Genomic DNA, 72,089 nt, shown 5'->3' on the forward strand with positions numbered 1-72,089 from the left:
CCCACATGTGGTTTTCACGGTGACCAACCCAACTAACCTGCACATCTTCAGACTGTGGGAGGAAACCAGAGCACCTAGAGGAAAATGAGAAAGTGAAAACTTCCACCCGAGGGGGGATTCGAACCTGGTTCCCTGGTGCTGTAAGGCGGCAGTGCTAACCCCTGAGCCACTGACCTGTGATGTGTAATGTGTTAGTATAGTGGCTTATTACTACTGTTAAGGCGCTGAGATTCTAGGGATGGCACGGTGACTCAATGGTTAGCTCTGCTATCTCTCAGCGCCAGGGAGCCAGGTTCGATTCCAGCTTTGGTCGACTGTCTGTGTGGAGTTTGCATGTTTTCCCTGTGTCTGTATCTTTGGATGTTCCAGTTTCCTCTCACAGACGAAAGATATGCAGGTTAGGTGGATTGACCATAGGAAATGTAGGGTTACAGGGATGGCATGGGATGGGATACTGTTCAGAGTGTCGGTGTAGACTGAATGGGCTCTTCCCACACTGTGAGGATGCTAGGCAGGATGTGACGAGCGCTGAGGTCTGGGTGGGAGACAGGGAGGCTGAGTGTGTGGCTTGTTCAGGGGCCACACTCATATCTTTGGTTATTTCGCCACATGGGGATTTGTGCATTGAGTTTGGCTGTGTGGTGGGATGCCAGGGAACGGAGAGTGCACATCGATAGGAAGCTACCGAGGAAGGGAGCAGGGCATGAGCAAACAGAGGGGCAGAAACCGCCACAGCTGACAGAGTTTTACAAGAAGAGTTACTTTCGCTATCAGGAGGTCAAGATGCAGCTGTTCAACTTGGTGTTTACTGAGGGGGCAAGTTGTTGGGGCAAGCTCCATATTTAGATTATGTGGAAAATTTGCACCCTGCAGTCTGGGAAATGAAATTCCCATTAGCCAACGTGCTAGATTCCCATCCTCAAGGTGTCACTTCGCACCTCGAGCACCAGGATAAAACCACCAAATGCTGAACTCTCTCCAGTGTTTGCAGGCAGACACACTGTCAGTGGGAGAGCACAGAACCCTCGCTCACTCTGAGCTGCTGCTACAGTGAGCCAGGCCACTGACTGCTGAAGAGAGATGGACTTCACTATTCCCCAGCTCCATGACTGCCTGATGTCCCCTGACTACAGTGGGCTGCCAGAGCTGAACTGTCTGAGCTCAGAGTCGGATTGTGTGTGGGATCCCGACAGCTCCTTCTCTGACTCAAACATGCCACTGAAAACTGTTTGGGTCAGTCCAGAGTTTGATCACCTGATGCAAACAGACCGACTCCAATTCCCCGCAGAATCTGACTGTCTCACTGACTCTACATCTCACAGCCTGTCTCCCATCTCTTCCATTGACTCTTACCGATTTTCACCACCATACCTGGCTGCAGAATCTCCGCGGGAGAGCCATGAGGCCCGGAGTCTCCCTTCTCCACCCACAGAGCGGCCGGACTCGGGCCAGAGGCTGAGGAAGACCAGGTCCCGTTACCCGGGCAGGCAGAGGCAAAGCGCCAGCGAGAGGGAGAAGCTGAGGATGAGGGGCCTAGCCAAAGCCCTGCACAACCTGAGGACCTACCTACCCCCTTCGGTGGTGCCAGCGAGCCAGAGCCTGACCAAGCTGGAGACCCTACGCCTCACCATCCGCTACATCTCACACCTCACCGAGCTGCTGAGGCTGAGCGAGGAGACCACCTCAGAGGGCAGTGATGCCGAGGGCAAGTACCCACCCAAAATGGGCTGCTGTCAGTCCTGGCTACACCAGCCCTTAGTGCTGCCAGATTTCACACCCCGCTTCCCTGCCTTAGTCTCACCAGAGAGAGCCATTAACCACAGCCTCTCCAGCTCATCTCACGCCCTGGCAGGTAATGCGATTCCTCCCCAAGGTGAGTCCTTTTAAACGTGGCAAACCTTTAAACCCTTGATGCTTACGATCTGTTTGTAATTGTGCTGTTTATGTGTGAGGGCAGGGTGTGATTTCTGAAGCCATTTGATTCCCAGGTCCTCAGCAGTTTCTTGTTTTGCATGAATCAGCCCCTCTTCCAGTGGACCATCAACTCCAAGCAGAGGGACACTTACATTATTGAAGAAAATTCCACCCTCCCATTGCAGTTCTGCACAAAAACAGGGAGGAATCTGAGCGCTGAGGGTCAATGGAAACATTAAAAGCTGTGTCCTTTTGGAAGGTTTGAAAACTCGGTCCAAAAATGGGCAAAGCCTTATAGAAGATCACAAAGGGCTTAGATACGGCGAATAGCAAAGGACTTTTCCCAGGCAAGGGGAGTCTGAAACTAGATGGCACAGGTTTAAGGTGAGAGGGGAGAGATTTAAAAGGGACCTGAGGGGGAACTTTCTCACACAGAAGGTGGAGCATGAGAGAAATGAACCGTCAGAGGAAGTGGTAGATGCCGGTACAATTACATTTAAAAGATATTTGGACAGGTATATGAATAGAAAGATTTAGAGGGATATGGGCCAAACGCAGGCATATAGGACTAGTTTGGTTTGGGAAACCTGGTCAGCATGGACAGATTGGGCCAAAGGGCCTGTTTCCATGCTGCCTGACTCTATGATTCTGTGACACTATGATTGTAAATGGAATTGGCATATATTTCTGGGGAAGGTTTCACACCACTTGTCCAATTTTGAACTCTCTCTCAGTGGATCAGGTTGGGGATCTCTGTGGGTGAAAGTGGGGCTGGACGAGCCAGGCATTCAGTGAGCCAGGTTTCCAGACAGCCATCCTTATCCTTTTCCAGAACTGGTCCCCCTTTTGTGAAGGTGGGCAGCCTGCCAGTGTGGTCCTACCATGGCAGGTTAAACAGGACATGGCAGAGGATGTCGGGCCGGAGAATTAGCAGCATGAAAATGGGAGAACAATAAAAGTCACACATAACATTAAAAGTTACCAACTGAGAGTTTAAATTCTTTGTCTTGCCATGGCCACTACCAGCAAGTTTTTATTTAATTTGCTACATGCTAGTGCCCCACGTCAGTTGCTCGTGCTAATGAAACAAGCATTCTTGCCTGGATTTTATGAATGAGGTGATCTATTTAATTCCTCCTGTTGTCCTTTAGAGAGAGGTGCGGGGTGTTCGGCAGGATGAGGAGGCTGTGGAATGTTTTATTTCCCCCTCCAGCTCTATTTGCATTTAGTTCCTGCCCCTGTCTCTATCTTTGCCTCACTTTTGATGTCATTGCACTGCTCCAGGTGTCCTTTACATGTACTTTGGTAAATGATTTCGAAACGATAGTTGATTTACTGGGGAAGGAGAAAAGCTGATGTGGTGGTTGGAAGTAAATCGTACAAAATATACATATAAAGAAAACCGCCTCAATTGCCACTGAGAGGTCTGAACCGGTATTTCGAGATGATTGATCTCAGTGTCTAGATCACCAGTCCAGTACCATTATGCCACTGTCACCCTATAATGACAATTTTGCCCATTCCATGTTCGGGGCAGGGGGCAGGTGGTCTATGTTTAGAAGAGACAGGGTTTAATGCACTTCAAAACCTTGATATTCTCAGCTTTTCATGACACTTCAGTCTGTTGTTAGTTGGGAGCAATGGGACCCTGACTGGATCCCTGCTGGCCAACCGTGTCAGAAGGGAAGGCACCTTTCACAGTTGTCCCCTGACTGCTGACCTTACGCACGGTGACAGAACGGGAGCTCAAAATGGTCAGCTGTTTTGTGGGAATAAAAAAAACAGTTTTGTACCAATAGGAGCCATTGAGAAGTAAGTTGAATCTCAGCTCAAATAATGAGTGTCTCACTGCTGATATCAGAAACTCACCATTGTGTATCTTTTTAAACAGGACATTACCTGTGAGACTGAATCTGTGCAAGCTAATCAATGCTCTCTGAACTGCATCCCTGGATTCTGAGAAGTGCCACCTGCGTTCAGATGGATTATAATGGATTTATAGTGCAGAAACTGGTCAGTTGCCTCAACCACACCATGTTCATGCTCCATTTGAGCCTCCTGTCTTTTCTCAGCCAAATCCACCACCTGAACTTTCTGTTGCTTTCTCCCTCATACGCTGGTCCAAATTCCATTTAAATAAATCATGCTGTCTGTGGTAGACTCATCAATCTTAATGTGGAGAATCCTTTCCTGATTTCCCAATTGGACTTCTTTGGGGCTATTGTATATTGACAAATTTAAGTCTGTTCTTTTCCCACAAAAGGAAACATTTTCTCTGCACCAAATCGATCAAAATGTTTTGTAACTTTCATTTTCTCTATCCAATTGCCCTGACCTCCTTTTCCAAGAGAAAAGAGACCCAGTCTATCAACGTGATAATGGGAACTGCAGATGCTGGAGAATCCAAGATAATGAAATGTGAGGCTGGATGAACACAGCAGGCCCAGCAGCATATCAACGTGATCTTTTTCTAAAATTTATTGTAAATATTAGCAGTTTTATTTTTCTAACGTATTTTGTATTTTGTTAGAGTCATTTTGTTAATGTAAAAATGATATTTATACATCTAAATTGTTTCCACATAAAACATGTATAATATAACTTCTATATAACTCTATATAGTCGCTCACATTTAATTTAATCCATGATTTTTTTGGTTAGAGGTCAATAAAGAAATCCTTATGAGACACATGAGAAATGCATTTTGTTATCTCCTCTTGTCCACTGAAGAGTTTCGACACAGACTGAGGTTCTGTTGTACTGTCACTGACAGACCACCGGTCTCCCTACCCAATCGGCCATTCCTTCTGTCTCTTCTTATCTTACCCAGAAGGCTGGGAACGCAAGTGACCAGGTTTCCTGTTATCATCTGTTCTTCGTCTCCACCCTCCTGACCCTAATCGTTGGTCAAACCCAGAGGAATGCTATCACCATAAGGGCAGTGTGTCAAATCCGTCATGTGGAGGGTTCTGCTGCGCATCACTCTGGCAAAGTGAGGCAGGGTGGATACCTCTGTGACAAGGAGAGAGTGAAACTCACAAGCAGAGAATGCGTAAGGTATCAGGCCAATATGAGGTTTCCTGCTTTTTCCAGTCAAAGAGTCATTACCATCGGTCCATGCCAACCATAATCCCAAACTAAACAAGTCCCACCTGCCTGCACTTGGCCCGTATCACTCCAAATCTTTCCTATTCATGTACTTATCCAAATGTCTTGTAAACATCATAACTATACATGCATCCACCACTTCCCATGAAGTTCATTTCACACTCAAACCACTTGATAAGCAACAGTTACATTTCTTTTCTTTAATAGGACTTTAACCAGCCTGTGCTGGTACACAGAAGTGTGACTCTGATGGGGCTGAAATAACATTATTATCATTTAAAATAGACCCGCATTCCTTGGTTGGCCTCCTGAGCCTTTGTTTCGAGAGGTGGATTGTTAGCTGTGAATGCATTTCAAATCACATTCACCAGAAAGGGGAAGGATCAGCTCTTGAATTTCAAAAGACAATTTAATTACAGAGGTATGTCTGCTGAACCCATTCCTGCTCTGTAATTTTGCCAGATGCTTTGAGTCGCACTTACCCAACAATCAATGACTTACTTGTTGCTTCCTTCTGTAAAGCACAGCCTTCAATATCTTTGATAATGAAATGTGAGGCTGGATGAACACAGCAGGCCCAGCAGCATCTCAGGAGCACAAAAGCTGACGTTTCGTGCCTAGACCCTTGATCTCTGATGAAGGGTCCAGGCCCGAAACGTCAGCTTTTGTGCTCCTGAGATGCTGCTGGGCCTGCTGTGTTCATCCAGCCTCACATTTCATTATCTTGGATTCTCCAGCATCTGCAGTTCCCATCATCACGCCTTCAATATCTTTGTCTCTCTCGGGCGTCACCTCACCTCAACCTTTTCCTAGTTCTCTTCCTTGATGGGTTATGTTGGGTTAACCTTCCTGCTCACGCCCAAAGTCATTCGCTGCACAATCTAATCCTTTTTCTACATCCTTTGTCAGTTTTGACAGTCCTGTCTGCCTGCCTGTGCCCATTTTATATCATCCTGGTGCATTTTAGACCATGAAGATTTTGTTCAGATAGCTTCAGCCTCAGTTTAACATCCAATGTCACTACTATTTTTCATAGAAAGGCAGAAGGTTTCTCCCTGGTATCCCTCAATCTACAATCTTTGGGCGGCATGGTAGTTCAGTGGTCAGTACTGCTGCTTCACAGTGCCTGAGATGTCAATTTGATTTCAGCCTTGGGCGACTGTCTGTGTGGAGTTTGCATTTTTCTCCATGCCTGCATGGGTTTCCTCCCACAGCCCAGGGATGTTCAGTCTAGTTGGATTAGCCATGGGAAATGCAGACTATAGGGATGGATTGACTCTGGGTGGGGAGCTCTTTGGAGGGTCAGTGTGGATGTGATGGGCCGAATGGCCTGCTTCCGCACTGTAGGGATCCTATGATTCTACAGCATGTGATCTGGCCATTGTTACATTGCTGTTTGTGAGAGATGGCTGTGTGCAGATTGTTTGCAGCAATTTCTACAATGGGGTCCATTTTTCAAAAATACTTCACTGGTAGTAACTCACGCAGTGATAGTGGGAACTGTTGATGCTGGAGTCTGAGATTACAAGGTGTGGAACTTGACGAACACAGCAGACCAAGCAGCACTAGAGGAGCAGGAAAGCTGATGTTTCGGGTCTGGACCATTCTTCAAAATTGGGTCCAGACCCGAAATGTCAGCTTCCCTGCTCCTCTGATGCTGCCTGGCCTGCTGCGTTCATCCAGCTCTGCACCTTGTAATCCCTAGCAATAAGACCACATCCTGAGGTCTTGGAATGTGCTGTAATGAAGTCTTTCTTTTAACCTCTCGCACATCAAATCATTATTATAACATAAGTAGAATATGGCAGGAGCTGTAAATCTGAAAGAAAAGTAGAAACTGCTGGAAAGCAGCCAGACAGAGCTAGTGGAGGGAGAAACTGAGTTAGCATTTCAGACTGACAGCTTGTTCTGCTGATGAGCCGTCCTCAGACCTCCCTGAAAAGCTTAGCCTTCCCTAGCATTTACGTGTTCTGGTTTGTTATTATTACTGTCTCATGCTCGTGAGAGGATGGAAAACTGAGGATCAACAAAATGCAATAAGCTACTGAATAAAACTCATCATTGATGGCCTATGTCTCTCATTGTTGGGAATCTATGATACCCTGATTTATTTTCTGTCTCTGCACTGAGCCAAAGTAAAGTTCTCAAGGCAAGCACCAGAGGGCAGCACATTCCAGAAACTAATGAAGCAGACCCACCATAAAATGTTAACAATAAAAGAGTGATATGCGTCAAATTGGAGAGGTCAAGTAAAAAGGACAAACATTTAGCCTATTGTTCACCACCATCCCTCCTAAAAATTGTTAACATTTATTAAAAGCTGAGCATGAAAATCATTAGAATTTTGAATTTACATTTTGCAACATTGAAATAGCACCTCCAACACGACAAAAAAGTCCCAAGGAGCTTCAGGGAAGTAGGAGACATCAGAACAGGAGACCAAAACTTTTTTTTATTGAAGAGTTGGTTCAATATATTAGAAGAAAAGAGAGATATAAATTGGAGAATAAAACAGTTTATGGAGGGAACTCCTGAGATTACCATGAAAATGATTCATATCATTGATAATAAAATACTTTAGTAATGATGAAATGAATGGCAAAACATTGAATGTTATTCGAGTAATTTTTATACAGTCTCATTTCAGAGTTGAATAGAGGGGGCAAGGGATAGCAGGAGGGAGAATGAGAGCATAGAATGAGCTTAGAACTCAGATTTTTAATATTAGTAGAGTCAACAGTGAACAAGTCCAACAGCAATATAATTCCACTGGGATTTCAGAGTCACGAGGAAGCATACAACTCGAGCCGTTGAATTCCAATGTTTCATGTGTATACTTTTAGGAATCCAATGCATTTGGCAAGTTTAATCCAGTTTCCCAGGACAGCAAAGGGCTTTCACTTATCTATAATCAAACATATCTCAAAGTGCAGGTGACACATTGAATTCATTCATTTTCAATGTTGTGTTCTGTAGGCAAGTGTAACAGCAAGCATCGCTTGCATAAAGTCCCACCCGCAGCAATAGGATGAAAGAATAGTCTAGGCCCAAAACGTCAGCTTTTGTGTTCCTGGGATGCTGCTTAGCCTGCTGTGTTCATCCAGCTCCACACTTTGTTGTCTTGGGCTCTCCAGCATCTGCAGTTCCCATTATCTCTGAATGAATAGTTAACCTGTTTTGGTTGATGGTGGAATGTTGGCCAGGTGAATCCTAATGCTCACCCAAATGTGTAGATAAGGTTCGGGGTTGCGGGCAGGAAATGGGTCGTCAATATTTTTTCTGTATGCAATTGGCAAGGATATTTTTCACATTGGTGGAAGGTTTGCAGTGGAGCAACTCAGGGGTTGGTATTGGGAACTTTGATACGTACAAATGCTCTGGATCTTGGTGTGCAACAGACAATTTCAAAATTTATAGTTGATGTTATACTTGGAAAAATTGTAAATTGTCAGGAGGACAGTGTGGAACTCCAAAAGGACATCGACAAGTGTGTGGAGAGTGTGAATGGATGGCAGATGAGGTTCAAGGCAGGAAAGTGTGAGATAGTGCTCTTTGGTCAGAAGAACATTGAAAATCAGGATATATTGGGGTGTACAATTCAAAAGCAGGTGCAGGAGGTATGGGCACTGCAGGTGTACGTGCACAGATCATTGAAGATGGCAGGAACAAAAATAAAGTTGCTGGACCAGCTCAGAACATCTGGCAGCATCTGTGAAGGAAAAGAAACGTTTCAGTTCCAGTGACCCTTCCTCAGAATGGATAGTGGCTGGGAAAACGTTAGGTTATATGCAGTAAAAAATGGGAGTGGAATGGGGTGGGGAGTAAATGATAGGATAGAGCCTAAAGAGAGAGAAGAGCCATTGGATTGTGGCTAACGATCAGGCTGGGAGGGTGAGTAGTTGTTAATGGGGACTGTTAGTGACTAACAACAGAGGGTGTGTAGTGGCAGGCTATGTGGTAACAAGTCCTGGTGTGTGGGGTGGGGGGCAGGGACATGGAGAGTTTAGGCCCTAAAATTATCGAACTCGATATTGAATCTGGAGGGCTGTAGGGAATCCAAGCAGAAAATGAGGTGTTGTTCTTCCAGCTTGTGCTGAGTTTCGCTGGAACACTGCAGCAAGCCAGAGACAGAGATGTTGGCCAGGAAGCAAGTTGGTGCGTTAAACTGGCAGGCAACTGGTAGTTCAGGGTCTTTTTTGCGAGCAGAACATAGGTGTTCTGCAAAGTGTTCACCCACCCAGTATTGCTTCACCTGGAAGGTAGGTTTGGGCCCTTGGACACTGGGGAGGGAGGAGATAAATGGGCAGGTGTTGCACCTTCGCCGGTTACGGGGGAAGGTTCCGTAGGCCTGTGGAAAGGTGTTGGGGGTGAAGGGAATGTGGACCAGGGTACTCCAGAGGGAACAGTCCCTGCGGAAGGCGGACAAAGAGTGGGAGGGGAATATGTGTCTTGTGGTGGCATCTTGTTGGAGTTGTTGGAAATGGCATCTGATGATCTCCTGGATGTGGATGCTGGTGGGATGGTAGGTAAGGACAGGGGAACTCTATTGCTGTTGCAGGAGGGAAGAGATGGGGTGAGGGCGGAAGTGCAGGAGATGGGTCAGACCTGGTTGCAGGCCCTGTTGAGAACGGAGCTGGGGAATCCTTGATTGAGGAAGAAGGTGGACATATCTGAGGCTCCCTTGACAAAGTTGGCCTTATCTGACCAAATGCAATAGAGACGGAGGAACTGAGAGAATGGAATGGAATCTTTACAGGATTGAGGGTGTGAGGAAGTATAGTCCAGGTAGCTGTGGGAGCCAATGGGTTTGTAGTGGATATGTCTAGTCTACTGCAAGAGCAAGACAGGTGGCATGAGCAGTTAATAAAACATACAGTGATCTTGACATTATTAATGGGGCATAGAGTACAAGGGCAAGGAGGTGATATTGTATTTGTACAAGTCACTTGTTAGACCTCAGCTGGAGTATTACATACATTTGTGAGTGCCACATTATAGGAGGGAATACATCAGAAAAAGCACAGGATCAATTCACAAGGAAGATTCCAGGAAAGAGAAACTTCAGGTACGAGACTCAAGTGAAGATGCTGGAACTGTTCTTCATGGGGCGAAGAAGGCTGCAATAAGATTTGATAGAGGTTTACGAAATCATAAGTGGGCTGGACAGAGTAGTTAGGGAGAAACTGTCCCCATTGTAAAGGGAAAAATACCAAGAAGGCATAGGTTTAAAGTGATGTGCAGAAGAAGCAAGGACGATCTGAGGAAATACAAACTTAGAGTCATTAGGTGAGGAATGAATTGACTGGAAATTTTGTGGAGGCAGGTTCAGTTGAGACATTCAAGAGAGTACTGGATGGTTATTTATATAGAAATGTTGTGCAGGAAAATGGGGAGAAAGCATTGACTAGGCCACTTTTGGAATACCGTGTGTAGTTCTGATCTCCCTGTTATAAGAAGGATGATGTGAAACTTGAAAGGGTTCAGAAAGGATTTAGAAGGATGTTGCCGGTTTGGACGTTTTGAGTTATAGGGAAAGGCTGAATATGATAGGGTTATTTTGTCTGGAGCTTTAGAGGCTGAGGGGTAACCTGAAAGAGGTTTATAAAATCATAGTGGGCATGGATAAGGGAAAGAGATAAGGTAAAGAGACATCTCTTTTTCTCAGGTTAGGGGAGTCAAAAACTAGAGGGCATAGGTTTAAGGTGAGAGGGGAAAGATTTAAAGGGAGGCTAAGGGATAACTTTTACACACAGAAGGTAGTGCATGTGTGGAATGAGCTGCCAGAGGAAGTGATGGAGGCTGGTACAATAACAACATTTAAAAAATACCTAGATGGATATATGAATAGGAAGGGTTTAGAGGGATATGGGCCAAATTCTGGAGAATGGGAATAGATTTATCTAGGATTTCCAGTTGGCATGGATGAGTTGGACCGAAGAGTCTTTTTTCTGTGCTGTATATCTCTATGACTCTACTACTCTTCTACCTATTTCTGGTGTTTCTAGCGCCATTCCCAACAATGTAGCCAGATCTCTATTGAAACGTTTTAAATTTTGTATAGAAAAATCTTATAGGAGTAGTCAGTAACAGATTGTTACAAGTTTTAGTCACTAATAAATCTCAATTCACAAACATTTGTTAAGCACTGATTCCTTTGGACTCAGTTCTGTGGGCAAAGGGATTGTATAATCTGAGTAGTAGAAACAGGGTAGCAATATTCAGGGACTGAAGACGACTTTGCCATTCCAATATGTAGTTTGTTTAGTGTATAACATAAATCAGCCCTATCCTTCCCCTAATCCTATCCTTACTGCTATTCCCAAGGTCACAGAAAGAATAATGGCAGAGACAGGGCTACCAAGTGAAGGTCAGTGAATTCTGATTAACTGCACACACAACAGATACTATCCCAGAGACAGTGCAGCTTCTGTTAGAAATTTGATAGAAGATGTACTCTAGGATAATCAAGTACATTGTAGGATAGAGATTAAAGGAACGTGTTGGGATAAAACAGACTTGGCTGGGGGACATTGTCTTGTTCTGCCATACACTCTTTCCTTGTACACCTCTTGAATGGCATGCTGTCTAATCTGTGCATCACTTGGATTATTCCTTGTCTGCAGGCAGTTCCAATCACATTCTTTATTTGTGTGGCAATGGGTCTTCTTTCCCTCAACAATCCCATTCATCCTCTCGTCACTTGAAGGACAGCATACAGCGAATGAGCTCAATCATCCGTCAGAGGATAAGTAATTACTGCAGGCTTACTCATCATTCTTCAAGGTTTCTTTTTCTAAACATGTAATTATGTAAGCATTTTCAATGTCAGAATGACAAGATAATTACCAAAGAGGATCACCATAGCCCCATAGGAACATCTCTGCATTAAGCAGTGGTGTAATTATAGTCCCACCACACCAGTACTCCAGAACCACAAACCAGTGTTCTGGGGACATGGGTTCAAGTCCCAACATGACAGATGGGGACATCTGAATTAAACTGGGGATTAAAAAGTTTAAAAAGGAAAATTAGCTTGAGAGCAGCTATGTTTGTTGTAAAAACCTATCTGGTTCACTAATGTCTCTTAGAGAAGGAAATCTGCCATCCTTACATGTTCTAGTTTACATGTGACTCCAGATGCAAAGCAACATGCTCTCTGGGGAATTAGGAATGGATAGCAATGCACCCATCCCATGAGTGAATTAAAAAATAATCTTTAATGGTCTTGGGTTTCTTGTGCATTGTTATAACTGAAAACCTATTCCCCATCTTTCTCACTCAATTACTTACTTTATATCCTTAAACTAAAATCAGTGAATCAGATTTTACCCAATGCCTGATTTTTTTTCATTGATGCAGTGAAGAAGTTTCTAGAATCAGTCCTAAAATACTTTCCTAACAATTGGTACTTGCTGTACTTGCATAATTTCACTTATAGTCAGACCTCAAATTTACTTTTTGCAATCAACATATGCCTGGATGAAAGAATAAAGGAATTTGTAATTAAAATAGAGGCAAATTAGATGCAGGATTTCAGTTTTGTGAAGATTAAAAAAAGAAATAGCTAGACTATAGGAAATGGAAAACAGTCTACAGACCATCAAAACTAGAAACAGTTAAGTATCAAATTAAAGAATTAATATAGTAGTAATATTTCTATGGTATTGATCATCTATAAAGGACATTGCTGAGAAACAGTTTGAGAGTAGAAAAAAGCCCTTCAGCCAATTGCATCTCCACTAATCAAAATGCTGTTTATATTAAGATATTTTGAAATTAACTTTTATGTGTTGCTTTTTAAAAAGTTTTGTAAAATAATTTTTTTATTAAAAAAATCATTGACAATTCTATGTGAATGTCTTCAGTAAATAATCATATGGTAACTAGCAGCAAAAAAACCCACATGATCTATCAAACTAAACTTCATAAGAGCATAAGATTTAGGATCAGAATTAGACTATTTGATCCATTGAGTCTGCTCCTTTATTGAACCATAGCTGATATGTTTCTCACGCCCATTTTCCTGCTTATTCCCTCAAACGCTTAACCCTCTCACTAATTACAATCTATCTGTCTTTAAATACACTCAAAGTCTTGGCCTCACAGCCTTCTGTGGCAGTGATTTCCACAGATTAACCACCCTCTAGCTGAAGACATTCCCCTTCAACACATTTCTAAAGGGATGTCCTTCCACAGTGAGGCTATTCCTTCAGGTCCCAGTCTTTCCGACTAGGGGAAACATCTTCTCCACATCTAGCTTATCCAGGCCTCTAAGTATTCAGCAAATTTCAATCAGATCCCTCCTCATCCTTCTAAGCTCTATTGAGTACAGACCTAGAGTCCTCAAACATTCCTTATATAACAAGCCCTTCATCCTTAGGATCACCTTTGTGAAACTCCTCTGGATCCACTCCAAGGCCAATATGCTCTTCTTTAGGTTCAGAGCCCTAAACTGATCAAAATATACGAAATGCGGTCTGACCAGAGTTTTATACAGCCTCAGTTGTACATCTCTGCTCTTGTAGCCTCTTGAAATTAATACTAACTTAACATTTGCCTTCCTAACTGCCAACTGAACCCGCATCTTAACTTTAAGAAAATCCTGAGCTCAGACTCCCTCATCCCTTTGAGCTTCAGATTTCCAATTTCAGAAGCCTTTCTCAGTTTAGAAAATATTCTATGCTTGTATTAGAGTCTTAGAGATGGGCAGCACAGAGACAGGCCCTTCAGCTCAAACTGGCCCATGCCGACTAAAATGTCCATCCATGCTAACTCCATTTCCCTGCACTTGGCCCACATCCTTCTAAACCCTTCCTATCCATGTGTTCATCCAAACGCCTTTTAAATGTTGTTAATGTACCCACCTTAACCACTTTCGCTGGCAGCTCGTTCCATATACATGCCACTCTTTGTGTAAAAATATTGCTCCTCGGGTTCCCATGTGTTTTTTTCCTCTCTTACCTTAAACTGATGCCCTCTAGTCCTTGATTCCACAGCCCTGGGGAAAAAGACTGCATGCATTCACCCTATCCATGCCTCTCATGATCTTATACACTTCTATAAATATCCCCTCAGTCTCCTACGCTCTAAAGAAAAAGTCCCATCTTGTCCAACCTCTCCATATAACTCATTGCCTTGAGTCCTGGGAACATCCTTGTAAATTTCTTCTGCGCATTTTCCAGTTTACTAATATCCTTCCTTTAGCAAGGTGACCAAAACTGAACAGAATGTTCCAAATACAGCCTCAACAACATCCTTTACAACTGCAACATAACTTCCCAACTTCAATGCCCTAACTGATGAAGATCAGTATGCCAAAAGCTTTCTTCAGTGCCCTGTCTATCTTTGGCTCGACTTACAGAAAGCCGTGTACTTGAACTCCAAGGTCCCCCTGTTCCACTACACTCCCTTAGGTCTTACCATTCACCATGAAACTCCTACCTGATTTGACTTTCCAAAATGCAATACCACACACTTGTTTATATTAAATTTCATCTGCCATTTATCAGCCCACTTCCCCAGCTGATGAACATCCTGCTGCAATTCCTGATGATTTTCCTCACTGTCCGTAATACGCCTATTTTAGTGCCATCCACAAACTTACTAATCACGCCTTGTACATTCTCATCCAAATCATTGATAAAGATAGCAAGAAGCAATGGGCCCAACACTGACCCCTGAGGCAATCCACTAGTCACAGGCCTCCAATCGACAAGTGGCCTTCCACTATTCCTCTCTGCTTCCCACTGTCAAGCCAATTGTGTATCCAGTTTGCCAGCTCTGCCTGGATTCCATGAGATCTAACCCTACAGAGCAGCCTACCACGTGGATCCTTATCAAAGGCTTACTGAAATCCATACAGACTACATCTACTGCCCTGCCCTCATCAACCTTGCTGATCACTTCATCAAAGAACTCTATCAACTTTGAGGCATAATTTTCCAAGCATAAAGCCATGCTGACTATTCCTAATCAAACCCCAACTTTCTAAATGCATATATACCTTACCCCTCAGAATTTTCAAGGGACTTACCTACCACAGATTACAGGTCTAATTCCTATGTTTTTCTTTACAGCCCTTCTTGAATAAAGACACAACATCAGCTACCCTCCAGTCTTTTGGGACCTCACCTGTGGCTAATGATGATGCAAATATATCAGCCTCGGCCCCCGCAATTTCTTCTCTTCCTCTTGCAGGGTTCTTAGATATATCTGATCAGCGGGAGATTTATCCCCCTTCATACATTCTGATACTTGCAACACCTCCCGTATTGTGATATGAACTGTCCCGAAGATATCGCCACTAACTTCCCCAAGTTCCCAAGTCTTCATGTCTTTCTCCACAATAAACATGGAGGAGAAATATTCATTGAGGATCTCGCCCATCTCTGTAATTCTACACATACATGTCCACTTTGGTCCTATTCTCTCTCTAGTTATTCTTTTTCCTTTAGTCTCTTTGGGTTCACCCTAATGTTCTCAGCCAAAACTATCTCGTGCACACTTTTCAACCCCCGACTTCCTTCTTCAATAAGCTCCTGTATCCTCTATACACCTCCAAGGATTTCCTTGATCCTAGTTGCCTGTTCCTAAGCCATGCCTCCTCCTTTCTTCTAGTCAAAGCCTCAGTATCTCTTGTCGTTGAGGGTTCCCTACTCCTGCCAACATTGCCAATCATCCTCAAAGGAACATATAGACCTTGAACTGTAGCTATCACACTTTTGAAGACTTCCCACTTGCCAAAGGCCATTTTACCTGTTAACAAACTACTCCAATCAACCCCTGCAAGCTACTGTCTAATTTGCCTTGACCCAATTTAGAACTTGAATCTGTGGGACCAGTTTTGCTTTTCCATCCAAAGTACATAACCTCACACTTTCCCACATTGTGTTCCATCTGCCACTTTTTTACCCACTCTCCTAGCCTATCCAAGTCCTTTTGCAGTACTTGCTACACCTGTCCCTCCATCCAGCTTTGTGTCATCTGCAAACATAGCAACAAGGCCTTCAGTTCCTTTGTCCAGATTATTAATAGAGTCATGGAGTCATACTGCAAGGAAACAGATATGAATATTTGTGGTCTCAACATGACCCTTTCAGAACTTGTCTAGTCAGCAGCTACAATCCAGAAAAAGACTCATTATCCCCACTTCCCTACCATCGGCCACTCAGCCAATCATCTATCCATTCCAGTACCTTGCCCTGACAAAATGGGCTCATCTTATTTAGCTACTTCCTGTGCAGCACCTTGTGGATTACATCCACTGGCTCTCTTTTGCCTAACTTGCTCATTATCACTTCGAAGAATTCTAACAGATTTTTCAAGCATGATCTCCATTTGCTAAGGCTGTGCGGACTCAGCCTTACATTGCCATGCACTTTCAAGTGCTCTGCAATCTCATCACTAATATCAGACACTAAAATCTTACCACTGGCAGAGGTCAGGCTACCTACAGTTTCCTGCCTTCTGCCTCCCTCCCTTCTTAAATAGGGGTGTTGCATTAGGCATTTTCCAGTCTGACTCCAGTGCTTCCTGTAAGATCATCACCAAAGCCTCCACAATCTCCTCAGCTATCTCCTTCAGAGCCCTAGGTTATAGTTCATTCAATTCGGATGACTTATCCACCATTAGATCTTTCAACCTCCTCGGCATCTACTACTTCCCTAGCAAATAAAGGACAGTTGGTGAAATGCAGGACCTGCAACCAGGAGTTCATATCAGGCCTCAGTATTCAGACTCAAATATCTGGGCAGCTGCTGCGCCCAGATGCAGGGCAGTGTTACATTGCTCATGTTGGTGCTGGGGTGGGAGTGGGCCACATGTGCGCTGTTTGGGGGGCTTAGGTTGTTCTTGTGCTTGTATCTGGGGTGTAGTGCTTGGTTGAGGGACGGGTGGGGACAGAATACAATTGGGGACAGATTAGCAACAGAGACAAATAGAAATGTAATGAATTCCGAACTGGTGTGATGGGAACTCTATGACAACATTCAAGGCTGTGAGCCAACGGGTTGGGAAGATGGAATAGTGTAAACTTAGAGTAGTTATAATTTGGTGCAGATTCGATGGGCTGAAGGGCCTTTTCTACATTGTATGATTCCATGATTCTATCACTCTACCACCAGCGGCAAGCCCGAGGCACAGTGAATAGCCTGTTTCACCCTCTTTATCCCAGCCAAATGTAACCTTTCAGATTTGTAACAAATAAAATGCCTCTGATAGAGAAGAGCAGCGAGTAATTTGTCTGCAGTTGGATTGAAGTAAACAGCTCTCCACAGAGAATATTCAAGAAGTGGTTACAACTTTACTCCAAATCTACCACAACTAGTTGTTCTGAGTGTAAACAGAAGATAAGACACAACTTCTTTTCGCTATTTAGTTTGTAATGATGCTGAGTTTACAAGCCACAAGTGACAGATGTTGCTAAGTTCCAATCATCAATTAGTAAGTCACTTTTTAGTGCTACTGGACATAGGCCTAAGGGATCTGACAGATGTTAGAATGATTGTGATCGCCATATACAGTTTTGGGTTTAATTTATACATCATAATAAGCTCCCCAGCTCAAATAACAATAGATTTTGCTAGCAGTTAAGAAGGCTCTGTTTTACAACTGACAGTGCATACCAACAACACAACAGTTTAATATGAGCATATGTCAGACAATGCAATGAAAAATCTAGCAAACTTAGGAGTATTCAGCTGCTCAGTTTCAGAATCCATTAAGACTAGCCACTGAACAAGAAATGAAACTGAGATATCCTTGCCTTTTGACTCTTGGATCGCTAACTCCATTGTCTGGCAAATCCCAAGCCTGCCCCTAGCTTGCCTCCTCATTCAAAAACAGTGCTCAAGGATGACGCAGGCAGAAGCTGGAATTTCTTCACTGATTTGCCAGTCTCTGATAACAAAGCTCTATCTCCAAAACCCAGGTTTGAATCCCGCCACAGCAGATGTTGGAATTTAAAAATCTGGACTTAAGAGCCTAATGATGACTACAAATTCATTGTCGATTGTTAGAAAAACACATCTGGTTCACTAGTATCCTACAGTGGAGGAAAATGCCATCCCTACTTGTTCTGGCCTGGATGTAAGGCCCACAACAATGTGGTTGACTCTTAACTGCCCTCTGTGCACTTAGGGATGGGCAATGAATACTGGCCTGAGCAGCAACACCATTATCCCATGAATAAATAATAAAAACAAAACTTAATAAAAGATGCACCAGAGTTCAATTTGAATAGATAAAGTCTTAGGTATCCCTTAGGGTGGAGGATGACTCTCTTCCATTCTGATGTGTGTTTTGAGATGACTAAGTAGTCCATTAGTGTTCGGAAGGACAGACTGGAAGGTATGGGAGGTGGTGTTGCTCTGATTTTTAAGGATGATATCAGGGCGGTAGAGAGAGATGATGTAGGTTCTACTGAACAAAAGGTTGAATCCATTTGGGTGGGAGAAGAAGCCACTGATAGCTGTGGTCTATAGGCCACCAAATAATGACATTGTGGTGGGGCGGGCAATAAACATAGAAATAGCTAATGCATGTAAAAATATATAGCAATTATCATGGGGGATTTTAATCTACATATCGATTGGTCAAACCAGGTTGGTCAAGGCAGCCTTAAGGAGGGGTTCATAGAATGCATCCGCAATAATTACCTTGAACAATTTTTAATGGAACCTAAGAGGGAGCAAGCTACCCTCAATCTAGTCTGTGTATGAGACAGGAATAATTAATGATCTCACGGTTAGGGATCCTCTCAGAAGGAGCGATCACAGTATGGTCGAATTTAAAATACAGATGGAGCGTTAGAAGGTTAAATCCAGTACCTATGTTCTGTGCTTAAACAAAAGAGACTATGAAGGAATGAGGGAGGAGTTAGCTAAGGTGGAATGAGAGCAAAAACTTTATGGTGGGTCAATTGAGGAACAGTGGACGACTTTCAAAACAATTTTTCACAGTGCTCAGCAGAAGTATATTCCAGTGATATGGAAGAACTGTAGGAAAAGAGAGAGCCAGTCATGGATCTCTAAGGAAATAAAGGAAAGTATCAGGCTGAAAAAAACATACACACAAAAAAGCACAGAGTAGTGGGAAATTAGTAAACTGGGAAATCATTAAAGGTCAACAAAAAGCCACAAAAAGGTTATAAAGAAAAGTAAGATAGATTGAGAGTAAAATAGCCTAGAATATAAAAAACGGGAAGCAAAAATTTCTATAAATATGTAAATCATAAAAGAGTGACAATGGTAAACATTGGTCCTTTAGAGAGTGAGAAGGCCAATTTAACAACTGGGAATGAGGAAATAGCCGAGATATTAAACAGTTATTTCATGCCGGTCTTCACAGTGGAAGACACAAATAACATGCCGAAAACTAATGGCAAGAGGGTTATAGCAGGTTGGGACCTAGAAACTATCATTATCACTAAGGAGACAGTGCTGGGCAAGTTAATGAGGCTAAAGGTAGACAAGTCTCCTGGTCCTGATGAAATGCATCCCAGGGTCTAAAAGAGGTGATGGGGGAAATAGCAAATGCAATAGTAATTATTTACCAAAACTCACTGGACTCTGGGATGGTTCCCTCAGATTGGAAAACGGCCAAATGTGGTGCCACTGTTTAAAAAAGGAAGTAGATAAAAAGCGGATAATCATAGGCCAGTTAGCTTAACTTCAGTAATGGGGAAAATGCTTGAATCTATCAATAAGAAAGAAGTAGCAAGACATCTGGACATAAATTGTCCCATTGGGCACACCCAGCATGGGTTCAGAGGGGCTTGAATGTCCTTGTGCATGAATCACTAAAAGTAGGACTGCAGGTGTGGCAGGTAATTAAAAAGGCAAATGGAATTTTGTCTGTCATTGCTCAAAGGATGGAGTTTAAAAACAGGGAGGCTAAACTGCAGCTGTATAGGGTCCTGGTGAGGCCACACCTGGAGTACTGTGTGCAGTTTTGGTCTTCTTAATTGAGAAGAGATACACTAGCACTGGAGGGGGTGCAAAGGAGATTCACTCGGTTGATTCCAGAGTTGAGAGGGTTTGATTGTAAGGAAAGACTGAGTAGCCTGGGATTACACTCATTGGAATTCAGAAGAATGAGGAGAGATCTTATTGAAACATATAAGATTATGGAGGGAATAGATAAAGTGGAGGCAGGGAGGTTGTTTCCGCTAGCAGGTGAAACTAGGACTAGGGAGCATAGCCTCTAAATAAAGGGAAGCAGATGTAGGACTGAGGTCAGGAGGAACCATTTCACCCAAAGGGTTGTGAATCTGTGGAATTCCCTGCCCGTTGAAGTGGTTGAAGCTACCTCGCTGAATGTTTTTAAGGCAAGGCTGGATAAATTTTTGAACAATAAAGGAATTAAGAGTTAGGGTGAGTGGGCGGGTAAGTGGAGCTGAGCCTCAAAAAGATCAGCCATGATCTTATTCAATAGCGGGGCAGGCTTGAGGGGCCAGATGGCCTAATCCTGCTCCTAGTTTTTATGTTCTTATGTTCTTATATTCTTATGCCCTGTTATTACTGGATCCTTACTCCCTGGCACAGTGGACAAGTGGTTTTTCATGATGTGGGTGGGTCGACTTTCAGGTTCTTGGATAGTTATTCTGCTGCTTATGCTTGTCTTCATTCTGGCCACTCATGCTGCTCGAAATGGTATGCCTTGCAGAAGCTTCCTTTCTAGTTGAGGAAATTGTACGACTCTTTCCCACAAACTCTGTGGGGAAATTGCAAGTTTTCCGGGAGGCCTTGAAATGTTTTTATCTGTCCTGCCTGTTTTCACTTGCTGTGATGAACCTTGAAGGAGAGAGCTTGTGTTGGGAGTCTGGTGTCAGATGTTTTGGACAATGTGAGTCTGCGCAGTGTAGTTGATTGACACTGCCCAGGGTCTCAGTGCTGGAGACATCAGCCTCAGAAGGAACACTGATGTTGGAGCTAAACTACAGCATGAACAGAAAACAGCTCAACTTGTATCACCTCCTGCCCTGAACTCCAACCACTTCAAGGTCTATCACTGAGTCGCAGTATAAGAGATGGTTAGGGCAGTTTACTTGTGTGTATATGGTTGGTTATTTTTTGACAATGACAAATTGTATTTAAATAAAGCCTTGATGTACCAAAATATTCCTAGGATTCACACAATCAGTACAAAATAAAAGTTGTTCTCAAACCACGTGAAGGGCTATTAGGTAGATGGTCCAAAACTCAGTTGAATTAGTAGGCTTTAGGGGAACACCCCAAAGGAGGAGAGTTAATTTGAAATGGTGGAGACAAAAACAAAGTGGCTGGAAAAGCTCAGCAGATCTGGCAGCATATATGAAGGAAAAAACAGGGTTAACGTTTCAGGTCTGGTGGCCCTTCCTCAGAACAGAGGCTGCCAGACCTGCTGAGCTTTCCCAGCGAGTTTGCTGTTGCTCCGGATTTACAGCATCCACAATTCCTTTGGTTTTTATTTGAAACGGTGGAGTGGTTGAAGTAGGGATTTACAGAGGTCAGGGCTCAGGGAGCCGAGGTTAAGGTAAGGTCACCACTGGTTAAGAGTGATTAACATCAGGGTTGCTTAAGAAGCTAGAGAAGTGCAGGTAACTCAGAGGGTTGTGTGACTGGAAGAGCTGACAGAGATAGGAAAAGGCCAGATCATGGAAAGATTTGCAAATTAAAATTGAGAATTTTAGAATTGCTTAATTTGGTGCAAGTGTTTGTGAATGAGCTCAGGTTTGGTGGTTGGAAGCCAATTACATTTGTACAGGTTTAGGAAGAAAACAGATCATTCCAATGTTGGCCTTGAAGTTCTTCGCTAAAGACTGAACAAAAGGAATTCATTCTTTTTTTTCAATAAGTTTGATAAATGTAATTCACAGCCATTGGCAAGTCCTTGGTCTCAGGCTTTCTGCAGAAAGTTTCTGTCATTTACCCTCCCTTGTTGAACACAGGATGATAAAAATAGGGTCACACACATTCAGGTCGAATGCAAAGGATATTGAAACATACCAGCAATCACAAATGTGTGGGACAAGCCTCATTCATCTGATTGTATAATCATGCTTTAAAACAATGAGCAGGCAGAACAGGTATTCATGCTGATTCATAAGATAAGAATGCAAGAGGATGTAATTACAAGCTATTTGACATCAAACAAAAGGGTCCACTAAAAAAGAACTTAAAGAACTGTGGATGCTGTCAATCAGAAGCAAAAATAGAGATTGCTAGAAAAGCTCAGCAGAGTGGCAACATCTGTACAGGGAAATCAGAGTTACATTTTGGGTCCAGTGACTCTTCCTCAGAACTGAAGGTAGTGAGGAAAATAAGGAACAAAAACAAAGCTGCTGGAAAAGCTCAGCAGATCTGGGTCTGGCAGCATCTGTGAAGGTGAAAACAGAGTTAACATTTCGGATCTGGTGACCCTTCCTCAGAACTGATAGTGGCTGGGAAAACATCAGTTTGTATGTAGAAAATAGGGGTATGGAGTAAATGATAGGAATGACAGCTAGGAAAATGTTGGTTTATGTGTAGAAGACAGGGTAGGCTAAGGGGGTGGGGAGTAAACAATGGGTGGGGATAGATCCCAAAGAGAGAGAAGATAGTTGGACAGACAAAAGAGTGGAAAGAAAACCTGACTGGGAGGGCGATTAACTGCTAATGGAGACTGTTAGTGGCTAACAGTAGATAATGTGTAATGGGAGATTGTGAAGGTTTCGGCGAGGATACAGAAATGTTTAACCAGGATGTTGCCTAGTTCGGAGGGTATTATCTGTGGGGAAAGATTAGCCAAAGTTGATTTGCTTTCACTCGAACAATGGAGGCTGTGTGGCAACCTGGTAAAAGGTATCAAAATTACAAGAGACATGGATAGAATCAATAGTCGAGTCTTTTTTCCAGGGTAGAAATGTTCATTACCAAGGACACTAAGGTAAAAGGGAGGTATGTGAGAGGCAAGGTTTTTTTGATGCGGAGGGTGGCACGTGCTTGGAATGCACTACCAGAGAAATATGTTGAAGCAGATATATTAGCAACATTTAAGAGATATCTTGATAGAAATATGAATAGGTAGGGAATAGAGGGACCGTGTAGAGGCAAAGAGTTTTTAGTTTAGAAATGTGTCATGTGCTGGCATGCGTTTGGTGGGCTGAATGGCCTCTTCCTGTTCTGTACTGTTGTTTATTCTTTGTTGTACCCTGAGTTTCTTTCTCTGCTACCTCATTAAAGAATAGATCGAGGTTTGTCAAGTCCATTTGAAACTCACAATGAGCGCCAACCTTCACATGTTTAGTCTCAAGGTGTTTTTCAATTATCTTTTTGATTCAGGAATCTCTTCTCTTTCCTACTACTGACACTAAGTTAATTGATTTACATGTCCCTGGACTTGCTATTTAAATACAGAAACTGTCTGCCTGCCCTCTGACACAATTTCCGTTTCTAAAGAATTTTCAAAAATCTTTAATCACACCTCTTGCAATATGAAGTAGTTTATTCATCAAGAGGCTTTATCTTGCCCAAGTTTGATTAGTTTATCAATCACTGGAAACATTTCTATGTATACTTTGATCTCTTCTTCTAATATGATTTCTACCTTTTTGTGTTCACTGCTAAATACCAAAGAAAATTATTATTCAAGATTTCTGCTGATCTTATTGTCATTCATGGTGCCTGTCCCTTACGGGCCCTATTCTGGTTTTTATTTGTTATTTACATGCCTGATGAATACTTGACAATATTTTGCTCTTCATTCCCTGAAAACTTAACTCATAGTTCTTCTTTGCAGCAGTAATAATTTTTTCATCTGCCTTTCTAACCTCTCTGTGTTCCCTTTTGCCAGTCTGTTCATGTTTAGTGTACACCGCTACCATTCATTTAAATTTTTCCCTTCCATCTTTATTCACAAATGGACTTATTATTACAACAGAGTATTTATTATGAATCTCCAGACATACATCCACAAACCTAGCAAATTACTAAATGAGTAGGCAGGGGAATGAATCCCTAATGAATCCCTAGCAGTGGATGGAGAATGCCAAGCTTTTTTGACTCACCGAATAATTCAAAGTTGCAGGCTATTTTTTAAACCGATCCCTTGTTGCTTCCTTCAGTCCTCTTTTAGGTCTGCAGACCCATACATCTTCAGCTGCATCAGCCTGACTCATTACTTCAGTGATGTGTGTTCAATGGCACCCAAGAGCATGCACGAAAACCATGTGGATTCAGGGAGGATGAAGAGTGTTTAAGACTATAGCCTGGATCTTATCTGCGGAGGTAGGAAGGGGTGAAGACCTGAGTGGGAGGAGAGGTGAAATTTCACAGTCTGTCAATTTCTACTGAACTTTGCAACATTTTTAATCTTCACTGACTGGTTTCTGCAAAACAGACTGAAAGGTAGGTTAGTTGTCAGAAGGGGCAGCGAACAGTGCTAGTATTGGATTAATGACGTGAATCTATGAGATGATGATTTATTTCTTATGGTCAGAAGTCACACGGCTCCAGATTATAGTCCAACAGGTTTATTTGAAGATTTGTGGGTTTACAGACCTGAAAGAGAGCTGAAGGAAGTAACAAGGGATCAGTTTTTAAAATAGTCTGCAACTTTGAATTATTGGGTGAGTCAAAATGGCTTGTCATTCTCCATTCACTGCTACTGTGGAAATGGAAGGAGATAATGGCACAGAACAAGATTTTGTTTTCATGCTCTGTGTTAAAATTATGAAATAACAACAGAACTAATTTCAAAAATCTGTCCATGTTGGCTTTCTAACACTGCTATCAGGGAAAAAAAATGCTTCAAACAATATTACTGCCTCAATCTCGCTAAGAAGCGAAAGAGCTAAACATCAGAAATTTTACTGGTTTGAAGGCACATTTTAAACCTGAAAGTAATGTTACATCTAAATGGTATTTGTGCAAGTGAATGCAGAGTGACAGAAAGACGCCAGTGTTTTGTGCACCATCATGAATTTTGCATATCTGTGTGAACTGGCTCATTATGGTGACCCAAAGATGAAACTGTCCAGGGAAACCTTGAAGTCCTACGACAGAGTGATACTTAGGTGCAGAGGACAACTTAAGCTTGAGAGGCCAATGAAATTGGAAGGATGAAGATCTGGTGTTCTGGGAGGTTGATGTTAAGCAAAATCCACTCTTGGATTAATAGCTATAAGTAGTTCAGAAGAGATTTGCAAGATTTTTTAGGCCATTAAATGATTGACTGCTCAACAGTACTAAGAAGATTGCAAAGATGATTTTACAGATCTGGGACATCTTCCTGGTAAATATTAATTTGAAGTAAATGAGAGTGTGAGACTGATCCAGCATCTGTCAAAGAGCATTCAGGTCATTCTCTAGTCTTTTCATGGAATTCTACATGAGCTTCTAATGTTTCATCCATGAGAATTCTGCTCTGCTTCGCTGGTCATGTCATATTACATCATCATTACTTATAGAGAGTGATAAAGGTCTACAGCACGGAAACAGGCCCTTTGACAACGCCACCCAATTTTCACAATTAAACTAGTCCCATTTGGTTGCATTTGTTCCATATCCCTCCATACCTATCCCATCCATGTACCTGGCTAAATGTTTCTGAAATGACAAAATTGTACTCGTTTCCACAACTACCCCTGGCAGCCTGTTCCAGTCACTCACCACCCTCTATGTGAAAATATTGCCCCTCTGCACCCTTTTGTATCTCTCACTTCTCACCGTAAATCTATGCCCTCTAGTTTTAGACTCCCTTACCATAGGGAAATCCTTTTGGTTATCTTCTTTACCTATGCCTGTCATGATTTTATAGACCTCTATAAGATCACCCTTCAGTATCCTACACTCCTAGGGAAAAGAGTCCCAGCCTACCCAACCTCTCCTTGTAAGTGAAACTTTCCAATCCAGGTAGTATCCTAGTAGATCTTTTCTGCACTCTTTCTAGTTTAATAATATTCTTCTTATATTAGGGTGACCAGAACTGCACACAGAATTCCAAATGGGCCTTGTGTTTTTAAACTATTATCCATGTCACCTCCTCCTTCATCCTAGTATTTGGGTTGAACTTTCCCACTTTTTGGCAAAGTGGGGTTTTTTTGTGAGATTTGTGGTGGACGGTTTAGTCCACCATAGTCTATGGCGACATTTCTCAAGCAAACCCCTGCTCTCCAGCATGATCATTATACCAGTGACGTCTGCGGCACCTGGCTGACATGATCGCATGGCAATACCAGCGGAAGGGCTCGGTGCCACCCGGGATTGGAGACATCCACACCATTGCCTCCAGTTCCACAGCATGTCAAACACTGAGCAGGCCATCACACTGAGGTCCTGCATCATTAGAATCGGGCAAATGGCCCAGGCAAGGAAGCTGGTGGCTGTCTTGGATTGAAATGTAATCATGTACAAATGTCTCCTAGTGTGATATAGTGACTGACCTCTACCAGGAGGTGCATAACCACGGGCAAACGTTTTAATTTATTAAAAATCTTGTGTTGAACACACTACTATGTTGACATGGTGTTAGAGTGAGATTGGGAGTGGGGAAGTCATGGTATCGTAAGCTAGTCAGTGGGAGAATCAGGGGAGCTGGGATGTTTTTGGGAATGCCAGTGAAAAGTGAAGGGATTGAATGGGAGTCAGAAGGGCAGGATAGTTGGAGGGTAGTGAAGAGGTGGCTGGGTTGAGGAAGAGAGATAATGGGGGCTGCAGATGCTGGAGAATCCAAGATAACAAAGTGTGGAGCTGGATGAACACAGCAGGCCAAGCAGCATCTCAGGAGCACAAAAGCTGACGTTTCGGGCCTAGACCCTTCCTAGGCATGAAACAACAGCTTTTGTGCTCCTGAGATGCTGCTTGGCCTGCTGTGTTCATCCAGCTTCACACTTTGTTATCTTGGGTTGATGAAGGGCAGGGATAGTTGGAGGGTAGTGAAGAGGTGGCTGGGTTGAGGAAGGGCAGGGATAGTTGGAGGGCAGTGAAGAGGTGGCTGAGTTGAGGAAGGGCAGGGGTAGTTAGTGGGTAGTGAAGAGGTGGTTGGGTTGTGGAAGGTCGGACAGTCTGGAGGGAAGTGTGAGGGCCAAGAGGGAGTCAGCAGAGGAGTCCGTGTGTTGGATAGGGCGGTGAGTCCAAGACTCAGAATGGCTGTTGTGGGAGCAACTGGGAACCGAATTATTGAATGGTGGGATCTAGTCAGGTTAGGGCAGGAGATGAGCTAGCAGTTAAGGTTGTTTGTCAGGGGGTCCAGGGGCTCAGTTGTGCAATTACCCAGCAGTTGGACACAGTTTCAATCTGCCTAAAATTACATAGGAAATTTCAAAGTTTTTAGAAGATTTGTGCTCGGGTTACGATGAAGTTGTCGGCTTACTCTTCGAGCTGGTGTGTTTGGTTGCAGACGTTTCATCACCCTACTAGGTAACATCATGAGTGCACCTCCAGAAAAGTATTGGTGTTTTGTCCCACTTGTTATTTATATGCCTTCGTTTGCTGGGGTGGTTGGTATTAAATCTGGCTCTGTTTTTCAGTGGTTTGTATATCAGGTCCAGTTCAATAAATTTGTTGACAAAGTTCCAGTTGGAATGCCAGGCAGGCCTCCAGGAATTCCCTGGCATGTCTCTGTTTGGCTAGTGCTATGATGGATGTGTTTCCTGGAACAAGTAAATAAATCAGTCCTGTCCAAAGCCTCTGAATGAGAGAATTACCCATAAGGTATTCAAACCTCTCGAACAACGTCTCCCCTGGAAGATCTAATGTGCATATCCGGTCACATCTGTTATTAATGAGTGACATTTAATTGACCAACCCATCTCCTACAAGTGGACTCTGCCATTGCCCCACTCCTATTACAACTGTAAGCGGCTGTATCAGATCACGGAGTTCTGAAATTTTTACATCCCTTCCATTTTTTTGGTGGTGATGGTGGTGGTTGGGTTGGGATGGCATTTAAAATCTTCCAACCCTCTTCAGAAATATTTGGACTTTACATGAGTATTATGATGATAAATGCAAATCTGTGGTCTAAGGCTACTACAATCAGCAGCTTCAATGCATTCAAATTTTTCAGATGGATGGTCTGTGAAAAACATTGGGGTATCAAGATAACAAAGTATGGAGCTGGATGAACACAGCAGGCCAAGCAGCATCTTGTGAGCACAAAAGCTGACGTTTCGGGCCTCGACCCTTCATCAGAAAATGCCTGTTTCATGATGGCGTTTAGAAATTTCATGCTATAATTTAGCCCTAATTTAATCTACAGGGCAAACACTTTCAGAAACTAAAGCAAAACATGATTCTTGGGAGTAGAATGATTCTGTGAAAATGAGCGAAGGTAAACTGAATGGCTTATAAATAATCCAAACACAGGCTGCAGGAGAATGATAAACAGGCAGAGTCCTTATATTTTTATAGTTGATTAACTTAATTCATGACATACCCATATCATAAAACTGTCTCTCGACTAGCTCTCTCTGCCATCATTTATAGGCAATCTAACAATCCAAAATTTATAGACAGCTTGTTTAACATGCTTGTTTGCATGATTAACAACACTAACAACATAATGAACATTCTGAAGCATTTTTCAGGAGCATTATAAAGCTAAGTGTGGCACAGAGTTATGTAAGGAGATATTAAATCAAATAATCAAACGATTGGTCAAAGAGATAAGCTTATTAAGCACTGTCCTTAAGGAGGAAAAAGAGATACTTTGGCTGTTTGGATACATGGATTATGTTCCCTGGAATTTACATGTACATTTGTTCATATTTGAGAATTGTTATGAATACGATGGGCTGAACGACCTCCACTTACACAAATATAATTCCTTGATTTTGTACCATTTTGTATGCAGCAATTGGTGATTTTAGGGAAGTTGTTTGCCAACGGCCTGAAACTGGAGCATGGACCTGTTTGGAGAAATATGTTTGTAAGGGCACTATATACTCTGACCTGCCACAGGCACGTAATCTCCATTGTTCGTGTTTTCAGTTTTAGAAAGAGAAACCATTAAACGTTATACACGATTGTGTCATTAAACTGAGAATTTATGAAGAAAGAGGAGGCAGTTGTATTGCATGGTTCAGGTTAGCCTGGGATCTCTCCCTCTCTTACTACCGGCCATATATGTATCAGAAGTATTTACAGATGGATTGGAGATTGATAGATAGTCAATATATTTAGCTGCATTATGACACAGCCTCCACGGCCATGAAATCATGAGGTGGGTATTGAAGCTAAAACATTTGATCAAAAGATAGGGACACCATCTTTGTGCCGCAGGAGTTCATTCTGTGTAATCACTAACATTTTTTAAAGTTTTTTGTGGAATGTGGATGCCTGTAGCTCAACCAATACTTACTGTTGATCCCTATTTGCCCATGAGAAGGAAAAAGTGAGTTGTGTTCTTGACCCGCAACAGCCCTGGGCTAGGTTGATTGGCCGTTCTACATTGCCCATAGTGTTCAGGGGTGAGTGGGTTATGGGTGATGGGTCTGGGTGGGATGCTTCAAGGGGTGGTGTGGACTTGTTGGGCTGAAGGGCCTGTTTCCACACTGTGGGGAATTGAATCTAATCTAAGGGTACATGTCATCATTTTAGAAAGTGCAATCAGAGGAGCCTTAGTGATTTGCTACAGTGCATTTAAATGGTACACACTGTTGATATGGTGCATCAGTATTGATGGGAGTGAATGTTGAAGGTCATGGGCATGGTACCAGTCAAGTGGGTGGCTTTGTTTTGGATAGTGTTGAGCTTCTTGAATATTGTTAGAGATGCATACATCCAGGAAAGTGCAAGAGTGCTGAACTGTGCCTTGACGATAGCGGATAGGCTTTGGGGAGACAGGAGATAAGTTACTCACTGCAGAATTCCTGGTTCTCATTGAGTTTAGTTTCTGGTCAATAGTAACCTCCCCAAGAAATTTATAGTGGGGATTCAGCAATGATAATAGTCTTAAAGGGTAACATGATTAGATTTTCATTTGTTGAACATGGTCACCGCTTTTCATTTACGTGCCCCAAATGTTACTTGCCACTTGTAAGCCCAAACCTGGATATTGTCCAGGTTTGCTGTATCTGAGCATAGATTGTGTTAGTGTCTGACGAGTCATGAGTGGTACGGAACATTGCACAATCATTAGTGAACATACCTGACCTTACGATAGAAGGGAGGGCATTTGTGAAACAGCTGTCGATGGTTGGACTGGGTGGGGGGTGCTTCTTGTGGTTCAATGGTGGTATCCCTATACCTGGACCCAGAGACCCAGGTTCCAGATCCACCTGCTCAAGAGATTTGTAATAAAATCTCAGAACAGGTTGATTAGAAAAATACATGGTTAGACCTAGGGGACTACCCTGAGGTACTGCTGCAGTAATGTTCTGGTGTTGAGATGACTGACTGTCAACAAACATAACCATCTTCCCATTCAGGTACAACTCCAATTGGTCCGGTGTTACTGCCTTGATTCTCATTGACCCTGGTTTTACTAGGGATCCATGATGCCATTGTTGGTGAAATGCTGCCTTAAAAGTATCACTTTGTAAGTATGACCGTATAGGCTTTGTTGGTAAGGCACTGGGACAGTCCCCTAATTTTGGACCAGCGCTCAGATCCCAAGTTAAAACAACCAGGTTGTAATCTCTTCCAAACTCTTCAGCAGGAGATACAAAAGCTCACACACACATACCAAAAAAATCAAGAATAGTTTTTGTTTTCCCCATTGCTATTAGATTTTGAATGGACGTCTCAAACTTTAAGTTTAATTTTGATTTCATTCTTTGTGCACATTCTCTGCAGCTGTAACGTTGTATTCTCCATTCCATTCTATTGCATTTTGTATAGTATGATCTGTCTGTACTGCACGCAAAACAAAAGTTTTGCACTATGCCTAGATATATATGACAATAATAAATCAAATTTTAAAAAATGACTGATTTCACTTCTTCCAAATTTTCTAGCAGTTGTGATATATCCGAGTGGCTCACTAGGCCATTTCATAGTGAAATTAATTGTGCCATTAATAGTTACCCACATTGCTATGCGTCTGAAGTCATATGTTGGCCAGGCCCAGTAAGGATGGTTGCTTTCCTTACCTAAAGGGTATTAGTGAACCACATAGCCTTTTTTGAACAAGGAATATATTTTCCACGGCCACCATTAGGCTAGTTTTTAAATTCCAGATTTGTAGATCGAAGTTGCTCATGATGAGATTCAAACTTAGGTCCCCAAAAGGGATTAATTTGTGCATCTGAATTACCAGTCCAGTGAAATTATCCCTACACCACAGCATTCTTCATTATCCATCGGGGGATAGCAGTTAACTACATGGAACTCCTGCGATAAGGGGAGAGCCACAATGACTTCCTATGGTATGGATAAATATACAGTGTGTCTATGTCTCTGATGCCTAACTACTTGCATTTTAATATTGCATTTTGGCTTACCGTCCCATTACTGAGTGACCAGACCAGACCTCATAACTGTCCTGAGAGCCTAATTAGTACATCTCTTACTTCATTCACAGGATGAGGACATCACTGGCCAAGCAGCATTTATTGCCATCCCTAATTGCCCAGAGGGCAGTTAAGAGCCAACCACATTGCTGTGGGTCTAGAGTCACATGTAGGCCAGACCAGGTGAGGATGGCAGTTTCCTTCCTTAAAGGATATTAGTAAACCAGATAGGATTTTCCGACAATTGGCAATGGATTCATGGACATCATTAGACTCTTAATTCAAGTTTGTTTTTTAAGTGAATTCAAATTCCATCATGGCAGGATTTGAACCCAGGTTTTCAGAACATTATCTGGGTCTCTGAATTAACAGTTCAACGATAGTACCTCTAGGCCATTGCCTCCCCAGCCTCATAAGTGCCTCTTCTTTAGAGTATGGTTATGCCGAGGTAATATCACTGGTCCAGTAATTCAACAGCCCAGGCTAATGCTGTGAGGACACAGGCTCATATCCCACCTGGAGCTGGAGTAATTTGTATTTCATTAAACAACCTGCAATTCAAAGCTAATCTCAGTAATGGTGATCATATTTAGTAAACTACCATGGATTCTTGTAAAAATCCATCCCATTCACTAATGTGCTTTAGGGAATGAAATCTGCCACCCTCACCCGGTCTGACCCACATATGACACCAGACCCATCAGCGGAGTGTTTAATTCTTAACTATCCTTTGAAATGACCAAGTAAGCCTTTCAGTTCAAGGGCAGTTAGAGATGGGCAACAAATGCTGACTTTGCCAGTGTATCACACATTTCATGGAAGAATCAAAAGGAAGAAATGAAATAAAGTGTCCTGCTCTACTACTTTGATTTGAGGGTTCCTGACCAATCAAGTAAACACTTTCTCACTGTAGTTCTTTGTGCTCTTTGTGGGTTTTTCTGGAATAGAACAAAACCCCAATCATCCTAACTCAGTGGGGGAATGTCATGACTTCGCTAAAGACTTATTGTTAATGAGTATGATAGTGGTGATGAAATAGAGAGAGTTAAGAAGCTATCATCCAGGGAGAGAGAGAGAGATAAGGATCACTTTTGAGTGTTAACCAAAAGAATGTGAGAAAGATGTTAGAATGTGTGTTAGTCCGTTTTGGTACTGGACTTCCAAGCAATCTCCGCATGAACTGCCAATATCTATGAATTAATCTATACTTGTCTGTGATGCCTTCAAGGTCAATTAAGGGCCAATGGGCTGAGGAGTGGCAGATGGAGTTTAATTTAGATAAACATGAGGTGCTGCATTTTGGAAAGGCAAATCAGGGCAGGACTTATACACTTAATGGTAAAATCCTGGGGAGTATTGCTGAACAAAGAGACCTTGGATAGCAGGCTCATAGTTCCTTGAAAATGGAATTGTAGGTAAACAGAACAGTGAAGGTGGCATTTGGTACACTTGACTTTATTGGCTTGTGCATTGAGTATAGGAGTTGGGATGTCATGTTGCAGCTATACAGGACATAGGTTAGGTCACAATTGGAATACTGTGTGCAATTCTGGTCATCCTGCTATAAGAAGGATGTTGTGCATCTTGAAAGAGTTCAGAAAAGATTTACAAGGATGCTGCCAGGGTTGGAGGTTTTAAGCTATACAGGGAGGCTAAATAGACTGGGGTTATTTTCCCTGGAGGACTGGAGGCTGAGTGGTGACCTTATAGAGGTTTATAAAATCATGAGAGACGTAGAAAGGGCAAATAGACTAGGTCTTTTCCGGGGATGGGGAAATCCAAAACTAAAGCAAAAGTTTAAGGTGAGAGGGGAACGATTTAAAAGAGACCTAATAGGCAACTTTTTCACACAGATGTGTATATGGAATGAGCTGCCAGAGGAAGTGGTGGAAGTGAGTACAATTACATTTGGATGGGTATATGAATAAGAAGGGTTTAGAGGGATATGGGCCAAATGTTGGCAAATGGGACTAGATTTATTTAGGATACCTGGTCGGCATGGACAAGTTGGGCCAAAGGGAGTGTTTCTTGGCTGTACATCCCAAGACTCTATGACGCTAAATAACTTACCTATGACTCCAGACCCTCAGCAATATGGTTGATTGTTAACAATGCTCAGACATGGCTGAGTGACACTCACATATAGAGAATAACTACTGGGGAGGGCATTTAAGAGATGATAGAACCCATGGATTACTATTACAGAACATTCATATATTAAAGTGTAAGATGGAGAAGGTAACTGAAATGAACATGAACCAGGCATCCTGAACATTTCATACAACGAGGGCTTCCATTTGCATTAAAGCTCAAATTGATATACATTTTGTGACTTTCTTTACAGCTCATCTGGTAGTTACACCTGTAACCAATGCACAGTTTTTAATCAAAAATTTAATATTTACACAATGTAAGTTTGTGTTATTTCCTGTTGACTGTAGCTTACAGTGAGAATTTGAACCAAAACTAATTAAAATTCAAGCAAACCACAGGTACTGTGATTATTAGCCTTAGATTGGCAAGTTGCTAAGGATAAAATAAAAAAATTCTCTGGGCCAACTAGTTGTTTTTTGTGGCTGGTGATTAACACATTATAGCAATGGAATAACTGAATCGATAAATAAATCATCCCAGGATTTATGGCCGTACAATGCTCTGTTTATGATAAGCTTGCAACAAATCCAAAACCTACTGTGCGTATTGTGATCTGCTGTGTAAAGTCTGCAACTGATTCAAGAACAATCCAAATCAACTTAGTTAGCTTAGTCAAAGACCTGTCTTAGATTCTCTACATTTTATATATCATAAATATGGATTACAAAATCAATATATTTGCTCCTGTGGATAATATGACTTCTGCCCAAGAGCAGGAACCAAAGATCTGCAAGAAATTCCCAACTGTCACTGCCTCCACACCCTGTCCAAGTTCTTCCAAATTAGCCTTGAAAATAATCACATGTTTTTAACTATTTCCTGACAGGGGGTACTGCAGGATGTGGCTTTAATAGACAGGTCATGTTAAATATAGGATTTAACCTTCCTGATTTACAGCGACCTCAGTTCTTTCGGTTTTTATCAGGTTAAATATAGTTCCATTTGTGCAGTTAAATATCACAACTGCTTTCTGGAACTTCAGACTGTATGTGAGCAATGCCATGAGATGCTTCAGCATTAAGAAGTTCCCTTCATCAATTAAAACAGCTGTTTCCAAGCAATATTAAATCACTACTGCAACAATTCATTTGAAATGTCACAGATTGGCATTACGAATAAGAGAGAAGCTTTCGGACTGGGAATGCAAAGTTGCCTAGCAAAGTTTTCACTTGCTGAAAGATAAGGTGGGACTAAACAAACTCCTTAACATGGATAACCAGCATCATAGTTCAGCATTGAAAGAGGCTATTTGGCCCATTGAGTCTGCACCAACCCTCTGAAGAGCATCCCACAGAGAGCTACCCTATCTCTACAACCCCACATTTACAATGGCCATTCCAACTATGCTGCACATGTTTGGATTGTGAGAGAAAGTACAAACTTTACACAGACAGTACCCTAAGTTTGGAATTGAGTGTGGGTCCCTGGCATGGTGAGGCATCAATGCTAACCACTGAGCTATCATACCACCCTAAGATTAGAGCTGGCTGCTGAAATTGTAGTTCAGGGGACTCAGTCTAATCTGCAGTTATACTTCCCATTCATTTGGTTAAAGTTTTGGGGCTGGTAGATTTGGAAAGGGCAGTTAGTCTTTCGACTTCATTGATAGATGAATATTGAGATTTGTTGGTATTAACTTGAGGTGCGCACTTATTAACAAGAACAGCAGTATAAGCTTTACGAGTTTAGTATCATCCAGCTAAGGGCCACCATCTTCTCTGACAAGCTCAGCATTTGTTGCAGTCCCTAACTGATGTTGAGAAAGTCGTTTGTAACTTCTAAGCGTTTATAGTACAGAATTGTGATCAATGAATTGTAGATAATATGAGTGAGATGCCTTCTACAAAATTTGAAAGACAAGAACAAACTTAGAGATTATCTTTCAAAAACTTTTGTGTTGTAGAATAGTGACTGTGAAACATCTTGTCAGAAACGGGGCAAATTCTGATTCAATTTGCATCTTTTAAAAGGAATAGATTGATATTAGCTGAGAATGTAGGTTAGGCGTTTGAAAAATACTAACGGTGTCTTTCTTTCCAGGGTTGCTTGGCGTATGACACTCTCCAAATTATCCAGATACAGGTACAGTGTGAGGGATATGCCTGATAGAACAGTAAAATGTGAATCAAACCAGTTTAAGACGACAAAAGATTTTTAGCTCAGCATTTCCTTGTATTTTTAACAAGGGTTCTGGATCTGATCCTCATTTGAATTATCCTTATTCTCTTTATTACATGCAGTTTATGTTCTGTTGGATTTAGGCTATTCTTACAATAATTCAACTCAAAGATTTGATTGATGTAAAATCATTCAAATATTATTTTATCAGAATTCTGTGGTTGTGTTTAAAACAAATCTAAACAGAGTTAAAATGTGGTCCCTTTAGCGCTCAGTGGAACAATGCAGTGCTCTTCTATGCAAGTAAATGTCAGGAACATGCAGTATCTAGCATTTATCATGTTACAGATATTTTAACATTCACCACGCTAAAGCAGAAAAATCAGTTTTTAAATGCCAATTTTCACTTGCAAGAAAAATTTTCCCTGAGGTTTTCAACTTCACTCAAATATTAACCACAGAAAATTCTCCCAAGGTGGAAGAACCTGTAGGGTAGATGAAGGTTGTGTGATTGGAAAGTTTATTGAAAATCAGGCTGGGGTCCATTATGTGTTACATTGGTTTGATTCCACTCTTCCTATGTTCCTTGGCATTGCAGCCCCAAACTCACTTCTTTACCTTTTATTTGCCACAGATTATGATAAAAAAGGAAAGTTATAGGAATTGGAGGCGGGCAATCAGCCACAATCTCATTGAATGGCAGAACAGTCTCAAGGGGCTGAGTGGCCAGCTTCCTAGAGGAGATCACATTAGCATTTTGTGCAGGATTGCAAATTGCTCATAAATTTTGAACAGTTTTAGTCTGTGGCTGCTCTATAATTGAAACTTTTTTATTTTTATTATTTATTTGGCCAGCTTTTTTCCTGAAGGTATTGACTTAGGTCGAGTTCTGTTAGCCCAGGCAATTTCTGCTCAGACTGACTTTACACGTATTCACTGAAATAGTCAGGCAATTCAAACCTCTCATTATGTGGATGACGGCAGCAAAGACTGTTTTCAAAGAACTTTAAAAACTGGCCAGCAGCACAAGATCAAAGTAAAATATAGTAAAGAAGATTGTTGGTTTATTTAGTCATTTAAGTGGCAAGGTGGCTCAGTGCTTAGTACTGCAGTCTCACTGCTCTCAGAACCTGGGTTTGATTCCACCCTGGACAAAAGTCTACGTGGAGTTTGCACATTATTCCTGTGTTTCTGTGGGTTTCCTCCCAGTGCTTCAATTTCCATGCAAAGTCTAAAGATGTGCAGATTAGGTGGGTTGGCCATGCTGAATTGCACATAGTGTCCAGGATGTGCAGGATAGGTGGATTAGTTGTGGTAAATGCAAGGCTACACGAATAGTGGGTGTGGGTCTGGGTAGAATGCTCCTCAGAGGGCCCTTGTGGACTAAATAGACCAAATGGCCTGTCTCCATTCTGTATGGATTTCAAGATTATGTGACTATTGTCAGTATTCTTGACAAATTGTTATACGAGTTCAGTCCAATAGGTATGGATTATTTGTCTCATAAATTTTGAACAGTTTTAGTCTGTGGCCGCTCTATAATTGAAACTTTTTTTATTTTTATTATTTATTTGGCCAGTTTTTTTCCTGAAGGTATTGACTTAGGTCGAGTTCTGTCAGCCCAGTAAATCTCTGCTCAGACAGACTTTACACGTATTCACTGAAATAGTCAGGCCGTTCAAAACTCTCAATATGGGGAAGAAGGCAGCAAAGACTGTTACCTTGATGTGACTATCCCAATGGTCTTTTAGCTGGATTCTCTGGTACTCATGTTGACATCATATTGAAATCTTGTTGTGTGTGCGTGAACCCAGACCAAGCCCTATTCACCTGCCTGTCCACTATTCACTCACTGACATTGGTTCCTAGTGAAACAATGTCTTGAATTTAAAATTTTCACCATTGTTCCTAATTAAATCCATGGATTTTCTGTATCTTGATCTCCTCTAACTCCACAATGCCATGGGATATCTTCACTTCACTAATTCTGGCCAATTTTAATCTTGATTTTAATTCTGATTCCTTTGTTGGTCATAACTACAATTGAAAAGGCCCTAAACTCTGGAATTTTCTCCCAGACCTCCCTCATTAGCCAAGTGTTTGATTGCTGACTTTAATATTTCTTGATATGGCTCATGTTTCATTTCATAGTGCCCTTTGAAGTATCTTGAAATGTTATTCATCAAAGGCACTATATAAATGCAAGTGGGTATTATTGTGCATTCCGTGCTTTGATTGCATTTTGGAACTGAGTTCTCTCAAAGCAGCGGTAATTTTGTGGGTATTGCATCTATTAGTTTTATAGTCACAGAACGACTGTGATTCCTTTCCCAATTGCGTCCCGCTATCCAGTGTTGGTTTGATGGTTTGTTTGATAACTGTAATTAAACTACTCAAAAATAAGTTTTAAATGAAATGATTCCAGAGAGCTGCAATTGATGTTTCACTGAAAGGGAGCAGTGTGACCATCAACAATCAGAAAAATAAGTAAGTGATTTATGTTTCTAATATAATTCATGCAGTGCACAGAAAGGTCTTGAAATTGAAGTGCTTGATAACCAAAATTGGATAGGAATTGTATTTTTACCCCAGCGAGCGAGTTGATAGCAGAGCTGATAATCAATTAGAAAGCTAGGGAGAAATGGGACTGCTCTTTCCCAGATACAGCTGTAGGCTGAGGCAACAATAGGCTCTAACACTTACCATTACTGTGCCAATAAATGGAAACTCAGTGAGGGTTAGCTGAGTTGCATGGATATCTGGTTAGGGATGTTAACAGTGTGGGTTCAATTCCTGCACTAGCTGAGGTGATCATAAAGGATTCTCCTTCTCAGCCTCTCCCCTTTTCTGAGACATTGTGTTCCTCAGGTTAAATCAACACTGGCTGTCTCTGTCTGATGAGACAGTACACCTGGGGTCTGATAGGTCTAGGGCAACTTTAACTTCTTGTTCTGATATCTCTTGATTCCCTTTGTAGCCAAATATCTCTTGACCTGACTTAATGACTGAGCCTCAACAGTTCTCTGCAGTCAAGAACGCCAAGGTATCTTAATGCATTAAGTGGAGCAATTTCTCATTGCAGTCCTAAATGATCAGCTGCTTCTTCTGAGACTGTGACTCCTGGTTTAAGACTCTTTAGCAAAGAGTTAAGGTCCTCCCTGTATCCATAGGTATAGGTATTTGGGAACAAGTATCATATGGTGGCTCACTCCAATGCAATTACATCATGCAATCAAACAATAAATCCAGAAAAGAAAAATGAACTGAATTGGGAACAAGAAAGGAAATCAGTGGCTATCATGCATAAAATTATGAGGGCTTCAGACAGGGTAGATAGAAAGAAACTTCTCCCCTCAGTGGAGGGATCAATGACCAAAGGATATAGAATTAAGGTAATGGGCAGGAGTTTTAGAGATGTAAAGGAATTGTTTATACCCAGAGTGTGGTGGGAATCTGGAACTCACTGCTTTTACAGGTGGTAGAAGCAGAAACTCTCAATATTTAAGTGGTATTTGTATTCGCTCCTGCAATGCCAAGGCATCCAAGGCTATGGGCCAAGCGCTGCATATTGGAAGTAGACTAGTTGGGTGGCAGTTTTTTACTGGTGCCAATTCGATGGGCCGAAGGGTCTTTTTCTGTGTTGTAGACCTCTGTGATCCTATTAAGTCTTGACAATGTAATGTTCAAACTTCCCTTAATCAACACCAAATAAAAGAAGCAATGACTTTGCTGAATAACGGTGTTATTGAATTTGGTGAACAACAACAAATATATTCAGTTTGATCAGCCGGAGTGAGTCTTGGTTGACAGTATTAGACTTGCAGCACAAATGAGTCAAGGTGGTACCTTTAACTCTGACAATAGAGAGATTTTTTTTTCTGAGCCTGCTATATACAAATGTATACAAGGAAGCCTCACAGTAAAGAATTGAAAAGGCTTCTGAATGATGAGGTGCAAGCAACCTGAGGGACAGTGTATGTGCAGACACCCGCAGACCAGGCACTCCAGACCTAAATCTCATACAGCTCACAATATTGGCTTAAACCACAAGATAATGCGACAAGCATTGAGATGATGTGAGGTTGCCAAGTAGTTATAGAGTCATAGAGTTATACAGCATGGAAACAGACACTTCAATCCAACCAGTTCAGACTGATCATAATCCCAAACTAAATTAGTCCCAACTATCTGCTCTAGGCCCATATCCCTCCGAACATTTCTTATTTATGCACTTATCCAAATGTCTTTCTAGTGTTGTAACTGTACCACATAATAGAGTTCAAGTGCCGTGACGTTATGCTCCAGCTACACAAAAACTTGGTTCGGCCACATCTGGAGTATTGTGTCCAGTTCTGGTCACCTCATTACAGGAAAGATGTGGAAGTGTTAGAAAGGGTGTAGAGGAGATTTACTAAGATGTTGCCTGGAATGGAGGGAAGGTCTTACGAGGAAAGGTTGAGAGAGCTAGGTCTTTTCTTTTTAGAACGATGAAGGATGAGCGATGACTTGATAGAAGAGTACAAAATGATCAGAGGTATAGATAGAGTAGGCAGCCAGAGACATTTTCCTATGGTGGAGGTAGCTTTTATGACGGGACATAATTTTAAAGTGAAAGGAGGTAAATATCGGGGAGATGTCAGAGGTAGGTTCTTTACTCAGAGAGTGGTCAGGGCACGGAATGCATTGCTGGAGAAGGGAGTGGAGTCGGTCTCATTAGGGGCGTTTAAGTGGCTACTGGATAGGCAAATGGATGATAGTATAAGGTAACGGTGGAGGTTAGAGAGACCTTAGGTTTAAGGTAAAAGGTTGGCACAACTTCAAGGGCTGAAGTACCTGTGCTGTGCTGTACTGTTCTATGTTCTAAGTGCTATCCATAACTTCTTCTGGAAGTTCACAGAAACTATTCCTTGTGTAAAAGAATTGTCCCTCTTGTCTTTTTTTAAATCTTTCTCCTCTCAACTTATAAGAACATTCCCTTCATCTTGAAATTCCCTATCCCAGGGAAAAGACACCTACCATTCATTCTATCTAGGTCCCTCATGATTTTATAAACTTTTATAAGGACACCCCTCAACTTCCTGCCCTTCATTGAAAAATGTCCCAGCTTATCCAGCCTGCTTTCACAACTCAGACACTCCCTTTCCAACAACGTTCTGGTAAATCTCTTCTGAACTGTGTCCAGTTTAACAATACCCTTCCTATAACAGGACGACCACAACTGGGCACAGTAATCCAGAAGAGGCCTCAACAATGTCCTGTACAGCCTCAACATGACATTAGGATCTGGAATGCACTGCTTGAGAGCGGCATTCTCTCTATCTGGCTGGCAACGCTGTGAACAGCAATCCTTGGAGTGGCTGTATGCATCCATATATGCACAGTTTTGAAGGAACTTTACCTTAGAGTGTGCTGGAGGCCAATTCAATTTGAATTTCCAAAGTGAATCAGATCACTTTCTGAAGGGGATCACTTTGAGAATTGTAGGGAAAAGGCAAAAGAGAGGAAGCAGTTGAACACTTTTTGATACAGAGTTAGCACAGACATGATGGATGGCCTCCTACTTCACTGTAACTGTTCCATAATTCTATGATGTTTTTGAGTTGTTTTTCTTGTCAGAGCCGGTCTAGTTCTCACGCATCCAGACAGATGTTGCTCTCAGTGACCCAATGTCCTGAGTCGTAGTTGACTTATCACTATGCTCTATGTTTACTTATTTGGTCACGTGCATTCGTCGCTCATTCTCCATCAGAGCTTTGATTTTTTTTTAATGATGTGTTTTGATTGCACTGACAGCTGCTTGTGGTCTGAGACCAATTTTCTCTTTCTTGTTTTCAAACAAGAATGTAACCCTAGCTGTTCACCTCAGATTATTAAATTTACTGCTTCTGATTCGAATGCCTCGTTAGTGCCTTCTCAATCCATGAAGGTTGGTTACTGGATAAGGGCACAGCATTCAGACTCTCTGATCTAACCTGAATTCTGCCTGGCCTTTTGGGTCCTATGGTTATATCCTGGAAGGTTTCGTCGAAAAAGTACAATGTTGAATTGAATTGAATCACCTTTATTATCACGTACCCAGCTGAGTACTGTGAGAATTTTACATAGCTACTTACAACTTAGGTACAGATTTTTCTGTACAAATTCTTAGGAAAAAAATTCAAAAACACAGGAATAAAAAGCCCAGCATTACAGATCATAGGAACAGATTCGAAAATAGAGAAATAAAAAGTTCATTGTATGTTTAAGTTAATCCAATCAGATCAATTTTTTCCCGGAGTTTTCTAAGACCTTTTCACTGTACATACATACATGTGACAATAAGCCATATCAAACCAAATCATTTCTGAAGAAGGGTCTAGACCAGAAACGTCAGCCTTCCTGCTCCTCTGACGCTGCTTGGCCTGCTGTGTTCATCCAGCTCTACACCTTATTATCTCAAATCAACTCTATGTTTGGCTGCAACTGTTTCATAAACTGTAAAGCCAAGGAGAGATGTAATTCAGTCTTGTTCATTCTTTGAGGTCAGATTGAAGATCTCAACGTTGATTGCTTGGGAATAAGCTTCTGCAGCAAAGTCAAATTTTTCCATCCCCAGCAATCTTTCTATTGATGAAGTCAGCAGTCACACGTACTCTAACAGGTTTATTTGAAATCACAAGCTTTCAAAGCGCTGCTCCTTTGCCAGGTGAAATCAGACTTCGCATGACAAGGGAGCAGTGCTCTGGCAGCTTGGGATTTCAAATAAACCTGTTGGACTATAACCTGGTGTCATGGGACTTCTGATTGAAGAAGGCAGGCCTTTCTAAGTGCCTTGTGGGTATGTGAGGTCAGAGTTGTGACTCTGTAGTTCAAGTTCTTGTTTCTTTCCTTTGGGATTATTTCTCCATGTAACGTACGGTACACTGCACTGGACGTTGATTCAAATATGACGTTGAGAAAGGAATTGAATAAATACCTTAACATTTATTTTTTAGAAGTGCAAAGTCATGAGAAATGGTGGAGGATTTGAACCAGTGAAATTGTTCCTATAGAGAGTGAACACAAACTCAATGTGTCAAGTAGCTGCCCTTCTATGCCGTTTCATTTTCTGATTCTCTGATTTAGAGTTGTTCACATATAGCAGTAGTAAGTACAATGCATTCTTGAGTGCATTCCAGGTCTTAACCATTCACAACATGAAATAAATACTTTCTATTGCAGTCGTTGGTTCTTTTAATCACCCCAATTGGTGTCCTTTGATTCTTGGCCCCTCTGTCAAAAGGAAGAGTTTTTCTTTATTAACTCTATATTTTGAACACATTAACTAAATGTCCTTTCAAAATTCTCCTTGCCAAGGAGAACAATCATAATTTCTCCAATTCGTCGCTATAACCTTGTGTGAGGAGCCGTTCACAATTTTTTCTGCACTCTCTCCCATGTCTTTACATGCTTCTGATGTAGCAAACATAGCAACCAATTTGCACTCAGCAGGATATCACAAATAGCAATGAAATAAATGGGTGGTGACTCTGGTTCGTGAATGCCTCGATTGTTTCCAATGGAGAGGACAATGGTATCTCAATTTAGTAACCCATCTGAAAGACCTTGGACAGAACTTTATAGAAGTCTAAGTGATGTGGGCTATGGAGGGATGAATTGCAAAATCAGACGAAAGTCTGAAAGGTCCATCTTGATGCTTGGAGCATCTCATGCCATCTTTTGTACTTTTCATAAGAGGAAAGGCAAGATTCTTTCAGAGATAATGGGAACTGCAGATGCTGGAGAATCCAAGATAATAAAGTGTGAAGCTGGATGAACACAGCAGGCCAAGCAGCATCTCAGGAGCACAAAAGCTGACGTTTCGGGTCTAGACCCTTCACCTTTGATGGGTCTAGGCCCGAAACGTCAGCTTTTGTGCTCCTGAGATGCTGCTTGGCCTGTTGTGTTCATCCAGCTTCACACTTTATTATCAAGGCAAGATTCTTGTTGGGCATTGCCAATAAGAAAAATCATTTCAGCTCACTGTGTGCTCCAAAGGACCATCATGTTGTGTATGACCAAACAGAACCTCAGGACATGATCCATAGGCACTAGCCACACACACCTCTCATCTACAGACATTGGCATCCAGCATTTGCCAACTCTTCATGATCATCATGGCACCTCTTCAATTTACTGGCAGGGCATTCTGAAGGACAGACTTGCATTGCAGTGCCAACTGGCTACCAGTATTAAAAAGTTGCAGGAGTGACTTAGCGCACAGAAACAGACCCTAACTAATAGATTGGACCAGGTCACATTTCTGACTGCCTACATTCTGTTTTGTGATCTTAGTGCCTCCCTGCATGCTTGCATTATCCACCTATCCTGCACATAATTGGACAACATAGGCAATTTAACTTGGCCAATCCACCTAATCTGCATGTCTTTGGACTTTCCATGTGTTGATATTAATGGACCAGACAGTCATGGAGGCTTTAAGACTGCTTTTGAATGTTGCCTTTCTCTCCCATGTGAGAAAGTACCTACTGTAACTCTGAGTAGAGGACTTGCTTGGCAGTCTTGAGTCAGGTATTGACATCTCCAACTTAGCTGATGTGAGATTAATCTAGACTCTAACTAGAAAAAAAAGAACTTAAGCAGTCCTTCAACACATGTATAAGATTCTGAAGAGAAGACAAAGCCTATCAAGAAAGATATGTATCTTTAAAACAATGTAGTTACAAATTTACTTCTTGATGAATTATTGGATTTCTTACCATGTGAATGATCAAACTTTGTCTTAACCTTTGAAGCAATGAATCATACCTTCTATTCAAAATCAACTGTAAGAGAAACTGTTAGTGAAAATATTGGCGGTGGCTGAGAAACTTCAAAATACAATCAACAAAACGTTAAAACTCTGCTATGACCTAATGGAAATTGTGCCTTATTGATGTTACATAGTGATTCACGCAACTCCAATTCTTTGCATAAAAAATTATACTTGGGAAAAAGAAGTTTTAAAGGGATGATGCCTTCATGAAAAGTGTTTGTTATCTGTTTAATTTTGCCTAAATTGTAAATCTGTTCAGGTACAGCAATCCAGCAGCATCCTGGAGGCAGCGTACAAGTTAGTCCTTTTAAGACACCCTGTCCATTTTGTTGTGTATATACATTTAAACGGAATCTCATACAGAAACAAATTACCTGTGCACTCAAAAGAAAAATGAGAAGTTCATTGACTAGACGGTTTCGCCTTTCAATGAGACAATAAACTAAAGACCGCCTGCTCCCTTAGGTGGATTTGAACAAGGCATGGCCTTTTCTGAAGAATAGCAATGGAGTTAAACCCAGTCAATCAACATCAGTTAAAAAACAAAGTTACTGGCTGTATTACTGTTTGTGAGAATTTACTTTGCATGAATTGGTGCCTGTACTTCCCACATTGTGTACGTTACACAAATAACTGCACTTCAGGCATTTACTTTATTCACTGTAAAGTGCTCTGGAACATCCTAACCATTTAAACTGCTCCATAACCACTAGCCTGACCATCTTTCTTTCTTACATGCTCAAAGCTAAAAGGGAATAATGAACTGGAAACCAACATACAAATGCACAAGAAGTGAAAATTATGGCTGGATTTAACTGTGAACAGACCAAAACTATGAAAATAGTGATTTGATTGTACAGAATATGAGGATAGCTGAAAAAAAAGACAGGCATTGTCAAATATTTCATCTTGTAACATTAAGACCTTTAGCAAGAATACCAAACTAAAGGGAAACAATATTTTACACCACTGTGGGGGGTTTGCTTGCCAAGCTGGTTCGTTAGTTTGTAGGTGTTTCATTACCCTGCTGGGTAACATCATCAGTGCAGCCTCCGATGAATTGCTGTTGTGTTTTCCCGCCTGGTATTGAAACTCTGGGGTCCTTCACAAACCGGAAATTAGATAATCAAATCCAACGAGCCCCAGAGTTTAAATAGCAAGCAGGAAAACACATCGTGTTTCACCGGAGGCTGCACTGATGATGTTACCCAGCGTGGTAATGAAATGTCTGCAAGCTAATGAACTAGCTCGGCGAGTGAACCAACAACAACATCTACAACCTGAGCTACAAATCTACTCAAGAACCTTAGAATATTTTACACCACATAAGAAGAAAGGCTGATTGGTTAGCAAGTGGACTCTGACTAGTATATCAGTGATGAATACAAAGTGTAAAGCTTCAACAAAATCCACATTTTTCAGCTATACCGAAGAAAAAAAATCAATTCAGTAGCAGAACAATAGATGGGTCAGCAGCATAGAATAGGATATTGCAAGTGGTAAGGTTTTATTATTTCAGTTTTCAATTGGAGAAAGAAACAAGATGTGGAACAGACACTGTACTTTATGGTGAGGAATGTTAATGCTGGCACTTGTTCATTTCAGAATTTGGAAACCAGGAGAAGAAAAGAATTCTGAAAACTAATGAATTGATGGAGGGAAAGGTTAGGAGAGAGCAGGTTTGCGATGGAGTGAAAACATTCTGTCGTGGCTCCTTCACAAGAATGAGTGGAAAAGTGGAGGTGTGAATTGATGGATTCGGCTCTACGGTCTTATATCTGAACAGCTACCCATACTGATTGCAATGAACTCTATTTTAATTCAAAAATCCTTTGAAAAATTCCCAACAAAGGACAATAAAGTGACTTGTGGAAGATCATAGAGTACAGCTGCTACAAAGTACTAACTCCCATCAATAGACGACCTGACATTCAATTAAGAATATGCAAACATCTAACATAGATTATCCTGAACTTTGCAAAATCAACAAAGCTCCTTTGTCTACCAGCAACTGACAGATCTTTTCATCTAAAGTGTTAAGCTTGATAATATGATCCAATTTAACATTTGTTACAATTCGTTCAATAAGAACCTTGTAGTTGAATTCCACTTCCACTGTACTTTAGTGATAAAGGGAACTGCAGATGCTGGAGAATCCAAGACAATAAAATGTGAGGCTGGATGAACACAGCAGGCCCAGCAGCATCTCAGGAGCACAAAAGCTGACGTTTTGGGCCTAGACTCTTCATCAGAGAGGGGGATGGGGTGAGGGTTCTGGAATAAATAGGGAGAGAGGGGGAGGCGGACCGAAGATGGAGAGAAAAGAAGATACGTGGAGAGGAGAGTATAGGTGGGGAGGTAGGGAGGGGATAGGTCAGTCCAGGGAAGACGGACAGGTCAAGGAGGTGGGATGAAGTTAGTAGGTTGGAGATGGAGGTGCGGCTTGGGGTGGGAGGAAGGGATGGGTGAGAGGAAGAACAGGTTAGGGAGGCAGAGACAGGTTGGACTGGTTTTGGGATGCAGTGGGTGGCGGGGAAGAGCTGGGCTGGTTGTGTGGTGCAGTGGGGGGAGGGGACGAACTAGGCTGGTTTAGGGATGCGGTGAGGGAAGGGGAGATTTTGAAGCTGGTGAAGTCCACATTGATACCATTGGGCTGCAGGGTTCCCAAGCGGAATATGAGTTGCTGTTCCTGCAACCTTCGGGTGGCGTCATTGTGGCACTGCAGGAGGCCCATGATGGACATGTCATCTAAAGAATGGGAGGGGGAGTGGAAATGGTTTGCGGCTGGGAGGTGCAGTTGTTTGTTGTGAACCGAGCGGAGGTGTTCTGCAAAGCGGTCCCCAAGCCTCCGCTTGGTTTCCCCAATGTAGAGGAAGCCACACCGGGTACAGTGGATGCAGTATACCACATTGGCAGATGTGCAGGTGAACCTCTGCTTAATGTGGAATGTCATCTTGGGGCCTGGGATGGGGGTGAGGGAGGAGGTGTGGGGGCAAGTGTAGCATTTCCTGCGGTTGCAGGGGAAGGTGCCGGGTGTGGTGTGGTTGGAGGGCAGTGTGGAGCGAACAAGGGAGTCACGGAGAGAGTGGTCTCTCCGGAAAGCAGACAGGGGTGGGGATGGAAAAATGTCTTGGGTGGTGGGGTCGGATTGTAGACGGCGGAAGTGTCGGAGGATGATGCGTTGTATCCGGAGGTTGGTGGGGTGGTGTGTGAGAACGAGGGGGATCCTCTTTGGGCGGTTGTGGCGGGGGCGGGGTGTGAGGGATGTGTTGCGGGAAATGCGGGAGACGCGGTCAAGGGCGTTCTCGACCACTGTGGGGAGAAAGTTGCGGTCCTTGAAGAACTTGAACATCTGGGATGTGCGGGAGTGGAATGCCTCATCGTGGGAGCAGACGCGGCGGAGGCGGAGGAATTGGGAATAGGGGATGGAATTTTTGCAGGAGGGTGGGTGCGAGGAGGTGTATTCTAGGTAGCTGTGGGAGTCGTTGGCTTGAAATGGACATCAGTTACAAGCTGGTTGCCTGAGATAGAGACTGAGAGACCCAGGAAGGTGAGGGATGTGCTGGAGATGGCCCAGGTGAACTGAAGGTTGGGGTGGAAGGTGTTGGTGAAGTGAATGAACTGTTCGAGCTCCTCTTGGGAGCAAGAGGCGGCGCCGATATAGTCATCAATGTAACAGAGGAAGAGGTGGGGTTTGGGGCCAGTGTAGGTGCGGAAGAGGGACTGTTCCACGTAACCTACAAAGAGGCAGGCATAGCTTGGGCCCATGTGGGTACCCATGGCCACCCCCTTTGTCTGTAGGAAGTGGGAGGTATCAAAGGAGAAGTTGTTGAGAGTGAGGACGAGTTCGGCTAGGCGGATGAGGGTGTCGGTGGAGGGGGACTGGTCGGGCCTGCGGGACAGGAAGAAGCGGAGAGCCTTGAGGCCATCTGCATGCGGAATGCAGGTGTATAGGGACTGGACGTCCATGGTGAAATTGAGGTGTTGGGGACCAGGGAATTGGAAGTCCTGGAGGAGGTGGAGGGCGTGGGTGGTGTCACGGACGTAGGTGGGGAGTTCCTGGACCAAAGGGGGAGATAATGGAGTCCAGATGGGTGGAGATGTGTTCGGTGGGGCAGGAGCAGGCTGAGATGATGGGTCGACCAGGGCAGGCAGGTTTGTGGATTTTGGGAAGGAGATAGAAACGGGCCGTGCGGGGTTGGGGAACAATGAGGTTGGAGGCTGTGGGTGTATTTTGTACTATGTGGTAGAAAGATCACAATTCAATTAGTTCAACTGCCAGTATCAATTGGCATCTGTTAGAGGAGATCACAGTGTAGATTTTCTTGCTCAAGGAATGTCTCCTCTCAGTCAGGTTAATATTTAATACTTGCAGGAACCTAACCATGTGCTTAGCAGGACCTGGCACAGGATGTAAATAGCAAACCAATGACGATCACCTCATCAAACTGCACTCAGTTTGAAAATGACCACTGACCAACTTGAATGAGCAGCCCTGTGAACAACTGCTTAAATCCTTGTGTGCAACAAATTATGAACATGGCAATCTTATCCATTTCCTGACTAATGAAGATATCATGAACTTTGTGCTAGGACATCACTTTCTGTTTGAAGTTTAGGTTTACAGAATTAGCATGTTGTTTTGATAAAATGGCAACCTCACTCAAAGACCCCTGTGGGAAATGGAAAACACCACACTGATAAGGTTGGGGATGGGGCAGGGGCACTTCTCTAAGGTTGTGGCTGGGACACCTTATTGTGCCAATTTTACTTTGCATAATACCTGTTGTACACTTGGCATTGGATTATTTAAGTGGGATAATGCGGGAAGGGTCTTAATCTGTAGTTGACCAATAACTGGCATCACTTGCTGCGAAGTACAGATTTCCGAAATGAACAAGTGCCAGCATTAACATACCTCACCATAATTAGAATACAGAAACACAATTTTATTTTTATAACCCTTATTGAAATGGGATGTTCAAAAAAAATCAAAAGAGTAGGAATGGCTTTGTTCTCTCTGTCACGAACTTCTCAGTAATTTGTAACAGTTCATTTGCATGTTCATTGAATACTAAGTATCAATCATTTGTGATAAGATTTCATTAAAACTAACATCCTCTATAGCTCTCCATCCATAGACGGCATTCTACTGGGTGCCAGAGCCATTTGAGGCTTTGTAACAGCATCAGTGAAGGACACTAAGGACTGCAGCTCAAAACCAATTTTCTTAAATCTCTTGGAAACCACTGCAAATATCAAATATGTTTCAACTATGAACCAGCTTTCGTAAATATCTTTGAACTCTCAAAGCAAAATGGACTGCAGGCTAAGCAATGAATACTTTTAATGGTAAATGCATCTTTCTTTTATAGTCAACTGTTTATTTAAAAAAAACTAGCAATAGAAAAATTTAATAGAAGTGACAAGTCTGACCTTCAGACTTTCTTAAAATTCCATGTGAAATAACTCCACAGAGGCCAGTATCCTGTCACCAAATCACCCTTTATTTACGCATGCGTAGTACTCGACACTGGTCCAGATCCCTCAGCCAGCTTTCTGAGTTAGCAGAACATCTGATGTTATTGTTCATATCTATTATCCAGGGCTCCCTGTTTGGACCAGACCAACAGCCCCAGTCTAGGAATTCATATTCAATGAGGTTTACCCAGTTGACCTTGTTACAGCCACGACATGAACTTTTAAAATTACTTTATTGTTCACATGAATGCATCTTATTTTGCGTCCTCAGCCTCCATGGCAATGTAATTAAAAAGGATTGTTAATGACTTCCTCCCGAGTTCTTAGATGCCCATTGGGAGTAGAGGTGTGGGTTTGATTTGATCAGATCTATTGTCACATTTACCCAAGTGTAGTGAAAAGTTTTGTTTGCGAGCAGTACAGGTAGGTCATACTAAGCAAGGAGATACAGACTATAAGGGTGAAAAAAAGTCTTGGACAGAATAAGGCTTCCGGATTATGTTATACAGGTATGTGCTAGGCAAGATCAACATGAACAAGATCAGCATTATTTGAAGTTAGAGAGCCCATTTATCAGTCTAATAACAGCCAAGAAGAAGCTGTTATTGAACCTGATGGTACATGCCTTCAGGCTTCTGTGTCTTCTGACTGATGGAATAAGTGCATAAATCCCCAGGGGCCGGTAAAATGTATCCCAGGCTGCTATGGGAAGCAAGGGAGGAGATAGCTTGGAGATAATGGGAACTGCAGATGCTGGAGAATACCAAGATAATAAAATGTGAGGCTGGATGAACACAGCAGGCCAAGCAGCATCTCAGGAGCACAAAAGCTGATGTTTCGGGCCTAGACCCTTCATCAGATGAAGGGTCTAGGCCCGAAATGTCAGCTTTTGTGCTCCTGAGATGCTGCTTGGCCTGCTGTGTTCATCCAGCCTCACATTTTATTATCTAGGAGATAGCTTGGACCCTGGTGGGGATATTTAATATTTCGCTGGTCACAAGTGAAATGCCAGATACCTCAATGATGCCTAATATGGTTCCTTTGTTCAAGAAGGGCAACGGGAATATGAGACCCGTTAGTTTCATATCAGTATAAGGGAAATTATCAGAAAATGTTCTGAAACAGGGTTAAACAATACTTAGAAAGACAGGGGTTGATCAAGGATAGTCAATACTGATTTCTTAGAGGGAGATCCTGTCTGACTAATTTAATTGAGATGATTGAAAAGATAATTAAATGTATTGATGATGGTAGTTCAGATGATGTGGTTTACATGGACTTCAGTAACACCTTTGGCAAGATGCTAAATGGAAGGCTGGTCCCACAGGTAAAAGCCAATGGTGTCGAAGGCAAGTTGGCAAACTGTGTGCAATTTTGCCTTACAAAGAGCAGGCAAAGGGTGATGGTGGAAGGTTGTCATTGTAATTGGAACCCTTTGTCTAGCAGTTTAACACAGGGATTTTTGCTGGTTCCCTAGCTGTATGTTGTTATTATTCATTCACAGGATGAGGGTGTCTCTGGTCGGGCAGCATTTATTGCCCATCTCTAATCACCCAGATGGCAGTTAAGAGTCAACCACATTGTCATAGGGGTCATGGGGTCACATGTAGGGCGGACCAGGTAAGGATGGCAGTTTCCTTCCCTAAAGGACATTAGTGAACCTAATGGTTTTTTCTAACAATTAATTCATGGTCATCAATCAGACTCTGAATTCCAGATTTTTTTTGCTGAACTCACATTCCACCATCTTCTGTGGTGGGATTCAAACTCAGGTCCCCTGGAATATTACCTGGGTCACTGAGTTTAACAGCCCAGTGATAATACTGCAAAGCCATCACCTCCCCTAAAGGTAATGTTATATACATTAACAACTCAGATGTGAATGTAGAATCAGCAGGTTTTCAGACAGCAAAAAACATTGGTGATGTCATTGACTGTGGAGGTGATGACCTTAGGCTACAGACTGAAATTAATCTCTTGGTAAATTGGGCAGAGCAATGGCAGATGGAGTTTAATCCTGATAAGTGCGAGGTGATGCATTTTGAGAGGTCTTATAAGGCAAGGACGTTCACAACACTAAGGGGATACAGGTCCTTATTAAGTACAAGTCCCTGGGGAGCACTGAGGAACAATGAGGCGTGGATGTACTTGTCCATAGATCCCTGAAGGTGTCAGCAAATGTAGACGGGGTGGTGAAGTAGGCACATGGAAAGCTTGGCTTCATTATCCAGATGGACAACATAGGAACAAGGAGTGATAATGGGAACTGCAGATGCTGGAGAATCCAAGATAATAAAATATGAGGCTAGATGAACACAGCAGGCCCAGCAGCATCTCAGGAGCACAAAAGCTGACATTTCGGGCCTAGACCCTTCATCAGAGAGCCTCTCTGATGAAGGATCTAGGCCTGAAATGTCAGCTTTTATGCTCCTGAGATGCTGCTGGGCCTGCTGTGTTCATCCAGCCTCACATTTTATTATCATAGGAACAAGGAGGTCTTGTTGCAACTTTATAAAAAATTGTTTAGGCTGCAGATGGAATACTGCGAAGAGCTCTGGTTTCCACACAACGGAAGTATGTAATTGCACTGGAATGGGTGCAGAGGAGATTCATTGCGATGTTGCCTGGGATGAAAAGTCTCAGTTAAGAGGAAAAACTAAATAGGCTGGTATTCTTTTCCTTGAAGCAGAGGAGACTGAGCGGGAACCTAATTGAGGCATACAAAATTGAGAGGTGTGGACAGAGTAAATTGTGAGATTCTATTCCTTTTGGCAGACCAGAAGGCATATGTTTAAGGTGAGGGGTAAATTGTTTAGAGAAGGTGCAAAGAATTTTTCTTTCCATTCAGATGCTACTATGTTTATGAAACATACTGCCTGAGAGGATGGTGAGACAAATAGTTTCACAAACTTTAAGAAGCATCTGGGTGATTGCGTAAAATATCAGGATAAAGTAGGATATTGACCAAGTGCAGGTAGACTGGGTTAATATGGATTGATGTTTGTTGGTTAGCTTAGATATGGTTGCCAAAGGGCCTGTTTCTATCCTGTATGACTCTATGACTCATTTTCTAATTCTAATCTCATTCTAATTCTAGTTCAGATTAAAAGTAGTGTCCCTTGGAGTCTCTTTCCTGAGTCATGAGTCTGCCTTTAATCCAAGTGATGTGAGGTTTGAAATTGCCTCTCTGATGTAGCAATAGTCCTTAAATCCAAAGAGTGTGTTCAAACTCAACAAATATGTTGCATGTGATTAAAAAATATGTATGTTTCCCAACTCTCCTCCACAACATGTATTGAATATGTGGATATCAGCTCAGGCAGAAGTATTAAAGGAAGAACTTGAAATTCTACATAGTTACTGAGTGCATTTTCACTGCCAACAAAGGTTCTTCACAATTAATGAATTCTAAGTGGAGACATTGGACTAGACTCCATGCATTAACCTGGTCCTCAAGATGACAAGGGTTTGAAACCCACCATGGTGTTTGGTGGAATTTACACCATATAAGGCAAGTCTCAGTAATAGTCACCATAAAACTGTCATCAATGATTTCACAAATCATGAAACCAACTCATTCACTTCAGGAATCTGCCATCTTTAATTTGTCTGACTGATATGTGACTCCAGACCCATAGCAATGTGATTGAACCTCAAATGTCCTTTGGAATGACCAAGGAAGCCATACAATCCAAAGATGGGCCACAAATGCCGGCCTTGCTCGTGACATGGGTAAGGACTAAGAAGGAACTCTACACTTTATCTTTCTCCTTTCGACTTGATTTATTCATTGTCACATGCATCTTGTTACAAGATACAGTGGAAGGTGTTGAATAGTGTTGCCACTGTCTGGTGCTATTTCAAAACACAGAAAAATAAACCAAAGCACAGAATATAAAGGCAGCACAATAAAAAAAAAGAAAGTGTTCAACTTTACAGTCCTTCTTGTAAAGTTCTCTCTGTCATGGGTCACGGGCCTGGTGGCCAGGCAGAAGTTCCCTTTGATGCACCATTGCTGTTGGGATGAAAATGACAAATCTTCAATGCCATCTCACCTCCACCAATGCCCTCATCACTACGAGTCCATGCTGGACCTTGCCAATGCAAATGCCACTAATGCTGCCAGGTACCGAACCAGCCGACGCCTCAGTGTGCCACTGCCATGAGGCTGCTTCGGGCCCACTTTGCCAATGCTGACGCTGCCGGTCCTCATATTGGGCCCAGATGAGCTCCCACCATTGCTTTCATGAATCTGTGTTGGATGCAAACGCCACCAGGAATCAAAATTCGCTAAAAGGCAGTGCAAAGTCTGCCTCAACAATGCAGAAGCTGCCGAGGGCCCAAACCTGCCTCCAATACCTCCACCATGAGCCTGCCGCTGGGTCCACTCAACAACGCTAATGCCAACACCACAACCGAGCTCCTCACCAACAGGTGACGAAAATAAAATGCCAGAGAGAAAGAAAGAGGAAAAAGAAAAGATAGAGAGAAAAAATAAACGAAATGAAAAGAAAAGCGGACGGGGAGGATGAGCTCCAGGCTCAGGAAGCCTACTCCACCAAGATTTTACTGGAATTGCGATAGATCAAGAAATATCGCCTGATCGTGACTGCCATCTGGTTAATTGTGTTGGAAAGATAAGAAGCCAAAATGATACACCATAGAAAGAGGCCATTCATCCCCTTATGCCAATGCCAGGTCTTTGAAGGTGCTATTCAATTGCTTTCGCTTCTTTGCTCTTTCCTTAGAGCCTAGAAAATTTGGATTCAGAATTTTCTGAAGGGTCCAGCTCTGAAATGCCAACTTTCCTGCTCCTCTGAAGCTGCTTGGCCTGCTGCGCTCATCTAGCTCTACACCTTGTTATCACTGGAGCCGAAACTGCTTTCTGTTCACAGATGCTGCCAGACCTGTGTATATTCCTTGAAATTTCTGTTTTTATTTTTGATTTCCAGCATCTACAGTTCTTTGGTTTTTAAGTCTGATAAAACCTGTCCTTTAAGTGCCAGTTTATATGGTCAATCAGCTTCTGTCATCATTAGATAGCAGGAAGCTATTCAATTGCCCCATCATATTTACCATCTGCTTAGGATTATGAGTAGATAAAATTAAAAATAGCTCAAATTTTCAAAGGTTGTGACATTTTTCAGTACAATGTGACATTGAATAATCAGCACCTCTGTTCCTTTATAGATTTATTGAATGTCAAAAATTTGATTTTTTTTCAGATTGCAGCTCAACTTTTTGTTGAATAGGTTACAAACAGATTCTCTTCTCTCTCCTCCTCTCAGGAAGTTAGTATCTTCTTCTAGGGTTCCATGCCTTTTGAAATCCTCTGTAACATGTCAAAAGCATTTTCGATCATCAAAAGTGCCTTTGCTGATACCAATCCTGACCTTACTCAACTCCACTAAAGTAGTTTTCAATATCCAGTAGAAAGTGACAAGAAGTGGTAATATGTGGCTGACATTTCTATTGTCTAGCCAAAAGATGCTAAGGCCAATTACACTGCCTGTGCTGAGATTGGCTGATGCAGTACAAACCATGACGTGTGTTGTATAAGGTGACTGTACTGAAATGGCTACTCTAGTAGACTACCGGCCAATGGTATCTTGCAGATTTGACCGGGGAATCAAGAAATCAGCTCAAGATCCCCAATAGGGTCTGAGATGTCATCTCTGGCTATTGATAGTTTTAATAATAAATTCTAATAAGCCATTATAATTGATTGAAATCTTCATTAAACCATGTCTTGCTGTTAAAACAAATTCCTCTTCTTGTTGAGGCTCATTCATGGATCTGTCTGTGTCACTGCTAATCAACGAGACCTTTTCGGTGCAATATGGGAAGAAGGATTAGTGGCAGCATTCTGATCCAACCATGTTTAATTCTGCAAACACTGCATGATGATCAGTGGTCAGATAATTCCTTAAGAGCCTCAAGGTAATAGCAGTGAAAAGACATTTGATCCAGGGAGAGGAAAAAAAAATCAGAAGATAAATAAGTTTGCCATTTTATGGACATTAGCACTTTGAGAACACTCCATCAGTAAGCAGATTCAAGCACTTGCACAAACTAGAAGAAGGAACAGCAGGGCAATTTTTATACTTGAAGCTAAGACATTTTCTTTAGACATTTTATATAATGCACAAACGTCAATCTCGGCAAGTAAGAGAATGAAAAGTCTAGTTGCACTTGGCAGCTAAAGTCCTTACAGAAGGAGGATTGGTAGTTGCAGCCCCAATTCGAGATTTACCCAGGAAGTAACTGTTTTAGAGTTCCATGAATAAAGTTAAAAATTCCTGTAAGCCAAGGTATAAAGCTTTAATTTAATGGCACAAAGGACGTGACTGGGAAGGAAAGGGGATTGCACTCAGCAATATGAATGCAAATCATGAGGCACAGCTATGGTAGCAAAGCCTAATGCTATTAAATTAATTTATTATAAAGCCGCCAGATCAGGGATGTAACAGAACAGATTTATGGTGATCAAAGAGCAATTTAACACATTCATTCGACAGATTCTGACAGAAGAAGATAAAGAAAGCTAAAACTGCAATAAGATCAGGAGATACGCAGGTTAGATCATTGATTTTGCAGCATGATTTGTTGAGGCTGCAGCCACAAATATCTATTTGAAAAATTAGGGACGGGTTCATACATCGTACAATGGCCTGCACAAATCAACAAAGTATCAGACAACAACATATCAGGATATGCTCCAGGAGAAACTTCTATTTGGCTGGCAAAAATGATGGCAAATTTCTAACAAGCAGTACAGAGATACAGATTGTAACTTCATTAGATAACAATTCCAAGTTCAGTATTATAATTCAGAATTTAAACATTTATTATAGGAAAATATATTTCAGTGCTGTAACGTAGAGTTGAGAGCTTGAAGAGAGTTTCAAGTAAGGGATTTAAAACAACATTTAGATACTAGAAAGTTGAAACTATAAAATCCAATAGATTACAAACAGTATTGAAATGCTGAAAATATAAAACAGCTTTATATTATTAAGAAGAGATAACCGCACTAAGAAGAAATGGCAGACAAAATAATACTTCTTCAAAAAGTAAATGGTAGAGACGGCTCGACAGAGCACAGGATTGGACATCTTGGAGAGAACAGTTAAGATACAGAATTGCTTCAATTCAGTTTTAACTATTGTGCTGAATAAATACACACTTTATTGTATTCAATAAGATCTACAGCTGATCATGTGAAAAGTCATCAAAATATGAAAGCACATGCAAATGTTTTAGAAGAAATTCCGATAATTGATCCACATTAATCGAATAACTGAAATTCTTCAAAGAACAAGATTTGGCAACATACTCTGTGCTATAGTTGCATCTCTGTCTCATACAGGCCATTTAATCTCTCTCTATCAGATTTTTGCACATGATAATTCAACAGTTATATCTTTATCCACCTTCTTATCTTGATGCCAAAGCCAATAGCCCATCACACCACAATGAGTTGCACGTTCTAACTATTCTCAGCTTGAAATAATGTTTCTCTTGAGTTTCTATTGGATTTATTTATATCAGTGAAAGTTTCAATTTTTTAAATAAAAATCTGGACTTAGCATTTTCTTGCAATGAGCCATTTTTTTTCAGAATAAGGCACTATGACACATAATAAACGGCTGCTAGTGTGTGTGTGTGCAATTTAGGGAAATCAAATTACCACATGAGGTTTGAATTACAATGTCAGATTGTGTCTTTGTAAAAAACTATTCCTGTTGTTAGTTGCTCCTGATTGCTGCTGCTTAGCTGTTACCTGCAGAATCAGTTATATAATTTACTGGATCTAAAAAGCTCTGGAAAATATATCAACTTGAAAGAATAATGGAAATTGTTTCAGTTAGATTGTGCCAAGATCATTTCAGTCCTAAAAGAAGCATTAGAAAATTATATATTTCAGATCAAATTGCTGCTAAATTGATAAACCCAAGTTCTCCTGGACTGTTATTGAGCAATTTACTTTCAGACATCTCAGACCTATACTCAGCAATTCACTCCCTAAATCCAGCTGTTATCCCAACTCTCCTTCTTTCTTTAACAGCATCTTTAACACCTACTGTTTAGCCAAAACTTTTGACCCATTCACCATATCTCATTCCTGGCTCAGCGTCCTTTTTTTTGTGATCAGAGATAATGGGAACTGCAGATGCTGGAGAATTCAAGATAACAAAGTGTGGAGCTGGATGAACACAGCAGGCCAAGCAGCATCTCAGGAGCACAAAAGCTGACGTTTCAGGCGCAGACCCTTCATCAGAAAAGGGTATGGGGAGAGGATTCTGAAATAAGTAGGGAGAGAGGGGTAGGCAGACTGAAGATGGATAGAGGAGAAGATATGTGGAGAGGACAGTATGGATGGGGATAAGTCAGTCCGGGGAGGACGGACAGGTCAAGGGAGCGGGATGAGGTTAGTAGGTAGGAAATAGAGGTGTGGCTTGAGGTGGAAGGAGGTGATAGGTGAGAGGAAGAACAGTTTAGGGAGGCGGGGACGAGCTGGGCTGGTTTTGGGATGCAGTGCAGGGAGGGGAAATTTTGAAGCTGGTGAAATCCACATTGATACCATTGGGCTGAGGGTTCCCAAGCGGAATATGAGTTGCTGTTCCTGCAACCTACGGGTGGCATCATTATGGCACTGCAGGAGACCCAGGATGGACATGTCGTCTAAGGAATGGGAGGGGGAGTTGAAATGGTTCGCGACTGGGAGGTGCAGTTTTCCTTCCCAAAATCCACAAACCTGCCTGCCCTGGTCAACCTATTGTCTCTGCTAGCTCCTAAGCCACCGAACCCATCTCCACCTACCTGGACTCCATCTTCACACCCTTGGTCCAGGAACTCCCTACATGCATCCGTGACACCACCCACACCCTCCACCTCCTCCAGAACTTCCAATTCCCCAGTTGCCAACACCTCATTTTCACCATGGACGTCCAGTCCCTATACACCTGCATTCCCCATGCAGATGGCCTACAGGCCCTCCACTTCTTCCTGCACCGCAGACCTGACCAGTCCCCCTCCACTGACACCCTCATCTGCCTAGCCGAACTCATCCTCACTCTCAACAACTTCTCTTTCGATTCCTCCCACTTCCTACAGACAAAAGGGGTGGCCATGGGTACCCACATGGGCCCAAGCTATGCCTGCCTCTTTGTAGGTTATGTGGAACAGTCCCTCTTCCGCACCGACACTGGCCCTAAACCCCACCTCTTCCTCCGTTACATTGACTACTGTATCGGCACAGCCTCATGCTCCCAAGAGGAGCTCGAACAGTTCATCCACTTCACCAACACCTTCCACCCCAACCTTAAGTTCACCTGAACCATCTCCAACACATCCCTCACCTTCCTGGACCTTTCTTTCTCCATCTTAGGCAGCCACCTACAAACCGGCATCCATTTCAAGCCCACCGACTCCCACAGCTACCTGGAATACACCTCCTCCCACCCACCTTCCTGCAAAAATTCCATCTCCTATCCCCAATTCCTTTGTGAGCTGCCACATCTGCTCCCAGCTTGATGCATTCCACTCCCGCATATCTCAGATGTTCTTGTTCTTCAAGGACCGCAGCATCCCCCTGCAGTGGTCGAGAATGCCCTCAACCATGTCTCCCATATTTCCCGCACCTCGTCCCTCAGACCTTGCCCCCGCAATAACTGCCAAAAGAAAATCCCCCTAGTCCTCACATACCACCCCACCAACCTCCGGATACAACGCATCATCCTCCGACACTTCCGCCAACTACAATCCAACCCCACCACTGAAGGCATTTTTCCAACCACACCCTTGTCTGCCTTCTGGAGGGACCACTCTCTCCGCGACCCCCTTGTTCGCTCCACACTCCCCTCCAACCCGACCACACCCAGCAATTTCTCCTGCAACCAATGAAAGTGCTCCACTTGCCCCCACACCTCCTCCCTCACCCCCATCCCAGGCCCCAAGATGACTTTCCACATCAAGCAGATGTTCATCTGCACATCCGCCAATGTGGTATACTGCATCCGCTGTACACGGTGTGGCTTCCTCTACATTGGGGAAACCAAGTGGAGGCTTGGCACCGCTTTGCGGAACACCTCCGCTCGGTTCGCAGTAAACAACTTCACTTCCCAGTCGTGAACCATTTCAACTCCCCCTCCCATTCCTTAGACAACATCTCCATCATGGGCCTCCTGCAGTGCCATAATGATGCCACCATAAGTTGCAGGAACAGCAACGCACATTCCGCTTGGAAACCCTGCAGACCAATGGTATCAATGTGGATTTCACCAGCTTCAAAATTCCCCTACCTGCACTGCATCCCAAAACCAGCCCAGCTCGTCCCCGCCTCCCTAACCTGTTCTTCCTTTCACCTATCCCCTCCTCTCACCTCAAGCCGCACCTCCATCTCCTACCTACTAACCTCATCCCGCCCCCTTGACCTGTCCGTCCTCCCTGGACTGACCTACCCCCTCCCTACCTCCCCACCAATACTGTCCTCTCCACCTATCTTCTCCTCTATCCATCATCAGTCCACCTCCCCCTCTCTCCCTATTTGCTTCAGAATCCTCTCCCCACCCCCCTTTTCTGATGAAGGGTCTAGGCCTGAAACGTCAGCTTTTGTGCTCCTGTGATGCTGCTTGGCCTGCTGTGTTCATCCAGCCTCACACTTTGTTATCCATTTTTTTTGTGACCACTATATGAGGCAACCTGAGATGCTTTTTTCTTCATAAAGTAAGCATTGTTTCTGTAAATTGAGGAGCTCAGATCATTTGGGCCATGTTGAAAAAGGAATGTCTTAATGCTGCAAGGAGCTTTTCTGATTTTGAATTTGAATATGAATTTCATACATGCATAGATAATACCCACTAATATCTAACAATGTTTCTTGGTGTATTCTCAAACTAGACAGAGGAAATCTGTTTTGGTCACTTTTCTTGAGGTCAAATGAGTCCTATTGCTCACAGTCTGAACAATCAGTCAGTGAATAAAATGTTCACAAGTAGCATTGAGACAGAAAAGTAGGTGCGGTGTTAGATTTAACATTTCACAAGCTAAGAGACAATGGCTCCACATTGAGCCATCATTAGTGTTGCTCCATTCACAGTTAGGAACAGTCATTAGGTGTCCTTTCTACTTATAATGTGGAGGTAGCACATGCCATGAGAAAGGCCACGATAATGAAATGTGAGGCTGGATGAACACAGCAGGCCAAGCAGCATCTCAGGAGCACAAAAGCTGACGTTTCGGGCCTAGACCCTTCAACAGAGAGGGGGATGGGGTGAGGGTTCTGGAATAAATAGGGAGAGAGGGGGAGGCGGACCGAAGATGGAGAGAAAAGAAGATAGGTGGAGAGGAGAGTATAGGTGGGGAGGTAGGGAGAGGATAGGTCAGTCCAGGGAAGACGGACAGGTCAAGGAGGTGGGATGAGGTTAGTAGGTAGGAGATGGAGGTGCAGCTTGGGGTGGGAGGAAGGGATGGGTGAGAGGAAGAACAGGTTAGGGAGGCAGAGACAGGTTGGACTGGTTTTGGGATGCAGTGGGTGGAGGGGAAGAGCTGGGCTGGTTGTGTGGTACAGTGGAGGGAGGGGACGAACTGGGCTGGTTTTGGGATGCGGTGGGGGAAGGGGAGATCTTGAAGCTGGTGAAGTCCACATTGATACCCACTGCATCCCAAAGCCAGTCCAACCTGTCTCTGCCTCCCTAACCTGTTCTTCCTCTCACCCATTCCTTCTTCCCACCCCAAGCCGCACCTCCATCTCCTACCTACTAACCTCATCCCACCTCCTTGACCTGTCCGTCTTCCCTGGACTGACCTATCCCCTCCCTACCTCCCCACCTAAACTCTCTCCACCTATCTTCTTTTCTCTCCATCTTCGGTCCGCCTTCCCCTCTCTCCCTATTTATTCCAGAACCCTCACTCCATCCCCCTCTCTGATGAAGGGTCTAGGCCCGAAACGTCAGCTTTTGTGCTCCTGAGATGCTGCTTGGCCTGCTGTGTTCATCCAGCCTCACATTTTATTATCTTGGAATTCTCCAGCATCTGCAGTTCCCATTATCTCTGATACTATCACATTTCATTATCTTGGATTTTCCAGCATCTGCAGTTCCCATTATCAATGAGAAAGGCCACTGCTGTTTTGTGATTTTGCTTTCTTTCTCTGAGTGCTCATATTGCTCAAGTTAAACCTACAACCTACCTGCTTGATTTATACATATTGAGTTAACTGGTTATTAATCATACTTGTTGATTGTGAGACCTTGTCTTGTGCAGGTTGACTACTACAATCATTTCTTAACTTGTTATGTAAATGTCCTATTAACTACTGTCAGAGCTGTTAACAGCAGTCAGGGTAGAGTATTTCGCAGAAACTAGATTCTCTACAGCTGGGTTCAGTAATTTATTTCTGTCCATTTTAGTCTGTATCTCTTCAGATTTATCAAGTTTTCAATCGAACTGTAGGTGGATCAGCAGTCAAATGTCAACGTGAAAGATCATTTGGCAGAGTTCAGCTTTTCTTTGAAATTATAATTGTTTATGTTGGGTTCAATTCCAGTTGTACATGATATTGCTCCCTAGAAAATAATATTGCAGCTTCTCGCGCTCCACGCTGATGGGATAGAAGAAACCTGATATCATTTCCGACTCCGATTCATCCTCAAGATCTGAAACAACTAAACTTGTCAGCTACCTCGGTCTTTCCTTTCTCCTCTAACATGCAGGATCACACAGTGGCTCTGAAACATCGATGGGGTTTGGGGTAAAGACGGGGAGATATTTAATTGAGTGTGAGGGCACTGGGTGAACATCCTGCCATCTTCCTGATCCTGCAATAATTAAAACCCTGGAGGGAAGGCTAATGGGCAACTCTCCTGCCCCATAAGCAATTTAGGCTCATTAGAGGGCAACTAATAGCCACTTAAAGCAACGCAGTGTGGGCTGGTGAAGATTGAAGTCACTGGCAGCAACCAGGCATGACGCATTGAAACCCAATGTGGGACCATAGCAGTGGAGAAGCAGAAGCTGGACTCTCTTTAACTTATCCTTTTTAAAATTGTACTTTTAAGTTAATAAGAATGGCCACCAATGCACGGCAATGATTTAAACTTTGCACTGCATTATATTGAATACACCCGACAATAAATTATTCAATTCAATTCAGTTCTCATTCAGGTTCTACTGATACACCAGGTAGTGTCATTGCCATGCAGGTACCTGAGGACTAAAGCCTAGTGCATTTGCATGGGGCTTCTGGAAGGGGACAAGCATTAGGAAATGGGAGGGGGTTGGAGCAAGGACCTGTGATATCCAATCCCCCACCTTCCCTTTGCCTTCAACAACCCCCTAATCCAGATATTCACAACTGTTCAAACTCAAATCCATCAAAATAACTAATAATGAACCCTTCATACTATTTAAAGGAGAGGGCTGGGGAATAGGGAGGTGTGAACATTCAGTCATTCAAACATTGAAATGGTGGCAAAAAAAGAAGATAGGAAACAGCATCTGAAAGGAAAACTACTGGATCTAGTATCTGATAATCCAGGGCACAACGTGAAAGTAATGAAAGAAGCTTGAAAGCTGTGTCAATAATTAAAATTTGAAGAGACACCTTTACCAGTGAAGAGAGAACTGGGGAAGAGGCTGAGACTGAGAATCTGAGAAATGCTGGTCTATAGGTTTACACCTGATATTAGTCCTCAGAGACCAGCTGATACTCAGAGATTGGACTGAGAAATCAGTTGAAGGGGGTTCTTTTTAAATCCCTATTCTGCACATTTTAATCCATAAGTACAGATTTCTTGGCTAAAATCTTGCTTTTTTTTGGCTAAGTCCAAGTTATGTCAAGTTTTGGAAGGTTTGCCATGTGAGGCTTCATGGGTTTACTCACCCTATCTTACAAAACTTGTCTCAGTAATGACCTAACCAACCCTATGGTGTCTCTGACATCCAATTCTAGCCACATTTTACCATGCACAATTCTCAGAACAGCTCACCGCTCAAAGGATATTGCAGAATTCACTGGCATCCCTTACTCCCACACCATCTTGAAAAGCCTGGTGTGCATCCAGGTGAGCTCTATTGGTCAGTGGAAGCAATGCACAGTGTTTGACCTTTACCCTGGACGGCAGGGGGCATAACCCAGTGGCATTGCCGATAGGGTCCTGGAGGCCCTGTTGGATGGGGTAGAGCCAATGTGGAAATTCCCACTCCCCCAGGAACCAAAGTAGAAGAGATGACACCAGACCATGCCACCTGGCCTGAGGTCATCACCCTGCAATCTCAGCATCTGGAGAAATGTACGGCTCTGTAGGAAGAAGGTTAATACCAACAGATACTCTCTGACATCTCAAACTCACTCAATCTCTGCTGCTGAATCCATCTCCCCCCAAGACCCAAGCTTTAGTACTCTCAATATTGCCCGCAACACCTGCCCCATATAATGTCACCCACCCAACCCCGATATTGTATTATAGAGTACCCTCTGTGCTACTTAGTCACTTATGATTAATTCACTTAGTTAATCTCAGAGGTGAATTGGGCCGTTAACAAGAGAAACATATCATCCATGATCAAAGGGCAGAGCACACTCAATGAGTTGAATGGCTGAATTCTGTCCTTATATCTTATGGTTTCATGGTCTCACATTCCTGTTCTTTCCAGTTTGGAAGAAGGATATGAACCTTAAATTATACTAATGCTCCCTCGTCAGGTCATATTTGATTTGGCTGTTTCTGCTCATGTTTAATATGTTGGATGGTAATCCAATATTTTACAAGTAATACTAAATTTTACAGACAGATTGCTAGCATTAGATTGAATTTCTCTCGAGATTTTCATGACCTGTCCATAAGCAGATTGAGATTTAAATTTTTCCCCTTTTTAAAATAGTGTTTGTGCCTGTACCACTCCTTTTAGTTGTGGCCTCCCACTTTGGGAGGAGCACAATAGCGCTGTTATAAATTTATGGCAGAAGCAAGATAATTTTATATACTCTAATATACTTTGCAACACAGATACATGCACAAACATGTGAGATATGAGTTGAAAGCAATACAGGAATATTCAATGAGTAACAAATTAAATATAAAACAGCCAAGTGATATCAGTTTATCAATGTCCAAGCTTTTGAGATGGAGCCCAAAGGTCTAAAGTTAGTGGTGATAGTTTCTTTGTGGAGATGGCTCATTGGCTAGCCAGCAGTTTAGGTATTGTAGAAAATTTCTTCTCTTTGAAGTTCCTTTGAATGTCGTCAGAGGAATATTGCTGAAACGTAATTCCAGCTTTACAGTTTTGATGAAAGAGAGTTGATTACTCGCAGAGAGAATAAGTCCAGGATTTTGTTTTTTGGCTGTTTTCCTGTGTAGTTCTGAATTAAGTATTTTAATATCGTCTGCAGATGTTGTATGGATCAGCGTTGACCCCATTAACTGATTATTATTTCAAAATTGTGCAGTTGGAATAGTTGTGGTCAGCACTGTGGGAGTCTCCCAAGCCTCCCAACATTTGTGGGCAAGACTAACTATCAAGGCAAAGGCTTGCACATAGCTTCATAGCTGGGCCATAGGCTGTTGTCCAAGAAGACAGCCTTAGAACATCTTGTCACAGGGTCATAGTAACACTATCGTGTGGAAGCAGGCCCTTTAGCCCATCAAGTCCATGCCAAACCTCCAAAGCAGCCCACCCATGCATTTTCCGTAGCTAATTCACCTAGTCTGCACATCTCTGGACACTACAGTATGGGCAATCCACCTAAGCCACACATCTTTGGACTATGGGGGGAAACCCACACAGGCGTGGGGAGAATGTGCAATCTCCACGCAGAGAGTCACCCAAGGCTGGAATTGAACATGGGTCCTTGATGCTGTGAGACAGCAGTGCCACCCCAAAAAGATAAGCTGCGCATCTTTGGACTGTTGGAGGGAACTGGAGCACCCAACAGAAACCTACACATACGCAGGAAGAATGTACAAATTCTACACAGACAGCGAGGCTGGAATAGAGCCTGGTCCCTGGCGCCATGAAGCAGCTGTGTCAACCACTGAGCCTCTGTGCCAGAGGTAACTTGCAGTTAATTGTGTTGGGTTTTCCTTGGAGACAATATGTCTCTGGAACAGGTTGTAATACAATCCAGTCAGGGTATTGATTGCCCATTTGACTTTGACATTTGAAGAAGCTTCTGGAAGGTTACTGTTCAGTCCAGTGACATAATTTTAGCAGTCATCATTGTGGTATTGTTAATGTATTTTTAAAACAGTTACCAAATACATTCATATAATACATAATGAAACCAACGTATTAAAGTTGAATCTCAAACCATTTGTGACAATTCAAGCTTAGAAACATGGGCATTGATCCATCTTTCCCTCTTGTATAACATTTGAAGATCATATGAAGGTCATATCATGAAAAGGAGTAGGTTTTCTATTTGTTACCTAGATCTAAAACTGGTATAATTAATCATTCATATCACCGGAATTGGAATGGTTTCTATGATGGATGAGCAATGCTTAGTGCCAATTTTATGCCAGGGCAGCAGGTTGAAAATCTATTGGTTTGGAAAAATCTGAAGTTTGGCGCTGAATGGATTAAACTTTAATCTCCTGCCTTAACTTTCTGCCTCTTCTGGGTACTTGAATACTTGAATTCAGGTAGCGCTTTCAGTATTTTGGATCCCTTGTCAATACCACACTACAAGCCAAGATAGAGATTGTCATGCTCTGACAATCCAACGCCCACAAATATTAGCCCAATCTCTTCCTTCTCACATACATGTGGAGTCATAGAATGGAGATCAAGAGCAGAGAGCCTGTCAGATTTTTCTTTTCCCTACACCAAAGGTGTAGAGGATGATGACTAAGATTCTTTGAGACTGAGTGTTTGACCTTTGCAAGCTCCTCTTTTGCAAAAGAAGTTGATCTGTATCTCACAGGAAAAGTGCATCCCTTCAACAATGTATCTGAGTTCAACCAGATGCATTTCTCAAAGCTGCATCTCACAGCTTACAAATCTTTCAAACAGTTTAGTCTCCAAATCAGACCCTCTGTCTGTTAACCAAAAACAACAACTATTCCAGTTGAGACAACATGGTGTAAAGCTGGATGAACACAGCAGGCCAGGCAGCATCAGAGGAGCAGGAAAGCTGATATTTTGGGGCCAGACCCTTCTGAAGATCACTCTACACCCTGTTATTTCAGATTCTCCAGCATCAGCAGTTCCTACTATCTCTCGTGAACTATTCCAGTTGGCATGTAGCATCTATGTCTTGTGGAAGTTAGATCAGGACAATCAGTACCGAAGGGATTAATTAGTACTTTGAACTGCAAAGATCTGAACTCAATAATAATGAATTCTGAATTTCCCCTTGGCCGCAAACTGTATGTCATTGAACAGTTAAGCTACAAGTGCAGGTGCAAAAGAAATAATCACCAATGGTGGGTCCAGAGATCGGAAGGTAAGAAAAGGATTTTGTTCTTCTTTACTCATTCATGGGCTGAGGGCATCGCTGGCTAGACAGAATTTATTGCTCATCCCTAATTGCCCAGAGGGCAATTAAAAATCAACCACATTGCTGTGGGTCTGGAGTCACATATAGGCCAGACCAGGCAAAGATGGCAGTTTCCTTCCCTAAAGGACATTAGCCTGCAACCCATGAATAGTAAAGGAGGTGGGATTTGAAACCCAATCCCCAAAATGTTATCTGGGTCCTCTGGATTAACAGTCCAGCTATCACCTCTCTTGGTATGCTATTATTATGTGATAAAATTTTTATTAAGAACATTGGATCTTCTGAACCCATTGCACAATATTTCCCATTCACTCCCGTGTTCCTTCTCATTCTGTGGTCTTGAGATTAACTCTATTTTGTTGTTTGCATTAGACATTCTAAGCTGCTGATGTTGATGTGAAGTAGTTTTAGCTCCTTTGAAACAGAAAAGATTTCTCCCTTTGTCTGTCAGAATTTGTCCAAACTTCTCATTAATAATTGATAAATAACTTCAATAATTGATTCAATAATTGTCAGCTCCAGTAACGTAAGAACTAGACATTTATAATGGGATACAGAATTTTCAAGAGATATTTATTACAGTTTCTGCATTTTTAAAGTTACAGATAACAAGTTGCATGGTGACTCAGTAGTTAGCACAAGGGACCCAAATTCGGTAACACCCTCGGGCAACTGTGTGGAGTTTGCACCTTCTCCCAATGTCTGTGTGGGTATTCTCTGGGTGCTCCAATTTCCTCCCATGGCCCAAAGATGTGCAGGTTAGGTGGATTGGTCGTGCTAAACTTCACATAGTGTCAGTGGATATGCAGGCTAGGTGCATTAGCCATGGGAAATGCAGGGTTACAGGGATGGTGTGGGGCAGGATGCTCTTCAGAGAGTCAGTACGGACTTGTTGAGGCCAATGGGCTGTTTCCACATTGTAGGGATTCTATGATGACTTCAGTATCTGAGCTAATACTAAACTGTTCAGTTGTAAACAACAGCATGCTTCAAGAGGCCCCAGTTAATTTTGATACTGAGACCTTACACTCAGATTACATGCTATGATATAATGAAACTGGAGAAGAGCTGGAAGACATAATACCACAACGGCCATACCAGAAATGTCCTCAAAGTGGTCCATGAAAAGTAAATTTGTATAGCGTGTTTATAGTCCCCTTTTAACTTAGAAATGTATCAATTTAATAGGAAGCAGCAATATAACTTATGCTTTAAAGACGGTAAACGGTTGTTTATTACACAAGTATTGCTGGGAAGTTACTTAAAGAGAAAGCATTAAAATTATAAGTTAAAATACAGATACAAAAGGTTAACCAAGCAATGCTAAAATTTAAGTATCAAGATGAAAATAAGGCATTAATTAATGTTGCTGGCCTGGTTTTCTTGGTATATCTCACTCTTCTTCTGAAGCAAAGGCAATAGCCATGATAGGTTCTGTAGTTGGATAGTGGAATTTGCTCATGCAGGTTGACCCAGCAGCTCAGCAGGGTTTGATAGAAAAAGTTTCTTGATCCTTATGAGTTCTGTAGCTATGACATTTGCAGATTGCCTGATCTCTTTGGACTGAGCAATAATTGATATTTTTGTATGCATTCCTCATTGTGTTTGCTTTGGCTGAGAACCCTCTCTTTGAAGATAAAACTCCAATTTCTTTCTGGTTGCTCATAGCCTCTCTAAGCCTATTCTAAACAAGTCTCACAGTGACGTGACATGGGGCTGTCTCACTTTTCCTTCACTGCAATGAAGGAAATATTGGGGAACTCCCTTCAGAACAGTACTTTGGGTGTGTTTACACCACAAGGGCTACAGCACTTCAAGAAGACAGCTCACCACTACCTTCTCAATGATGTTAAGGTGTTGGTACATGCCAATGCCAACATCTGTGAATGTGGGCCGCATATGACTGGTGCCCATGGAATGTGATCTGAGATGTTGGGGTGTGGTGCCCAAAATGGAGGCTCATCAGAGCAAGTAGCGAGATGAAGTTGCCAGTTACCTGCACTGACTTCCATCCTGAAGCTCTTGGCATCCAACTTGTTCAGCACATTTGGTAAGATAGGAGGCTGAATATTAATCTGGTGGGTTGAGCCATTAAGAAGGTATTTGACAAGTCGCTTGATTTGGCAACTTGTCACACACAGGGAAAACTTGCCATGCTGTTTGGCAGATACAGCAAGGTGCTTGTGACACTGAGAGATAGCAAGAACTGCAGATGCTGGAGTCAGAGTGAATACAGTATGGAGCTGGAGGAACACAGCAGGTCAGGCAGCATCAGAGGAGCAGGAAAGTTGACGTTTCTGCTTGGGATCTTTCATCAGAACTCTTGACAGGGTAAATATGAATATGTTGTTTTCTCGTGTGAGACTGTCTAGGGATAGTGAGCATAGACTCGGAATAAGGGCTTGCTCAGTTAGGACAGAGATGACAGGGAATTTCTACTCTGAGTGGGTAGAAAATCTGTGGAATTCTTTACCACAGAGGGCTGTAGTGGTTAACTGTTAAGTAATATCAAAGCTGAGTGAGACAGATTTTTACTCAGTAAGGAAGTGAAGGGCCATGGGGAGCAGGCAGGAATGTAGAATTGAGGATTATCAGATCTGCAATGAATCAACTCATTGAATGGTGGAGCAGACTCAATGGGCCAAATGACCTCCTTCCGCCTCTACATCTTATGGCTCTTTCTTTTCCAATTTAGGGATTAATTTAGGGCTAGCCAACTGTATTCAGACAGCTCACCACTCACTCTATGGGCATTTTGCTGAGTATGTAGACAACATACAGTTTGTACCTGGACTGTATCATGTTCTCTGACATTGTACTGACACTAAGTTCATGTGGATTGCTTTTAATCATCTGATGTTCAGGGAAATCTCATTATCTTTCACCACGTTCTCTGCAGCAGGACGTAATCTGTCACCAATGAATTATTTACTTAGCTGGTGCCTCTAGCTCACCTTTCACCCAGCACTGAGGCAAATCTCTGAGGATTAGCTGCAGGCATAATGTCGACTGCCTCTTCATCTGACTTCCACATCAGGTGCCAGAAATAGAAATATTTTGATGAAAAGACAGGATCCCCTTCCTCTGCATCACTTCAAACTGATCAAGGAAGAACAACATTGAATGGACACAACCTAATAAGGACAGAGTGAGATGGCTCTTTCAGTCAAAGATTTCAACTGAAGCAAAACACTCACACTTTATCATTGGCAACCACCTCCCTCACCTCACTCTGGCATTCTTTCTGAAATAGTACTGACACAGTGCATATAGAACTTAACAGTGCTTCTAGCTTTACCACAGCTGGAATACTGCAGACTAAGCTCCGCTCTCTAGCTGACCAACCATGTGAGTAAGTATTCAGTGGAATATAAAGGTGGGGGGGCTACCCACACCATAGTTAACCTGTGAGATCTTAGCAGGAGAGTTGAAAGCTCTTCACCTGGCCCTTGACCCAGGTCATGCTGATGATTGGAATGGAATCCGGAAATTGGAGATTATAGGTTACCCAGTATTCACATCACCCACCTCAACAAGCAGAAAAGTAAACATGGGAAAGAAAGACTGTTACAATCGTGCACCATCCAAAAGGCAGTTAAGTATTTCTGAAGTGTGGTCACCTTTGTAATGGGGGCCAGTTTGCACAAATTCCCACAAAATGCAATGCGATGTCCAGTTAACCTGTGTAATTGAATCACTTGGGGGTTAAATGCTGGTGAATACATTGGGGGTAACTTTCCTGCTCTTTTTGAAAGTAGTGCCATCGGATTTTTTGAATTTACTTAAGAGGACAAATAATTGCTTGGTCTATGATCTCTTCCAAAATATGACACCTCAGACAGTGTAGCAATCGTTTTGTACTGGGCTGGAGACCCAATTACAACCTTTGCATTCAAGCCCTGGAGTGGGACTTGAACTATCAGCTTCTGGATTAGAGATAACAACCAATTACAAAGCCATAAGTGACACAGAAAAGAAAAAAAAGCACAAGATAAAGAAAATAAAATATATCAAGATCTCACAACCAACAAAATTTTCTGCCTTAACACTCCCAACTTGAACTTTGATGAACTGATCTGCTTCAAGCAATTTATACAATTTTAACTTAACAGTGAATGCCTTCAAGGTGCTGTAGATTCTGGAGTGCTGGTTCTGTTTAGATTTACTAAGAGGCTAATTGAGCACATCTATTTTCACAAAGTCCATTAAGCAGTCAAGAAAGCATTGTTTGTGAATTTATTTAAGTCTGGCTCCAGTGTCCCCTCCTCCTCCTCTGCTAAATTTACCAGGTCCTTGCTATGGCAGTCCCACAAGGGTTTAATGCAGAATTTATTGTCTCAACCAACTGATTAATCTCTGTCAGGGAACTGACATTTTGCAATATCACCGCTTTACCATACTTCCAATGAGCAGCTCAAAATAAAAACTTGTATTAATATGCCACCTTAAAAAGTCTCAATCTCCAGATGTCCCAAAGAACTTTACAGCCAGATTTTGACAAGTTATCAATGTGTAATACAGGAAACATGGATGTCCCTTTTCACACAGTAAGATCCCAAAAACAGAAATGTGATAATGATCTGATAAACTACATAAAAAATGTTGAT

This window comes from Stegostoma tigrinum, chromosome 33 (genome assembly GCF_030684315.1).
Source record: "Stegostoma tigrinum isolate sSteTig4 chromosome 33, sSteTig4.hap1, whole genome shotgun sequence".
NCBI classification, from domain to species: Eukaryota; Metazoa; Chordata; class Chondrichthyes; order Orectolobiformes; family Stegostomatidae; genus Stegostoma; species Stegostoma tigrinum.